This window comes from Pantherophis guttatus, chromosome 4 (genome assembly GCF_059756535.1).
Source record: "Pantherophis guttatus breed Tessera chromosome 4, ASM5975653v1, whole genome shotgun sequence".
NCBI lineage: Eukaryota > Metazoa > Chordata > Lepidosauria > Squamata > Colubridae > Pantherophis > Pantherophis guttatus.
This window is the reverse complement of record NC_142066.1, coordinates 17,641,914-17,714,002: the sequence shown is the minus strand read 5'-3', so window position 1 is coordinate 17,714,002 and position 72,089 is coordinate 17,641,914. Positions and strand designations below refer to the sequence as shown.

At 39.6% G+C, this 72,089-nt stretch overlaps 3 protein-coding genes and 1 pseudogene across 3 annotated transcripts; 3 read left to right on the top strand and 1 right to left on the bottom strand.

Moving 5' to 3' along the window:
* The first annotated feature begins 28,188 nt into the window (after window positions 1-28,188).
* On the top strand, window positions 28,189-29,349 carry LOC148113809 (vomeronasal type-2 receptor 26-like). Its single transcript, XM_087894450.1, has one exon. It carries the CDS (start codon window positions 28,189-28,191, stop codon window positions 29,086-29,088), a length of 900 nt encoding a protein of 299 aa, XP_087750576.1. The 3' UTR covers window positions 29,089-29,349.
* An 8,883-nt stretch (window positions 29,350-38,232) lies between these two features.
* On the top strand, window positions 38,233-41,044 carry LOC148113808 (vomeronasal type-2 receptor 26-like). The gene is made up of 2 exons (XM_087894448.1): window positions 38,233-38,322; window positions 39,861-41,044. The coding sequence occupies exon 2, from the start codon at window positions 39,863-39,865 to the stop codon at window positions 40,757-40,759; it is 897 nt and encodes a 298-aa protein (XP_087750574.1). The 5' UTR covers window positions 38,233-38,322; window positions 39,861-39,862; the 3' UTR covers window positions 40,760-41,044.
* A 5,857-nt stretch (window positions 41,045-46,901) lies between these two features.
* Window positions 46,902-48,088, bottom strand: LOC148113807 (uncharacterized; annotated as a pseudogene).
* Window positions 48,089-50,643: 2,555 nt separating this feature from the next.
* Window positions 50,644-59,652, top strand: LOC132710515 (vomeronasal type-2 receptor 26-like). The gene is made up of 5 exons (XM_087893404.1): window positions 50,644-50,970; window positions 53,085-53,966; window positions 55,304-55,531; window positions 56,410-56,536; window positions 58,751-59,652. Exons 1-5 carry the CDS (start codon window positions 50,644-50,646, stop codon window positions 59,650-59,652), a joined length of 2,466 nt encoding a protein of 821 aa, XP_087749530.1.
* Window positions 59,653-72,089: the final 12,437 nt, after the last annotated feature.

The following is a 72,089-nucleotide window of genomic DNA, read 5'->3' as shown; positions in this document are numbered from 1 at the left end:
TTTAAATATTTCAATAAATTAATTGCAAACTACATCTGGCGGGGAAAGAAAGCAAGGATTAAAATAAAACATAAGGGAGAGAGGAGGACTAGCACTACCGGACTGGGAGACATACTATAAAGCATCATCACTGATTTGGATTAAAGACTGGATAAAACTCAAAAATAAAAGAATACTGACGCTAGAAGGATTTGATCTACAAAGAGGATGGCACATATTCTTGTGGGAGGGAAAAGACAAGCAACATGGATATTTTCAAAAACACATCATTAGACAAGCATTGTCTTTTATCGTAGACACACTATGATAAAATTACGAAATGGCTATCGACTATGGAGGCACAGATTTACCCTAATGCCATGGACACTGCCAAAATGAAAACCTACGAAAAACTGCTAAATTACCAAGGGGAATTAAGATCGAGACAAGAACTGAAAGAAATGGGTACAGACATTGATTGGTGGCCATACTTGAAAATAAAATCTAGATATAAGACAGATTCAGCACAATTTGGACCCAAAAAGGTCAATATGAATTAGATAAAATTTTACAAGGGACAGATGATAAATTGATAAAAAAAAACACCTTACAATTAAGATACAAATTAGAAGAAGAAGTGGTTAAAGAAAATATGAAAATTTGGGCGAGAAATTTTGGATAGAACATTGAATTGGAAAAATGGGAAAATTATGGACAATAAATTATAAATTAACAATGTCTACACCCTATAAAGAAAACATGTACAAAATGTTCTATAGGTGGCACCTCCCACCGGGAAGATTGGCAAGGATGTTCCCGAATACCTCCCCAACATGCTGGAAATGCAAGCTCCAAAAAGGAACCTATTACCATATGTGGTGGTCCTGTCAGAAAGCAAAAGAATATTGGCAAATGATTACAAAACAAATAGAAGGAATCATACACCAAAAAATAGAAATAAGGCCAGAAACTTTTTTATTAGGAATAATTATAAGACAATATGAAAAGGAAATAAAATATTTAATCATCCACATTTTAACAGCAGCACGAATAATCTATGCCCAAAATTGGAAGAATAATAATATACCAACAGAAGACAGAGTAATCAGTAAAATTATGGAATGTGCAGAAATGGACAAACTCACAAAGGAAATACAAGGAAAAAGGGGCGTTGGTCCTACCTGATACGCCCCTTCTCGTTGAGTGGAGACAGCAGCCAGACGTGCGTTGTGCTCATTGGTCAGAGGATGGACTGAGCCTGGAATTCTTTTAAATCCGCCCCCTGTTGCTAGGGCTCCCAGCTTTTGTCGAAGGAAATCCAGACTCGGTGTGTGGAAAGAAAAAGACAGTCAACAATAAATCAATAATACAAATAAACATAGATGACCAGACTGAGTTCAGGGTGGGGCTGGCTGCTGTCTCCACTCAACGAGAAGGGGCGTATCAGGTAGGACCAACGCCCCTTCTCCCTTGAGGGTGGAGACAGCAGCCAGACGTGGGACATACCAAAGATCACTGTCCCAAATCACGGGCGGGAACAGTCTGGGCAGAACACCCTTCCCGGGCCTCAACACGGTGTAACACTCTCCTCCCAAAATCAGCCTCCGCCAAGGCGAACTTATCCAGTTTATAGTGTCTGATAAACGGGGAAGGAGATGACCAAGTCGCCGCTCTGCAGATCTCGTCCAAAGAGGCGTTCAAAGACCAAGCCGCCGTGTTCGCCGCACTCCTGGTAGAATGGGCTGTGACCCTGGAAGGCAGAGGCAAAGACCGAAGTTCGTATGCAGTCGCAATCATTGTTCTGATCCAACGCCCCACCGTGGAAGAAGTAACCCGTTGACCTAAAGAAGACGGTAGAAATGAAACAAACAGAGATTCTGTTCGTCGAATAGTCGCAGTCCTCTGGATGTAGAGTTCGAGCGCCCGGCGGACATCCAAGGTGTGCAACCGGCTTTCCAGTGGGTTGGAAGGGCATGGATAGAAATCTGGAAGAACCAGTTCCTGCGAACGATGAAAAGGAGAGTTAATCTTAGTCACAAATGTAGGATCCAATCTGAGGACCACACGATCCCCATGGAAAACACATAAATCCTCCTTAGTGGAGAGCGCTGCTAGTTCGGAAATTCTGCGCGCTGAAGTGATAGCCACTAAAAAGGCTACTTTGCCGGATAACAGACGTAAGCTGACAGAAGCAAGAGGTTCGTATGGTGAGTCCATAAGGGAATCCAGCACCAGGGCAAGATCCCATGAAGGATATCGATGTAGTACGGGAGGACAGAGGTTGGTTGCCCCACGGAGAAATCGTCGGATCAGAGGCTGCTGGGACAACGAATGAACCGAATTATATGTCAAAACGGAAGAAATAGCAGCCACATGTCTCCGGAGGGTGTTTGGAGATAGCCCTTTGTCCAACCCCGACTGTAGGAAGCGCAGGACCTGTAAGATGGAAGCCTGGAGGGGGGGAAATCCCTGAGTCTTACACCAAGAAGCAAAGGCACGCCAAGTAGCGGAATAAATCCGTTGGGTAGATGACCTCTGAGATGCCTGGATGGTATGAATTATGTCAGACGGGATGAGGTCCCGGTGTAGAGTTTCCCACTCAACCGCCAAGCGGTCATCTGAAGCCACTGGGGGTCCGGATGTAGAATCGACCCTTGGCTGAGGCAATCTGGAGTACAAGGAATCCTCCAAGGCGGGGACACAGAGAGATGCATGAGGTCCGCAAACCACGACCTCCTTGGCCAGTGTGGAGCCACCAGGATGATCTCTGCCTGTTCCAGCAGCAGTTTCCGAATTACCCTCGGGATGAGGGGAAAAGGAGGAAAGGCGTAAAGAAGGTACTGTGGCCAAGGAGTGCGCAGGGCATCCACCGCTTCCGCTTGATTGGATGGAAAACGGGAAAAGAAGCGAGGTAACTTGTTGTTCTGGTGGGATGCAAACAGATCTATCTTCGGACTCCCGAAGCGAGCAGTTATACCCTGGAAAAGGAGAGGATGTAGGCTCCATTCTCCATGGTCTATCTGTTGGCGGCTCAACCAGTCTGCTGTCACGTTCGAGACCCCCGAGATATGGTCCGCCTTCAAGGATGCCAGATGTTTCTCCGCCCAAAGGCCTAGTCTTTTTGCTTCCCGCATCAGTGAAAGGGACCTGGTGCCCCCTTGGCAATTGACATGTGCCTTGGCAGAGGTGTTGTCGGTGAGGATCAACACGTGCTCGCCGGAAACCAGAAGATGGAATGATCGAAGCGCCAGGTAAATTGCTCGCAGCTCCAGCCAATTGATGCTGCGGGTAGTTTCCACCGTGGACCACGTACCTTGCGCCATCTGATTTCCACAGTGGGCTCCCCATCCGAACATGCTGGCATCGGTGGTCACTGTTACCCACTGGGGGTCCAGGAACAGACAGCCCTTGGAGAGCGTTGGAGAGAGCCACCAGCGAAGGGAGGAGAGCACCTCCCTTGGAACTGCCACCTTGGCGAGAGAGGATCCCCTGCCCGTTCTCTGAAAAGGCAAGAGGAACCATTGGAGGTCTCTAAGGTGTAACCTGGCCCAGGGAACAATCGAGATGGCCGAGACCATCTTGCCTAGGAGTTTTGAAAGAAATAAAGGGGAAGCCCTTCTATCCTTCAGGACCTTAGTTACCATGGACCTCAACCCAGCCTGACGATCCGGGGAGAGAAAAACCCTCCCCTGCTCCGAATCAATAATTGCACCCAAATGAAGTATCCTAGTCGAGGGAGTTAGGTGACTTTTCTCCACATTAACAGAGAAGCCGTGCGACGCCAGTGTCTGAATTGTAAGACGGAGATCAGACATGGCCTGCTGATATGAAGATGACATAAGGAGGATGTCATCCAGGTAACACTGGAGACGAACGGCCTGAAGCCTGAGGTGAGCCGCCAAGGCCGCCAAAATTTTTGTGAAGCTACGGGGAGCAGAGGAAAGGCCAAAAGGTAAGGCCGTGTACTGGTAGTGAACCCCAGCATAACAAAAACGGAGGAACTTCCTATGGGAAGGGCGAATGGGGATATGGAGGTAAGCCTCCATGAGGTCTATTGAGCAGAGGAGATCGCCCCTCCGAACACCGTCTAGGATAGAACGTAAGGATTGCATTTTGAACCTTCTATAGATTACAAACTGGTTCAAACGTTTAAGGTCCAGAATGGGTCTCCACCCACCCAATGATTTAGGGACCAAGAAGACCCGAGAGTAAAACCCCTGTCCCGCCTGATCACGAGGCACATGTTGGATGGCCTTGATGGCCAGCAGATGGCTGATAGCCGCCTCCATGAGAAATCTACGCTCGGCTATGTGGGACAGAGGGCAGCGAAGGAAGGACAAAGGGGGGGTGGAAACGAATTCGATGGCCAATCCCGATGAAATGGAGGCCAGGACCCAGCAATCCGAAGTAGTATTCTCCCAAGCTTTGGTGAAGAGGCCCAATCTTCCACCAATGGGAGGACCGCATGGACGACTAACGACGGCGACGGATGGAGCGACCCCCTCCCCCTCGAAAGGGCCGCCGGGAACCGAAACCCCTCACCCTGGGAGGTCTGTCTTGGAAATTCCTCTGTCTAGGGCCTAAATACCCCGTATGGAAGTTACCCATGGAACGAGAGGAGCCCAAACCGCCCTCCGAAGATCTCATCGGGGGGCGAGGACCATAAGGAAGAAGACGGGGTTCCCCTCGTCGAAAAACAGCAGGTAAGATCTTTCGTTTGTCCTTGGTTTCGATAAGAAACTTGTCCAAGGCATCACCGAACAACTTCGTGCCCGAAAAGGGGACAGAGGCTAGGCGCCACTTGTGTCTGGCATCCGCCTGCCAGTGACGAAGCCAGACCAAGCGACGAGCCGCAACAGCGGAGGCCATGGATTTTGCCGCAAACCGCGTAGCGTTCAAGGTGGCATCCGCGGAAAATTGCACTGCAGCAACAATCTTGTTGAGGTCTTGCTTCAACCTTGAGTCCTCCGAAGCCATCTTGTCTTGCAGCTGGCGAAGCCAGAGAAGCGTGGTTCGATTGAAGAAGGAAGCCGTGGCTGCCGATTTAATGGCCCATGCTGCCCCTAGGTGAGCCCTCTGCAGGACCTGCTCAGCCCTGCGTTCTTCCGGCCTTAGACCTTCCTCCGGATCCCCTGGCAGAGATGACGCTGAAAGTAAAGCTGCCACCAGGGCGTCAACCGTAGGTGTCTGCAGCAGGGAATCAAGGTCTGGGGACACAACAAAATTCTTTTTGTCCGTGGAGGACGGTATCGGTACCGAAGATGGGGCGGACCATTGCTTGTGTATGACCTCTAAAAAGAGAGGAGGCGTTGGGATCGTTGTTATCGATTTAGGTTGTTCTGCAAACAACGGGTTCAAGGAACCTGCCATAGTTGCAGGTTCTGGAGTGGGAGATGGACCCAGCTGGGCTGCATTTACCGCTTTAAATAATAGCGACTTAAAAAGGGCCTGGGGAAACAGACCAGTAAAGGCAGGTTGATCAGCGGGCAACCCCTCATCCTCAGATAACTCTGGTTCAGGAGCTTCAGTGTCAGCCTGGATGAAATGATCGCTGACACAGGAAATTGCTGGGGAATCTGAACCCGCCAGAGAAATTGCATCTTCCATATTAAAATCCTCCATAGGCTCCTCAGATACAGAAGGCGCAGGCTGGAGGGGAGTTGGTGTCTTAGCAGGAAAACCACGCTCTGCCAAGGATTGCTGCACCGCCACAGTGATCATGCGCTGAATATCCTCAGGTCGCCAACTAACCTGAGTTTGACCAGGAGCCGGACCGACCTCAGTAGAGGTTCGTTCCGGAACAGAAAGGGAAGAGGGTTGGGGTCCCGAAGGGACGGGAGCGTTAGACTCCACAGTAGAAACCCTACCCCTGGCAGAAGGGGACCCCCATACATCAGCTGATCCAGCTGACAACTGATAATCCTGAAGAGACACCTGATCAGAAGACACAGAAGCTGTGTGTCCAGGGACATTAGAGCTAGCCCTGAGTCTCTTGGGATGAGCCAGGTCAAGGTTAGGAGCTGCTCTATCTTGGTTCCTGCCAGAGTTATCATGACCTATCTGTGAGGTGGGAGCCTTGGCAGAACGTTTTGCGCCTGTGCGGGAAGGGCTCAATAGAGGTCCCTCATTATGCCCTTGGGTCTGCACCTCCCTGCTTGAGGCCACTGACTGGGCTTGAACTGTGGCCTTTCGGCCATGTTTTGATTTAGATATTGATTTAGGCATGATAAGCCTTGATGACCAGTATAAGATAGTGGCAGGGAGGAAATTTTGGCTAGTACTCAAAATCATACAACTAATGAAATTAAGCAAGACCCAGCAGCCTAAGAACCCCCAATTAGCCTCAGATAGGCACTGCTGTTAGAAAGGAGAGGCTCCGTCAGAAGGACAGGGGACTCTCAGCAGAGAGGCTAGGGCCGTTTTAGGGCGCCACAAAATGGCGCGGGCGCGAAGACAGACAGGAGCGCTAAGAGCTCTCTTATGTTGGGGGCTGCAACGCCACACAGCAGAGCCTAATTCGCCCAAAAGGTACAGGTCTCTGCCTAGAAGGGCGAGCGCTCACAGGCAGCACGCTCCTCCGAAGCGCCGGCGAAAGCGCTAGTCAGCTGAAAGCAATTAACGCCGGGCGCAAAACAAAGGGACAGGCAAAGCAGGCAGAAGGCGGGGAGCGCGATGCTCCACTAGCGCAAGGCAATCACACCGCTCTGGATGGCTTACTAAGAAGCCAGGCGCCGAATTAGAGGCAGGGGCTATCCAAGCCGCTAACAAGACCCTCGGCACTATCGGGTGAGTAAGAGCCGGGAGAATTATGCAGCCGACAAGCGGCTAAGCTCAGAGAGCGCAAGGCCCCAAACTAAAGGCAGCAACAACAGCGAGGCCACGAGGGACAAAATGGCTGCCAGCCCGAAAAAAGGGAGCGTAGACTCCACTGAACGGCCTGAGGCGAACGGCTACACCAGAAGGTGATAGCCAGTGGGACCACCCTCCCCAGGGGAGCGCTAAAACTCCACTGACCAGGTTAAAACACTGACCTTCTAATGAAGATGACAAAGGGGAGGAATGGAGGCAAGGAGAAATAAACCGCAGGGATTCAAGGAATCCCCTGCTAGGGAAGGTTCCAAATCAGATTAGAATAGAATTGTCAAACAGTCCAATGTCAACCAAATAATCCAGCAGAAAGAATTTAGCTCTAATACACAAGACTACTAGAGCTCCAGTCCACACAACTGTCCAGTCTGATGACTGAGCAAAAAGCTGGGAGCCCTAGCAACAGGGGGCGGATTTAAAAGAATTCCAGGCTCAGTCCATCCTCTGACCAATGAGCACAACGCACGTCTGGCTGCTGTCTCCACCCTCAAGGGAGAAAGAGGAAAATGATTATTATTTAGTATGGGAGAAATGGTGGTTGGAGGAAAGAAAAGAAAAAAGATAAAGAAATAAACGAGAAGATATAAATTATAGATATGAACATTAAGTACCAATTTAGGTTAATAGTTAATTAAAAATATTGATTAAGAGAAGATATGAAATGATGTATTAGGAATATAGATATAAGAAATAGGTTAAAATAAGAAAAAGTAAAGGTATAAACAAAAATATAGATTACTGATGTGACAAATTTGAAAAGAGAATTTTTCTTTACTTGTTTGTATTCGTATGTTTTGTTGTTTGTTTGTTTGTACTTTCTAATAATTTTTTTAATAAAAAAAATTAAAAAATAAAATTGTCACTATTAAGGAGGTATTGCTGCAAAATGAATAACTACTGAAATGAAGATGGGAAGCCACCTTTTAAAAGTTTATTTTCATATTTTTTAATATTTTTTTAACATAGTGTTCTTTTGCATTTTAAGAATGTGTCTGATTTCACTGATCAGGAATTGATCATTGTATATGAACTTTGCAAAATCAATAAGTCAAACTGTTAAAAAAAAATCATGTAAACCCAGTTTCAAGGAACAATACCATGGGATCAATTATGGAGGTAGCACAAATTATATCACTTTGCCTGGACTTTTTAAATTCATCCATCCATCCATCCATCCATTAATGGGTAACATTTATTTTCTATGGACTTCATAGGAACTCCCCCTTCAATGTTATAAATACAATATTGCAAATAACTTGGACTTTCATGCCTGCATTAATTTGTCTTTTTCATCCTTGCAGCTTTGAGGCTTGCTATCAAATCCCATTATTGCTTGGTATCAGGTAGAGATATTTTTTTGGAGACATGACAAATTAACTGTTCCTTCTTGTTCAAGGTCCCTCAGGGCCTGGGAGTTTGTGGTTTCCTCAAAAGTAATTACCAGTATAAGCATGAAGACATGGAAAAACCTATAATCAGAAGATAGGGAGAAACCTCAAATAGATCAAAATCTATTTGGGACAATCTATGTTTTGGACATAAATTAAGAATCTAGAAGGACAAGAAAAGGTGGAGAAAGGTGACATGCACTCAAAAATGATTTGTTTTCTTCTATGCATTATGTCCATAACATTCCTAACAATGCTTTGTCCACAAGGAATGTGTCACCTTTCTCATAGTAAATGCAGCACTAGAAATCCTCTTCCTATTCTCCACAAGCAATACCAGTCAGGGGACATCCACTTTGCTAGCATCATTTCTCAGATCTTTCTCTTTTATGTGATGATGGACTTTAAGACACCTCCTTCTAGCAACCTCTTTGAGGAAAGTATGTAAGTATTGAGTTATATATTGAGAGATATATGTCAAATAGACCAGAAGATGAATGAGTGAAATGAGTGACTGAAAGTGCATTATTTGAATTGTGTTTTGCTTGTAATATTTAGGTGAAACTCGAAAAATTAGAATATCGTGCAAAAGTTCATTTATTTCAGTAATGCAACTTAAAAGGTGAAACTAATATATGAGATAGACTCATTACATGCAAAGCGAGATAGTTCAAGCCTTGATTTGTCATACTTTTGATGATTGTGACTTACAGCTCATGTAAACCCCAAATTCACAATCTCAGAAAATTAGAATATTGTTAAAAGATTCAATATACTAGGCTCAAAGTGTCCCACTCTAATCAGCTAATTAAGCCATAATGCTGTATCAAAGCGCATTGATAGAAAGTTATGTGGAAGAGAAAAGTGTGGAAGAAAAAGGTGCACATACAGCAGGGATGACTGCAGCCTGGAGAGAATTGTCAGGAAAAGGCCATTCAAAAGTGTTGAGACTTTCAGAAGGAGTGGACTGAGGCTGGAGTCAGTGCATCAAGAGCCACCATTCACAGATCCATGTCCGGATCCTGGACATGGGCTTCAAATGTTGTATTCCTCTTGTCAAGCTGCTCTTGAACAACAAACAACATCAGAAGTGTCTTATCTGGGCTAAAGAAAAAAAGAACTGGTCTGTTGCTCAGTGGTCCAAAGTCCTCTTTTCTGATGAGAGCAACTTTAGCATCTCATTTGGAAACCAAGGACCCAGAGTCTGGAGGAAGAATGGAGAGGCACACACTGCAAGATGCTTGAAGTCCAGTGTGAAGTTTCCACAGTCTGTGTTGATTTAGGGAGCCAGGTTATCTACTGGTGTTGGTCCACTGTGCTTCATTAAGTCCAGGGTCAATGCAGCTGTCTACCAGGAGATTATGGAGCACTTCATGCTTCCTTCCGCAGATGAGCTTTATGGGGATGCTGACTTCATTTTCCAGCAGGACTTTGCACTTGTCCACACTACCAAAAGTACCATAACCTGGTTAAATGACCATGGGATTACTGTGCTTGATTGGCCAGCAAACTTACCTGACCTGAACCCCATAGAGAATCTATGGGACATTGCAAGAGAAAGATGAGAGACATGAGACCGAATAATGCAAAAGAGCTGAAGGCCGCTATTGAAGCATCCTGGTCTTCCATAACACCTCAGCAGTGCCACAGGCTGATAGCATCCATGCCACGCCGCATTGAGGCAGTAATTGATGCTAAAGGGGCTCAAACCAAGTACTGAGTACATATGGATGCTTATACTTTTCAGGGGTCCAATATTGTTCTATGTACAATCCTTGTTTTATTGATTTCATGTAATATTCTAATTTTTTCAGATTGTGAATTTGGGGTTTTCATGAGCTGTAAGCCATAATCATCAAAATTATGACAAATCAAGGCTTGAACTATCTCGCTTTGCATGTAATGAGTCTATCTCATATATTAGTTTCACCTTTTAAGTTGCATTACTGAAATAAATGAACTTTTGCACGATATTCTAATTTTTCGAGCTTCACTTGTACTTACATAATTGCTGATGTCTTGCATCAAATTCATGTAAGTATTCAATTATGGCGAGAGAGGGAGAGATATGTAGACTTGAAGGTAAGTGAGTGAAAGGGCATTGTATGAATTGTATTATGCATATGATATAGTTACATGTGTGCTGATAGTTTGCATTCAATTCACCATTTAGTCTTGAGTCATCTGTAGAGCATGAAATAATTGCTAGCTATATGTGTTATATTTGTATATTTACAGTGTCCCTGCATATGCAAAATGATTTCATGGACTTTGCACTTTCTCTATATTTGGTGCCTTTATCTGCTTAATAGATGTTGATGCCAAGTAAAGAATGTTAGAGAATGGATGTTTATTTCTGCCCAGTTAAGTCTTTGTTGTTCCCTCCTCCCCTAAATTTCACCAAGATTAGGTTTTATCTGTGGAACCCAGGGTCTTTTCTTTGGAGATAATGTACAATATACTTTTGAATGTTCATATTTATGCAAATGGTACTTCTTCTTTCAAAACGACAAACCTCCATGGGGGGAGTTGAGACCCAAGGTTCCTTCCCTAGTCACGTCTTTTGATGAGCATCCTAACCTAATCTAAGAAGTATCACTGTCCTAGTCTTGCCATGTAAGTATTTCCAGAGAAAAGATGGAATTGAAGAAAAGGTGGAAAAAGAACTCCATTATAAATATCATCAGCAACACTCATTAAAAAAATGCCCAAGATGTTCACTGTTGCTTCCTGGGTCAATAGTGAAAGCATCACTGACATGCTAATAATACTCTCCTAGAATAAAAATCTTGAGATACCTGGCCAAAGAGGTAAATCTGATGGCCATTATATATTTCAAATAAAGTGCTTTCATTATTTTATTGGCTTAAATAAGTGCAATGAATGAAACTTATTGCTTCTTACATATATAGACTGGGTCAACTCCTTATATTACAGTATATTTGAAAGGAGAGGCAAAATAGATATCATATTCTGCAAGAAATGAGTTACAGTAGATCGTGTTCCTTTCTCTTCAGGGTCATAACACAGATTTACCAACATATCCTGGCTTTAGTATTTGCTGTTAAGGAGATCAATACTAATCCCCATATTTTACCCAATGTTACCCTGGGTTTTCAAATCTATAACAGCCATTTTAATCCAAAATGGATGTACCATGCCTCAATGGAACTCCTTTCCTTTAAAGGCAGATTAATTCCTAATTACAACTGTGACATTCAGAAATATCCAGTAGCAATCATTGGAGGACCTGACAGTGATGTATGTCTTCATGTGGTCACCATTCTGCATATCTACAAGTTTCCTCAGGTAACTATGTATGTGGTGTATGGATGCAAGGCGGACGGAACACTGTCACCTTCCCACCAAAGATGGTCCCTATTTTTCTACTTGCATTTTTTACGTGCTTTCTAACTGCTAGGTTGGCAGAAGTTGGCACATGAAACAGGAGCTCACCGCATTATGCGGCACTAGGGATTCGAACCGCTGAACTGCCGATCTTTCGATCGACAAGCTCAATATCTTAGCCATTGAGCCACCACATTCTATATATATGTTACATATAAGGATATACTAAACGAGAAGGGTGAATTGAAAACAAGACTAGAATTAAAAGAACAAGGGGTGGAACTGGAGTGGTGGTCATATATGCAAATACAGTCATGCTACATGAAGGATGTGAAAGCATGGGGTATTTATAGAGAATTAACGATATTAGATAAACTATTAGTGGGGATTGATGACAACATCAATTGTCAAAATATAACATTGATTGATAAAGACAACATATAAATATTTATTAGACTATAAAAGGGAGGAAGAACAATTTAAAGAGACAATGGTTGTATGGGCTAAAATATTGGATATAACATTGATTTGGATAAGTGGCAAAAACTTTGGGAAAGGAACTGGAAACTGACATTGGCCACATCATATAAAGAGAATCTTTGTAAAATGTTCTACGGGTGGCATCTCCCCCCGGCAAGATTGGCTAAAATGTTTAGCAACACATCCCTGAAATGTTGGAAATGTAAACAATCACCTGGTACATGCTATCTCATGTGGTGGTCCTGTAAAAAAGCTAGTAAATTTTGGTTAAAAATTGAGATGTGGCTAGAAAGAATGGTTGGACAATGTATAGAATTCAAACCAGAACTATTTCTATTAGGCACTACAATAAATGGCTATAGTAAAAGGTCAATATATCTAATACTACACATCCTGACGGCAGCGAGAATGGTATATGCTCAGCAATGGAAAAGTAAAAACACCCCTTGGGAAAAGAAGATAATAAGGAAGATATTAATATGCACAGAAATTGATAGATTCACATTAGAATTAAAAAACGAAGGAGAGACAGAATATTAGGACTCATGGAACAGATTTGATCAATAGCTGGAAACACAAGGTGGTAGTTGGAATACGAAACAATTATGTTAAGTAGACCCAGAATGAGAAATTATATATGTACCAGCATGACTAAGCGGGTCAAAAATAATTGTACAAAACTAGCACTGTGTAAGTCATATATACGTTATTTGTCTTTCACCTTGTTTTTTATGGCAGATGAGTCACCAGGATAGTCACACTGTGTTCAGTATAAGTATATATAAATAATATATAATATTTAAAAAAAAAAAATTCAGGGGGAAAAAAAGAGGAACACTTTTCTTTCAACTTTATTTAGAAATCAAAGAAACATATATTAACAGTCACTCCTTCTTCAATTGCATGGTTATGAGGATGGAGAACCATATTCAAATTAAATGGACTCGAAAATTCCGGGTGCACCAAATATTACTTGCTGAATTCACAAAACATTCTTAATAAATAAATCAGCTCCTATTCTGAGTTTAAACAATAGATTGTGGTAAATGTCCTGGTTTATACAGGAAAGGATGCCACAGAGTAATCAAAGCAAGATTAAGACAAACAAAGATTGATAGATTGTGTGCAATTACTCCTAAAATTTTGTGCTTGAAAGTGTTGGAGGAACACAACTGCCAAATCTAAAACTATTAAGATGCAATGGAGGTAAATTTTGCTTTGTCTACTATAAAGAGAAAAAAAATATATTGACACACTTGTAAAAAATCAAAGCCTATTGTTTCTTTTCTTAATTCTTCTGCTTTTTCTATAGTTGATGTATGGCTCTGCTCCAGTGACAAATAAGGACAAACAGGCTGGTTTCTATCACCAAATGTTTCCAAATATGGACCTTCAGTATAAGGGAATTCTTCTACTACTGCAGCATTTTAAATGGACATGGATTGGGGTACTATCTGTGAATAATGAGAATGGGGAGAAATTTGTACAAAATGTGATACCCATATTTGCCCGAAATGGGATCTGCTTTGATTTCATTGAAAGATTCCCATTTGTTTCTTATTCTAGTAACATTGTTGATATGGTGAAAGAAGGGATGCAAATATTCAGTGTTGTCCTGAATAGCACTGTCAGTTCAGTGTTAATTCAAGGTGAAATTGAAATAATGATAATTTTGAGAATTTTTCCCACAATATTAAAATTTGAAGAGATACCATTACAAGGAAATAGTAAAATCTGGATTATGACAGCCCAAATGGATTTCACATCTCTTCCTTTTCAGAGATGGGAAGACCTAGATTTTCTCCATGGTGCTCTATCCTTTGCAGTTCATTCAAGAGAGGTCGTAGGATTTCACGAATTTCTTCAGACAAGAAAACCAAACATTAATGAAGAAGATGACTTTATTAGGGTTTTTTGGAAGGAGGCATTTGGATGTGTGTTCTCAGGCTCCATGGTTGGTGAGAAGAGCAACTCCATAATGGACAGTCCATTGATATGCACTGGGGAGGAGAAGATAGGGACCCTCCCTGTATCTGTTTTTGAAATGGACATGACTGGCCACAGCTATAGCATCTACAATACAGTCTACATTTTGGCACAAGCATTAAATGTTGCTTCTTCAACAAACTTCAAAAATAGAGCAAAAATAAGCAAAGTAGGACTTATTGAACTTCTCCAACTTCATCCATGGAAGGTAATGTCTCCCATCATAGGGGTTTCTTACAGAGGTGGGTTTCAGCAGGTTCTGACCAGTTCTGGAGAACAGGTAGCAGAAATTTTGAGTGGTTTGGAGAACTGGTAGTAAAAATTCTGACTGGCCCTGCCTCCATCTATTCTCTGCCTCCCAAGTCCCAGCTGCTCGGGAGGAAATGGGGATTTTGCAGTATCCTTCCCCTGGAGTGGGGAGGAAATGGAGATTTTAAAGTATCCTTCCCCTGCCATGCCCACCAAGCCACACCCACAGAACTGGTAGTAAAATATGTTGAAACCCACCACTGGTTTCTTCTCTCCATTATGTTAACATATCTCTGACATACAATTGTATAAATTTGTCTCCCTATCATCGAATGGCCAGATAAATATCTTGTTCAATATCATGTTGCTTTTGGTTATAGTACATTTCCTATCCAATGAAATAAGATTTAAAAAAAAGAAAAAAAGAATAGGGTAAAAAAAAAAGGAGAGCGACCCAACGCTCAAAGAGACAGCTGCCACTGCTGCTCCCATGAATGAGTGGGGCAGGGTCGCATTGTGGTTCTGTATCATAATGGGCTCCAGGAGGAGAAGATGACCTGATCTGTCCTATTGTGAAGCGCGCTAAATTTCATTGTGCTGCACAAGGCGCTGCAAGAGCAGTGGACAGGCCACTTCAGCCATGAGTTGGCAACAGCGGCGGTGTCAACAGCGGCAGTGGCACAGTTCGGGTCAGTGGGCAGGCCATGAGGCGGCAGTGGCAAATGCAGCAGGCCAGTGTCTCGGGATGGGGAGCAGGTTGCACATCTCCCCGAGCGACCGAGGTATGCCCAGCTGCACCAACAAAGGCCAGAAGGCCCATTGTTCCCTGCTGCAATTTTTTTTAAAAAACAACATGACTGTCAGGCAGTGAGACCCAGCAAGAGATGAGGTGCCAGAGAATCAGACCCAGCTGCTTCTCTCTGCTGCAGTGCTTCCCAGATATGGCTTACAGCTCCGAGCCCAAACCAGCAGGAGGTGAGACCCACCTTGAGTGCAAATGTACCCCAATGAAGGTGGAATGGTGTTGCTGTGCAAAGGCAAGTACTGGGGTGCTTCACTCCCGCACTAAGGCTCCGGCCATCACCACTGCCACTTTGACCTACATGCGCTGTCCCAACTTGCTGTGATGTCAAGTTGGCTGCACCCACTCAGTCACATGACCCCCCCCTCCAGCATGCCTACCCATCCCGTCATTAGGGAGAACCAGTTGTTAAATTACTTGAATCACATCACTTATGTAACATGTAGGATCCACCCTGGCTTGGTGGAGAAAAGAAAAAGCAGTAAATCTCCCCCCTTACAAATATAAGAAGAAAGAAGAAAAAGCAGTCAACAGGTTGAACTAATCGTTACACTAACCTTCAAATCCCTCTGTTAACATCTGTTATTATATTTAACATGCAAAAAGTCCACAAATGGTTTCCAGTCTCTTATAAAACTGCCTAGTCCATTATCTCTAACCAAAGCAGTTAACTTAATGTAAATTTTAGACCATTCGTCCATACATTCTCCTATTTATCTAGCATGATAGTATACCCATTTTTTTGTTCATTTTACCTTACACTCTTTAACATATTCATCTTCTAGGATCATCTGCAGTAACATTTGATATACTTTAGAAATTAAGTGAACATAAATTAATGTCCAATTCAGATTTAGTTCCTGTGAACATTTTGTTTAAAACAAATCTAAATCTTTCAAAAATTCTATAATAATTAAACCAATCACAAGCAAATCCTTCACTTACCAATTGTTCTCTTTATCTTAAATCCCTCAAGAAATCCCGATAAGTCATCCATTTACATTCCAATATCATCTCTGTTCTATGTAGTGCTTCATGAACACTTCCAAAGCTCTGCGGGCCACTCCCCATTCTCACAGCATATCAGGTGCTCAACAATCAGCCTGCATTTATGGTTAATGTAGCATCCTGTAGCCACATGGGCCACATGTCAAGGACCTAGATGTACTTATCTCTGATGATCTACGCTTTAAAGTCCACTGTAACAGCATCACTACAAAAGGATTAAATGTTGTAAATGTAATTTTGAGCAGTTTTTTTCTGGAAACATTGTATTGCTAATTAGAGCTTATAAAATTTATTCTAGACCAATCTTAGAGCATTATTCAACTGTTTGGAATCCCCACCATATATCTGACATCAGCACAATTGAGCGAGTTCAGATGTATTTCACAAGAAAAAATTTGCACTCTTCGGTATACAACAGAATTCCCTATGCTACTAGGCTCAGAATTCTTGGTTTGGATAACTTAGAACTGTGTCGCTTGCGGTCAGACCTAGGTATTGCATACAAAATTATACGTAGTAATGTTTTACCTGCAAATGATTTTTTCTGTTTTAATTGCAATTATATCCGTGCTAACAATAGCTTTAAACTCAATGTAAATCGTTCTAAACTTGACTGTAAAAAATATGATAAGTCTGGAATGCTCTACCTGATTCAATTGTTTCAGTTACAGATTTCCATAGTTTCAGTCACAAATTGACTTCTGTATTAAGTATGACCACTTAATCATACTTAAGTGGTCAGTAGAGAGGGTGTGCTTAAGTGCACTAACATGCCTATCATTCCTGTCATTGTATTTTTATTCTTTTATTCTTGCTCTCATCTTTGTTTGACAAATTCTAAATAAAATAAAAATAAATAAATAAGGCGATAGCCACAGTGGCACTTTTTCAGCTAATCTTTTTTTATACTTCCACATGCAATCAATTATCTAATAGCATGAATCCTAAAACCAGGATTAACTTTTACTTTGTCAGACCACAGATAGGCATACCACCCAAATCAAAACCTTCAAGGTCTAACAACCTTGAACTTTTTTAAGTTATCCAATCTTTCAACCATACCAGAAAACATTAACCCTTAAATTTAACTTGAATGATTACTACCATTCTGAAAAGGACTATACTTAAAAGCATTTAACACTTATTATTATCATCTCTCTTTTAACTTTGTTATGAGGAAAGTGGGAATTTGCTGAATTGATCAAATGACAGCATGCAAGTACTATATGGTGAATCAATTCAATTCTTTTTTTAATTTTTTATTGAAATTTATTATAATACAATACAATATAATCAGTCAGACAGTGTTATTTTTCTACACAGGTTAGATTGATTCTTCTTTTACATTTCATCGTAATGTAACCTATTGTACATATGCATCTTAAAATTTATATTAACTCAATATATCAAGGGGTTCAATTAAGCTAACCTGGCAACTTCTAATAGCTACTTGCTTCCTCACTGCAAATCCCAATAAAAGGTTAACAAATTTTGTGTGGAAAAATAAACAAATTTCTTAAAGCACTTTCTCTGGCTCAGATTATGAGGTTCAAATATGCTTGCATGACTTTGAGAACTTATCACAAAATGGAGACAAGTCCCTTCCATTAAGATATAACCTACATGTAAAAACTATCCTTTCTTTTCCATACTTTGGAAATATACTTTGTGAAATGGAGGTAGGCTTTCATCATTTTACAGATTCTGATGAATTGTTTCTCCCCTCCCTTTATTCTTTGTTTGCAGCTCAATCAAATAGTAAGAAGCATCTCATTCAATAATACTGCAGGAGAAACACTATCTTTCAACCAAAATGGAGAACTAAAGGCTGGGTTTGATGTCATCAATTGGGTTACATTCCCAAATAAATCCTTTTTGAAAGTCAAAGTTGGTGGAATAGGTTCTGTGACTTCCCAAGAGGACAGGTTAAAAATGGATGAAAAATTGATCATTTGGCCAAGCAGGTTTAACCAGGTTTGGATAATATAGGATGAGGTTACTAATGTTTTAACTGAATAGATGTCACCTGTGGGATAATTCCTGTGATTCCTATGTCTGAAATACTAAAAGATGTGCCTGGGAAAACTTATAAGGATTGATGTTATAGGAAGGGAGGTTTAATTGCCATACAGTACTCCTGCAAGTTAGAAGAAGAAAAAATGCCTTTAGAAGTGATGTAATAAACAGGTGAACAAAGCTTTTACACATTTAGACAGAGCAGAAAAGGTGAATATTTTAATTGTAACCAAAACAAATCCTCCCAAAATAGGAGAAATATTCCAATTTATTCCATAAGAACCTCTTAATTATGTGTTCGAAGAAATATCCATTTGTTTCCGTTCCAAGCTGAGAGAAAGTCACTGGAAACATGGAGGCTGATTGGCAAGATGGTTTAATGATGAAGCAGAACCACCAAGCACATGGTTCTCTGGTGCAGCTGAACACATGGAGTTGAGAGTGAGGGGTATTTATACCTTCTCTTGGGCTTTGAACTTGAACTTCCTGTTCCTGTGCAAGAACATGCATTCTATTGGCTGTTGTAGGGGACATAGCTCTGTAGGTCGTCTCAGGTTTTCTTGAAGTTTTCTGGGTGATATAAAGTCCTTAGGAGAGTCTGCAATGTGGTGCTGCTAGTGGGTTAATCCTATTATGTCCTGGAGGGTCATGTCTTAATCCCCTCACCCTGAAGCTGAAAGTCTTTTGTTTTGTAGATAGGATGGCCCAGTCTCTCTTAATGGGCACAAAGTATCTGCTGGGGGAAGGGAGTTTGGGCTGAGTTTCTGTCTCCTTTAAGATTTCTATTTCTCTCTTAGGAGATATATTTTATCCTGGCTTTTTAAATATTCCTCAAAATATTTTATTCTTCTAGGAGATGGGTGGGTGCTAACTTTCTACATACGTAATCCATATCATTATGCAAAATATATCATCTTAAATCACAGGAGGAATTGGCATTGAATAGTTCTTGGTTGATGGTATAGAAACTAAATCATGTGATTTCTTTTAGCAGTAATTTATCAGAATACTAGAAAAGGTTGTAGGAAGCTGACAAAATACAAAAAAGACAAGGTAAACTATATGGCTATATTAGCAATAGGACTGCTCCATATTACTTTGCAGCACTCTCTGTACAATTTCAGCATATTGCTCCCAGCAATCTGTGCCCTCATTTTACCGAACATGGAAAGATGAAAGGCTGAGTCAACCCTGAATCCATCAGGGTATGGGTAGAGTTAGCCTGCAACACTACATTCTAATCACAGAGCCACAACAAAGACTATTTGTGGAAGCTCTGTAAATCCCATGGCATTTTCTTCCTTTTATTTTTTTTCACTGACATCACTCACACGCCTTTCCACCAAACCTGATACAAAGTGGGAGCTTTGTAGACCAAAACTATTATTACACAGTCTTGAAAAATGCAAAGCATTCTTTTCTATCCTTTATGAACAGGTCCGGCCACTTTCTCTATGTAATAACTATTGCCTTTTGGGTTATGCTAAGAAGAGAATAGAAGGGAAGCCATTTTGTTGTTACGACTGTCTTCACTGTCCAGAAGGGAAGATTTCAAATGTAATAGGTGAGTGATGAACAATGAGTGATGCAGATTTTACATATGTATTGATATTAGGTACCGTAAATATTCATTTTTGTGCAGATGAAACATTCTCACAGTTTCGAATCCAATCCAATCCAATCCAATCCAATCCAATCCAATCCAATCCAATCCAATCCAATCCAATACAATCCAATACAATCCAATACAATCCAATCCAATACAATCCAATCCAATACAATACAATACAATACAATACAATAACAGTGTTGCAAGGGGCCTTGGAGGTCTTCTAGTCCAATCCCCTGCCCAGGCACGAAATCCTACACCACTTCAGACAAATGGTTATCTAACATCTTCTTAAAAATTTCCAGTGTTGGAGCATTCACAACTTTTGCTAGCAAGTTGTTCCGCTGATTAATTGTTCTAACTGTCAAGAAATTTCTCTTTAGTTCTAAGTTGTTTCTCTCCTTGATTAGTTTCCACCCATTGCTTCTTGTTCTACCCTCAGGTGCTTTGGAGAATAGCTTGACTCCCTCTTCTTTGTGGCAACCCCTGAGATATTGGAATACTGCTATCATGCCTCCCCTAGTCCTTCTGTTCATTAAACTAGACATACCCATTTCCTGCAACTGTTCTTCATATGTTTTAGTCTCCAGTCCCCTAATCATCTTTGTTGCTCTTCTCTGCATTCTTTCGAGATGCAGAGAAGTTTATAGATAAAGTGTAAGTGTATAATATGATATGAATAAAGATTTTAACACCATTTTGTCACACAGTGGAAAAATCCCTATTCTCTCTTGGCAGCTCACATATTGGCAATGGTGGGATACTGTGATAGTTGACATTCAGGCTGTGCAAAGATTGAGATCAAATCCATATTAACTAATTCAGAAGACCGTCTTCAACAGTTCAAGCTGTCATCAGTTGGGGAAATAGCGGGCTCTGATGAGTCCCATGAAAACCCCGGCTAGTGGGTCTTTGGACCCAAACTGTCCTGCAGGGATGGGTGTGAAAGAGAGGAGCCTCAGACGACCAAGAAGAACAGGCAAGTTCCTCGGAGTTCGGAGGGAACTCTCTGCATCGGCAGTGGGGGCGGCAGCCATGGCAGCTGCCATGAAGCTGGGACAAACCAAAACAAGAGACGTGCAGGAGGAAAGTGAAAAGAACGGAGCTCTTTGAAGCCGGGTGAGTGACACCAACCTAGGCTTGAAACAACGCCAGAGCAATAATTCACATTTGAAAGACCCCTAGCCTAAAAAGAGTGGTTGTGGATTACAGGGGCATAGAAGATTTTGAAAAGTGACTTTAGAAGGAAAAGACTCGGAGGCAAACTACTTTGGTTTAGAACTAATTAGAATAAATAAACATTGGGGCATATTGTAAATCCTGGAAAGAATTTGTGTAAATTACATTTGGATTTGGAAAAAAGAAGAGACTCAATACTTTTAAAATTTAAAAGAAGAAATGGACTGAATTGGACTGTTATATAACTACAATAAAATGGAGATGGATCTGATGAAAGGGAAATACGGATTGCAGAGTAACACCTTCTATTTTAAAAAGAAACATTGTAACATGCCGTTTGTCTTGGAGCATGGTGAAACTACGGAGAAACAGTCGTGAGTGGTTGGGACTAGAAGTTTTCTCTTTGTCTACAGATGGCTTTTTTGATGGAAAAAAAAGAGGAAATACAATGGAAACTTTATAATTGGTATTATTTGGCGTAGGAACAAAAGAAGCAAGATGGCGTAGAAATAAAGAAGGAAGACGATGTACTTTGCAGGAAATATAAGGAACAAAAAAAAATTAAAATGATACATGAAGGATTAATATTGGAAACACTGAATTCGAAATGGATTATAATTTGATAGACAAAGAAATGAAGAAATAAAATATCCATGGCTGGAAAGAAGATCCGTGCCAGTCGGGCTTTAGGGTGGGTTACAGCACGGAAATGGCATTGATTGCATTGGTTGATGATCTCTGGAGGGCTCGGGACAGGGGTTGCTCCTCTGTTCTGGTACTCCGAGACCTTTCAGCGGCTTTTGATACCATCGATCATGGTATCATGCTGTGTTGGCTAGAGGGGTTGGGAGTGGGGGGCACCATTTTATGGTGGTTCTCCTCCTTCCTCTCTGACCGTACGCATTCTGTGTCGACCTCGAGGTTCCTCACTTGTGGGGTGCCGCAGGGATCGGTTCTCTCACCCCTCCTGTTTAACATTTATGTGAAGCCGCTGGGCGAGATCATCCATGGCTTTGACACACAGTTGTACATTTCAACCCCAGGCCATCCCAATGATGCCCTTGACGTGATGTCCCGTTGCCTGGAGGCCATGCGGATCTGGATGGGGAGGAACAGGCTCAGACTCAACCCCTCCAAGACTGAGTGGCTGTGGTTTCCAGCGTCCCGATATAGCCAGCTCACACCATCTCTGACTATTGACTATTATGGAGACCTGGTTGGGCCAGGAGGGGGGGTTCCCCTCGTTGAAATGTGCCTGCCAGGTTTCCAAGCATTCCATCAGCCAAGGTCACAGGGGAGGGGCGGGGGGGGTAGCGGTTATCATTAAAGAAGGTCTGAGACCGAGGGAGGCCACTGTTCCTCAGACGGCCGGCTGTGAATCCCTTTTTGTGAAATGGGGTCATGGGGCTCAGATGGGTTTGCAGATCATGTACCTGGCTCCCTGCCACGTGGCAACAGCCCTGCCCGAGCTACTCAACATCATCGCCGCGGTGGCGGTTGATTCCCCTAAGCTTATGGTCATGGGGGATTTCAACCTGCCGTCTGTGGGTGAGACGTCAGAGATGGCTCGGGAGTTCATGGCTTCCATGACAGCTATGGACCTGACCCAGTTAATTCATGGCCCTACCCACACAGGGGGAAACACGCTGGATCTGGTTTTTGTCTCTGGACAGTGGTTAAGGGATCTTGATATAGGGGATGTAGTTACTGAACCCTTGTCATGGTCAGATCACTCTCTCCTTTGTCTTGACTTTCGAACCGCTGCACCCCGCCGCAGGGAGGCGGAGCCGGTAAGATGGTTCCGCCCCAGGCGCCTGATGGAACCTGACAGATTCCAGATGGAGCTTGGGCCATTTCCTGAGGTTCTGGCACACGCCTCGACTGGAGACCTGGTGGCCGCCTGGGATAGGGTGGCTGCTGGTGCTCTGGATCGGGTCGTGCCTTTGCGGCCTCTGACCCGGTGCTGATCTCAATTGGCTCCTTGGTTTACCGAGGAGCTGAGGGAGTTGAAGCGCAGGAAAAGATGCCTAGAGAGTAGTTGGAGGGCCAGTCTTTCTGAATCTGACCGGACACTAGTAAGATCCCACATTAGGAATTACTTAGTGGCAATAAAAGCAGCGAAATGTAGTTATTTTGTTGCTCTTATTGCATCATCAGATAATCGCCCGGCCGCCCTCTTTAGGGTGACCCGCTCCCTGCTCCACCAGGAAGCGTGGGAGGACCCCTTGGAGGGTAGAGCGGAGGATTTTGTTCAGTATCTGTATGACAAAATCACTCAGATTCGGGAAGATTTGGACTCCGACTGGGTAGTCTCAGCGGGAGAGACAGGGGCAGGTCTTGAGAATGTTATCTGGGATGAGTTTGATCCTGTGACCCCTGAGGACGTGGAGAGGATTCTGGGTAGACTGAACACGACCACTTGTTTATTGGACCCGTGTCCTTCCTGGTTAGTACTGGCTTCCCGGGAAGTGACACGAGGCTGGCTCCAGGGGATTATAAACACTTCGCTGAGTGAGGGTGACTTTCCCGCCACCTTGAAAGAGGCGGTGGTGAGGCCTCTCCTCAAGAAGCCTTCCCTGGATCCGGCAATGTTGGTAAATTATCGTCTGGTCTCCAACCTTCGCTTTGTTGCGAAGGTTGTTGAGAGTGTGGTCGCGCAACAGCTCCCCCAGCACCTGGATGAAACGACGTATCTGTATCCGTTCCAGTCGGGCTTCAGGCCCGGGTACAGCATGGAAACGGCATTGGTCGCGTTGGTTGATGATCTCTGGAGGGCTCGGGACAGGGGGTGCTCCTCTGTCCTGGTCCTGTTAGATCTCTCAGCGGCTTTTGATACCATCGACCATGGTATCATGCTGCACCAGTTGGAAGAGTTAGGGGTGGGAGGCACTGTGTTGCGGTGGTTCTCCTCCTTTCTCTCTGACCGGTCGCAGTCTGTGTTGACAGGGGGACAGAGGTCGACCCCGAGGCCCCTCATATGTGGGGTGCCGCAAGGGTCGGTCCTCTCGCCTCTCCTGTTCAACATTTATGTGAAGCCGCTGGGCGAGATCATCCATGGTTTCGGGGTGGAGTACCATCAGTATGCTGACGACACCCAGCTGTACATCTCCACCCCGGATCACCCCAACGATGCCCTTGAAGTGATGTCCCGGTGCCTGGAGGCCATATGGATCTGGATGGGGAGGAACAGGCTCAGGCTCAACCCATCCAAGACTGAGTGGCTGTGGTTTCCGACGTCCCGTTATAGTCAGTTGACGCCATCACTGACTATTGGGGGCGAATCATTGGCCCTCACGGAGAGGGCTCGCAACTTGGGCGTCCTCCTGGATTCACGGCTGTCTTTAGAAGAGCACTTGATGGCTGTGACCGGGAGGATTTTTCATCAGGTTCGCCTGATTCGCCAGTTGCGTCCCTTTCTGGATCGGGACTCGTTACGCACGGTCACTCATGCCCTTGTCACCTCCCGCCTGGACTATTGCAATGCTCTCTACATGGGGCTCCCCTTGAGGAGCACCCGGAGGCTCCAACTGGCGCAGAGTGCGGCCGCGCGGATGGTAATGGGAGCGACATGGCGTTCCCATGTAACACCTCTCCTGCGCGAGCTGCACTGGCTCCCGGTGGTCTTCCGGGTGCGCTTCAAGGTTCTGGTTACCACCTTTAAAGCGCTCCATGGCTTAGGACCCGGGTACTTGCGGGACCGCCTACTACCACCAATAGCCTCCCACCGGCCGGTACGCTCCCATAGAGAGGGGCTCCTCCGGGTGCCATCAGCCAAACAATGCCGACTGGCGGCCCCAAGGGGGAGAGCCTTCTCTGTGGGGGAACCTACTATCTGGAATGAGCTCCCCCCAGAGATACGGAGGATCCCAGATCTGCGCACCTTCCGCCGCGCCTTAAAGACCTTACTATTTCACCAGGCCGGCCTGGCCTAATTTTCCCCCTCTTTCATAAAAGATTTTTAAAATTTTAAATATCTTTTAGTATTTTATATATTCAATTTTAAATTGGTTTTAAAAGTTTGGGGTTTTAAATTTGTCGGGGCCAAAATTATTTAATTTGATTTTATTCTATTTTTAAATTTTGTATTGTATGTGTTTTTATTGTTTGGCTGTGCACCGCCCTGAGTCCTTCGGGAGTAGGGCGGTATAGAAATCTAATAAAATAAATAAATAAATAAATAAATATTGGGGATGAGATCTTACCCCCCTCAGAGAGGGCTCGCAACTTGGGCATCCTCCTGGACTCACGGCTGTCTTTGGATGATCATATGACAGCCATGGCCAGGGGGGCTTTTTATAAGGTTCGTCTGATTTCCCAGTTGCGCCCCTTTCTGGATTGGGACGCTTTGCGCACAGTCACTCACGCCCTCGTCACTTCCTGTCTGGACTATTGTAACACTCTCTACATGGGGCTCCCCTTGAGGAGCACCCGGAGGCTCCAACTGGTCCAGAATGCAGCCGTGTGAGTAATAATGGGGGCGACCCGTCACTCCCATGTAACACCCCTCTTGCGCGAGCTGCACTGGCTCCCAGTGGTCTTCTGGGTGCGCTTCAAGGTGTTGGTGACCATCTTTAAAGTGCTCCATGGCTTAAGACCTGGCTATCTACAAGACCTCATTCTGCCACCGATTGCCTCCCACCCACCGACTTGTACGCTCACACAGAGAGGGCCTCCTCAGGGTGCCATCAGCCAAACAATGTAGACTGGCGACCCCCAGGGGGAGAGCCTTCTCTGTGGGGGCCCCTGCCCTCTGGAATGAATTACCCCCAGACATACGAAGGATCCCCGACCTCCGCGCCTTCCATCGTGTAGTGAAGACCTTGTTGTTCCAGCAAGCCACTCTGATGGGATAAATGATTTTAATTTGGTTTTAATGGGGTTTTAAAATTGGTTTTAAAATGAGAGTTTTAAATTGAACCCATGATTTAATTATTTTAATCTGCTTTTAAATTCTATTTTGTACATTGTTTTAATATGGCTGTTTACTGCCCTGAGTCCTTCGGGACAAGGGCGGTATATAAATAAAATAAAATAAAATAAAATAAAATAAAATAAAATAAAATAAAATAAAATAAAATAAAATAAAATAAAATAAAATAAAATAAAATAAAATAAAATAAAATAAAATAAAATAATAAAATAAAATAAAATAAAATAAAATAAAATAAAATAATAAAATATAGTCTGATTAAAAAACGAAATTGTATTGTTTAGATGTACATTAAAAAAGAGGTGTTTGTATGGGAAATAAAATAATGTGACTAAAATAAAAAATGAAGTAAAGATGGATAGTTTTGATAAAAAGGAGCTTTCTATAGATGAATAAGAAAATATATGATTATGAGAAGAATCCAAGAAACTTTATTGACTTTATATGTGGATATGCTAGAGGTAAGAATTAAGCCTCAATGTTAAATTGTAAACAAAGCTGAGAATGAAAACAAGTTTAGATATACTGAATTAGAGAATGTGAATGAATATGAATAAGTAAGGTTTACAAAATAAAGTGATTATATTGGGTATAACAGTAAAATTAAAGAAACTTATGTTGATATTAAAAATGACCACACTGGGTTTAACAGTTAAATTCAGAAGATTATGCTGGGATGTACAGCAAAACAAGAACGATTATACTGGGTTTAACAGTAAAACTTTGATGATTCTGCTAGGATTGACAGAAAAAAATAAAATGATTCTACTGGGTTTAACAGTAAAATTCAGAGGATTATGCTGGGATTGACAGCAAAACAAAAATGATTATACTGGGTTTAACAGTAAAACTTTGAAGATTATGCTGGGATTGACAGCAAAAAATAAAGTGATACTACTGGGTTTAACAGTAAAATTCAGAGGATTATGCTGGGTTTGACAGCAAAAACAAGAATGACCATACTGGGTGTGATAGTAAGACTCAGATGCTGAAGTTGGGAGTAACAGAAAAATAAATATGATTATACTGGGTTTAATAGTAAAAATAAGGATGATTTTGCTGGAAATTACAGTAAAAATAAATGATCTAAAATCAAGATGATGTGCTGGGATAAATAATTAAAGACAAATATGTTGGGATTATTGGTTAAATTAAATTGATTATATTGAGATAAATAATAATGAAGATGATTTGTTGTGAGTAATTGTTAAGATACTGTTTAAGATAATAGTAAAATAAAAAGATAATGAAAATATATTGAGTTAGGATTTAAAGATTTAAGTAACAGGTTTTTGGATAATGGGATTATAAAATAGATAAAATTTAGGGAAACAATTGTTTAAAACATTAAGTTGTGTTATTTGGAAATTAAGATTTGAGGTGGAAAAATAGAAGGGTAGTTATTTTTAAGTGAACTGTGAGCTGGTTTTTTCTCTGTTTTATTTCTTTTTATTATGATTATTTTTACAAGATGATAATTAGTGGAGATGAAATATTGTTAAAGATGAATTACTGATTGTACCAATTTATAACCGGATCAATGCTTCATTCTAAAAGATGTATTTTATGTTTATGTTTTTAAAAAAAATTTAAAAATTATATAAAAAAAAAACAGTTCAAGCTGTCATGTCATTCCATGAAAAGGCTATGCTTGTTTGGATGATGTAGAGGGGATATAATTTTGTGCTTCTGCAAACCAGAAGCCACTTTTGGAGATAAAATTATATAATTACAATGGAATTAGAAAGAAATATTTATGGAAATACTTCTAATATGGGTAGATTTCAGGGGTGAAATCCGGCAGGTTCTGACAGGTTCTGGAGAACCGGTAGCAGAAATTTTGAGTAGTTCAGAGAACCGGCAAATACCACCTCTGGCTGGTCCCAGAGTGCGGTGGGAATGGAGATTTTGCTATATCCTTTCCCCAGAAGTGGGGTGAGAATGGGGATTTTACAGTATCCTTCCTCTGGAGTGGGGTGGGAATGGAGATTTTGCAATATCCTTCCCCTGCCACACCCACCACGCCACACCCACAGAACTGGTAGGGAAAAATTTTGGATTTCACCCCTGGTAGATTTCTAAAGTCTGACTTAAAAACAAATACATGTAAATATTTCAATAATGTTTTCTAATGCTGGTCTTATCATTAGAATCTTTTTTCCAGTTTTACTCCTAATAAAATTTAACTTAAAAGAAAAGCTCATATGCTTATTGTGCCAGCAGTTAAAGGGGTGAAGAGCTCAGGCTGAGATAACAAAACTTCAGGCTATCCTCAGAGCAGTGCATTCATATTCTTTGAGTTTAATTTTAAAACAATTATGTTTCTAACCTGATTTTTTTCCTAGATATGGATGACTGTTTTCCATGTCCAGAAGATCAGTATCCAAACAAGGAACAGAATTCATGTCTTTCAAAAACTTTAACATTCCTGGCATATGAGGAAACTTTGGGGTCCATCTTGGCCATTTGTTCTCTTTCTTCCTCTTTTATCATAGTGTTGGTTCTGGGTATCTTCATTAAGTACCAGCATACCCCCATCGTCAAGGCCAACAACCGAAACCTCACCTACATCCTTCTCATTTCTCTCCTGTTTTCATTCCTTTGTGCTTTACTATTTATTGGCAAACCTCACAAAGTGACCTGTCTCCTTCGACAAAGTGCTTTTGGTGTCATTTTTACTGTAGCTGTATCATGCGTGTTAGCAAAAACTATTGTGGTGGTTTTAGCTTTCATGGCCACCCAACCAAAGTCTACAATGAGGAAATGGGTGGGGAAAAGATTGGCGGTTTCCATTGTATGTTTCTGCTCTTTCATTCAAGTAGTTCTTTGTACTGTCTGGCTGTTGACCTTTCCTCCATTCCCTGATTTTAACATGCAATTAATGGCGGAAGAAATTGTTCTGGAATGTAATGAAAACTCCTTTGTCATGTTCTACTGTGTCTTGGGCTTCATGTTCCTCTTAGCCCTTGTCAGCTTTACGGTAGCTTTCTTTGCCAGGAAATTACCAGATTCTTTTAATGAAGCCAAATTTATCACCTTCAGCATGTTGATTTTCTGCTGCGTTTGGCTCTCCTTTGTTCCTAGTTATCTGACTACAGGGGGCAAACATATGGTGGCTGTGGAGATCTTCTCCATTATAACATCCAGTGCGGGGCTCCTGGTATGCATCTTTTTCCCTAAATGCTTTATCATCATACTGAGGCCAGAACTGAACAGCAAGCAGTATATAAAACAGAGAAATAACTGAGAGATCTATGACTGTATTACCTTCTATTATTTTACCCATGAGAAATCAGTAAGACCTCAAAGTGAAGACCTGTAACCTTTTGCCATTTGATGATGATGTTGTTATCCATTCAGTTGTATCTGAGTCTTGGTTATTCTATGGGACAGATTTCTCCACATCTTCCCATTTTGCCCTTCTTCTTGTGTACAGAGGCCATTTTGATTCCTCTCCCATATCCATATCTTCTGTTTATTTATTGCATTATTAAAGAATGACAGGACATTAGAAGTTTCTTACTATATCACCTTAAATATGATTTCACAAAATGATTTATTGAGATGTTGCTGGGGATAACTGATTTTGAAAAACGATGGGAGATATATTATTTATTTATTTATTTATTTATGCAATTTATATGCCGTCCTTCTCCCGAAGGACTCAGGGCAGCTTACAAAGAATAAAATTCAACAATTTAAATTTAAATGTAAATTAAAATCCAGTTAAAATTAATTAAAATTATTACAATGTAAAAGCCCCTAGAGGGGTCAGTCCATTTGAAGAAAGAGCTACGTCTTCAGTTCGTGGCGGAAGGAAAGGAGGTCGGGATCTGTCCTAAGCCCGGTGGGCAAACTATTCCAGAGGGTCAGCACTCCCACAGAGAACGCTCTCCCCCTGGGGGCTGCCTGCCGACATTGTCTAGCCGGAGGAGGCCCGTTCTGTGAGAGTGTACGGAACTATGGGAGGATGGCAGAAGATGCTCCTGCAAGTACCCCGGGCCTAAGCCATGCATATTGTTCTGCATAATAGTGTGTGCCACATATTTTCCACCAAGGGTTTGAAATGAAGATTTTGGGTATTGTGACATTATACAAAACTTCAAATATAATGCATTATAACATGCAGGGGGGGCTCCTTGTGTGCATCTTTTTCCCTAAATGGGATATCATCACACTGAAGCCTGAATTGAATAGCAAGCAACATCTAAGACAAAGAAATAATTAAACCCTTTCCCATTTTTACCTGAGGAACAATAATCATCTTAACTGAGCCTACTTACTATTTTGGGGGTAAACGTACTGTCTTAAAACCTAGATTTTCCTTAGCTTTAACTTCCTTCTTTTAAGAATGTTTTAACATTCTTAACAACACTTTTATCAGCATGTTATATAGTTTTCCTTGTCTGTGAAACAACTTGTTTCTTGAAAGAGTTGGAATTAGCCCTTGTCTAATGTCTCAAAAGAGGGACACATGGCACGGTGGCTCAGTGATTAGACACTGACCTTGCCAATCATATGAACTAACAAACAATACAGCATACCTTTATTAAACATCCTCAGAAACATTCATCAGAAACAGGTGACGGCCAAATTAGGACAAAAAATAGAGGGAAACAAGGAAGAAAAATGAAGAGTAGCAAAGAGATAAAAGGACAGAGGATTTAATATCAACAATTTACATTGTTATACATTCATATGGGATGAGGTTGTTGTCTTTTAGTATTCTGAGACAAATAAAAAGGCAATGCTAGAATATTATTGATTATTTACAAATTAAACTATGTAGAATAAATAAAAGACAGAATGAAGACTCTTTTGGTCTTCTGTTGATCAAAAAATGCCAAAACATGACAGTGCTGTATTTTCAAATGACTAACAGGAGAAAACAACTTCCTACAAGAATGTCCTAGACCATCTTCATTGCAAAATCTTCCTGAAATTCTCCACCTGTGGAACACCATGCAGACCTCTCTCTTTGACCTGCTTTAATGCCATGCCATCTGCAATGATGGAAAGCAAATATAATACAGCTGTTGCAGAGCAAAGTTGTCTCGGTGATTTGAAAGAACCAAAGATTCCAGCCAAGATTCCAGTCCTTTCTATTATAACCTTTATAACTCCATTTTCTGACAGAAACTCCACATTATCTCTTTCATACACACACATATCTACATGCATACAAATATATATGATTTCTTATTGAAAGAATAAACATATTAAGAAGGTGATATTAAAATGGGAGGAATTAAAATTGTCACTATTGGGGAGATATTGCTGCAAAATGAATAACTACTGAAATGAAGATGGGAAGCCACCTTTTGAACGTTTATTTTCATATTTTTTATATATATTTTTTTAACATAGGCTTCTTTTGCATTTTAAGAATGTGCCTGATTTCCACTAAGAAGGCTGGAATTCATTTGAAAGATAGGAAATCACACTGGAGAATCTCCAATTGGGGGAGGCAGTTGTGAACAGCTTGGCTTCAATGGGGTTTGTCCTAGGGATGAGCAAAACAACTGAGAGGTGTGGTCTTTTTTCTTCTTGTTTTATGGAAGGGAAGTGGCTTCTGAAATCAATGTTTGGTCACCGTATGAAATCAGGAGTTGATCATTGTATATGAACTTTGCAAAATCAATAAGTCAAACTATTAAAAAACAAATCATGTAAACCCAGTTTCTAGGAACAATACCATTTGATCAATTATGGAGGTAGTATAAATGATAGCAATTTGCCAGGATTTTTTAAATTAATAAATTCATTCATTCATTCATCCATTCATCCATCTCCGGGACTCCCCTTCACTGTTATAAATACAATATTGCAAATAACTTGGACATTCATGCCTGCATTAATTTATATTTCTCATCCTTGCTGCTTTGAGGCTTGCTTTAAAATCCCATTATCGCTTTATGTCAAGTAGAGATTTTGTTTTCAGACATGACAAACTAACTGTTCCTTCTTGTTCAAAGTCCCTCAGGGCCTGGGAGTTGATGGTTATCTCAAACGTAATAACCAGTATAAACATGAAGACCTGAAAAGACTTATAATCAGAAGACAGGGAGAAACCTCAAATAGATCAAAATCTGTTAATTCCTGTCCCTGGAACATTCTCATCTGCAATTCCAGTTAGCCATTGCTTGACCACACATGGTTTTTATCTCAAAGTCTGAGCTTTCCAACTTCTCTATATAAACAGAAACAAAATACAAAGACAAATACAGAAACATACAGCAAGTCTTTCTTTTGGACATAAATTAACTAGAAGGACAAGAAAAGGTGGAGAAAGGTGATATGCATTCAAAAATGATTTGTTTTCTTCTATGTATTATGTCCATAACATTCCTAACAATGCTTTGTCCACAAGGAATGGGTCACCTTTCTCATAGTAAATGCAGCACTACAAATCCTCTTCCTATTCTCCACAAGCAATACCAGTCAGGGGACATCCACTTTGCTAGCATCATTTCTCAGATCTTTCTGTTTTATGTGATGATGGACTTTAAGACACCTCCTTCTAGCAACCTCTTTGAGGAAAGTATGTAAGTATTGAGTTATGGCCAGAGAGATATATGTCAAATAGACCAGAAGATGAATCAGTGAAATGAGTGAGTTGAATTGTGTTATGAATATAATATACTTACATATATGCTGATCTCTTGTATCAAATTCATGTAAGTATTCAGTTATGGCCAGAGAGATATATTTCAAATAGACCTGAAGGTGAGTAAGTGAAAGGGCATTGTATGAATTATATTGTGCATATGATATAGTTACATGTGTGCTGATAGTTTGCTTCAAATTCACCATGTAGTCTTGAGTCATGTGTACAGCATGAAATAATTGCCGGTTATATATGTTAGTTGTATTTTTACAGTGTACCTACATATGAATAATGATTTTATGGACTTTGCATTTTCTCTATATTTGGTGACTTTATCTGTTGGATTGATGTTGATGCCAAGCAAAGAATGTTAGAGGATGTACATTTATTTCTTTCCAGTTAAGTCTTTGTAGTTCCCCTTACTCCCCTAAATTTCACCAAGATTAGGTTTGGTCTGTGGAACCCAGGTTCATTTCAAAAAAAAAATTCCATTATAGATCTCATCAGCAACACTCATTAAATAAAAGCTCAAGAGATTGATGTTCACTGTTGCTTCCTTGGTCAATAGTGAAGGCACCACAGACATGCTAATAATACTGTCCTAGAATAAAAATCTTGAGATACCTGGCCAAAGAGGAAGTAACTTGGTAAATCTGATGGCCACTATATATTTCAAATAAAGTGCTTTGATTATTTTATTAGCTTAAATAAGTGCAATGAATGAAACTTATTGCTTCTTACATATATAGACTGGATAAACTCCTTATGTTATATTTGAAATTAGAGGCAAAATCTGTATATATATAAGTGAAAACCACTCATGCCATAATCACAAAAACTCCAGAACCGTAAACCCTACAAACTTGATATTTGTCATGTATGTTCCTCTTGGCTTCTAGGTGCTCACTAGGAAAGCATTTTTCAAAATGACCATCAGAGCGTTAGTATTTTCTATATTATTATTAACATGCTCTGATGCTAAGGAGTTCTACTCCCCCTCCCCACCCGAAAAGAAATTTCCAAACACCCCTCCACTCTCTCACACACTGACAGGATGCTAGCCAGAAAAATACCGATTGATGCTATGGCCTGGACATTCCAGTCCTGCACCCTCTCTGTTCCAACTGCCAGTTGCATTATATTAATCCATTCTGATGCTATGAGTTACAAATTGTACATAAAGTTTCAGGCTGTAAGTGTCAAATTATCAAGTCTGAGCACATAGTTTTGTAGTGAAGCATGGGCATCCAGCTCATCGATATCATATTCTGCAAGAAATTAGTTACAGCAGATAATGTACCTCTCTCTTCAGGGTCATAACCCAGATTTACCAACATATTCTGGCTTTAGTATTTGCTGTTTGGGAGATCAATACTAATCCCCATATTTTACCCAATGTTACCCTGGGCTTTCAAATCTATAACAGCCATTTTACTCCAAAATGGATGTACCATGCCTCAATGGAACTCCTTTCCTCTAAAGACAGATTAATTCCTAATTACAACTGTGATATCCAGAAGTATCCAGTAGCAATAATTGGAGGACCTGACACTGACATATGTCTTCATGTGGCCATCATTCTACACATCTACAAATTTCCTCAGGTAACCATGTATGTGGTGTGTGGATGCAATCCAGTTAAATTTCTCAATTTATTTAAATAAGACTTGATCGCTGGCATACAGTAAACACTGACTGAAGTCAAGAAGAACAGTTTTCTTTCAACTTTATTTTGAAATCTAAGAAACATAAGTTAGCACTCGCTCCTTCTTCAATTGCATGGTTATTAAGGTAAGGATGGAGAATCATATTCAAATTAAATGGAGTAGAAAATTCCTGGTGCACCAAATGTTACTTGCTGCATTCACAGAACATTCTTAATAAATAAATCAGCTCCTATTCTGAGTTTAAACAATTGATTACACTAAGTGTCCTGGTTTATACAGGAAAGGAAGCCACAAAGTAATCAAAGCAAGATTAAGATAAACAAAGATTGATAGATTGTGCACAACTAGTCTTAAAATTTTGTGCTTGAAAGTGTTGGAAGAACACAACTGCCAAATCTAAAACTATTAAGATGCATACTTTTTCCTTGTCTATTATAAAGAGAGAAAAAATCTATTGACACACTTTTAAAAAATCAAAGCCTATTGTTTCCTTTCTTAATTCTTCTGTTTTTTTCTATAGTTTATGTATGGCTCTGCTCCAGTAACAAATAAGGACAAACAGGCTGGTTTCTATCACCAAATGTTTCCAAATATGGACCTTCAGTATAAGGGAATTCTTCAGCTACTGCAGCATTTTAAATGGACATGGATTGGGGTCGTATCTGTGATTAATGAGAACGGGGAGAAATTTGTACAAAATGTGATACCAATACTTGCCCAAAATGGAATCTGCTTTGACTTCATTGAAAGATTCCCATTTGCTTCTTACTCTACTGACATTGTCGATACGGTGAAAGAAGGGATAGAAATGTACAGCATTGTCATGAACAGCACTGTCAATGCAGTTTTAATTCAAGGTGAAATTGAAATAATGATAATTTTGAGAATGTTTCCCTCTATGTCCAAATTTGAAGAGATACCATTACAACTAAAGAGTAAAATCTGGATTATGACAGCTCAGATGGATTTCACGTCTCTTCCCTTCCAGAGATGGGAAGACCTAGATTTTCTCCATGGTGCTCTATCCTTTGCAGTTCATTCAAGAGATGTCCTAGGGTTTCAGGAATTTCTTCGGACAATAAAACCAAACCTCAAACAAGAAGATGATTTTATTAGGGTTTTTTGGGAAGAGGCATTTGGATGTGTGTTCTCAGGCACCTTAGTTGATGAGAAAACCAACTCCAGGATAGACAGTCAACCAATTTGCACTGGTGATGAGAAGGTAGAGACCCTCCCTGTATCCGTTTTTGAAACAGAGATGACTGGCCACAGCTATAGCATCTACAATGCAGTCTATATTTTGGCACAAGCATTACATGTTGCTTCTTCAACAACCTTCAAAAATAGAGCAAGAATAGGCAATGTAAGACTTATTGAACTTCTCAAACTACATCCATGGAAGGTAATGTCTCAAGTCATAGGGCTTTTTTCTCTCCATTTTCTTCATATATCACAGACACACAAATGTGTACATTTGTATCTACATCATACAATGGCCATATTAAATATCTGCTTCAATAAAAAGGAGCCCTGGTGGCACAGCAGTCTAAAGCACTGTTATTAACATCAGCTGCCTGCAATTACTGCAAGTTCAAATCTCACCAGGCTCAAGGTTGATTCAGCATTCCATCCTTTCTAAGGTAGGTAAAATGAGGACCCGGATTGTGGGGGCAATAAACTGACTTTGTATAAAATATACAAAAGTATGAAGGCTATTGCTTACGTATTGTAAGCCGCCCTGAGTCTCCGGAGAAGGGCGGCATATAAATCTAATCAAAAAAAAAAAAACCACTTTCCTTTGGTTACAGTTTATTTCCCCTCCAATAAAATAAGATTCTAAAAAACAGATAGGGTCAGGAAAAGAAGCAAAATGCCTTTCCATGAACACACAGAATTCATACTGAGTACCTTTAGCTATATTCCTGTCTGCTTTCTATTTATGTTAATATATCTTAGACAAACAAAAACAATATTCAAGTATTGCAATGCATTAAAGACCCTGCTTTTTTTTACTGCTTCTATTTTTTATTATATGTTTCAGAATAATTAACTGAATTTAATTATTAGATGAGATTTTCCTGTAAATTTAAGTAGAGTGATAATCATCATTGTTAAAAAAATTGTACCTAAAAATATTTAAATACTACTTATTATCTTTCTTTTAAGTTTGTTATGAGACTAGTGGGAATTTCCTAAATTCGTTGAATGACAGCATGCAAATACAATATGGTGAATCAATTAAATTTTGTTCTTCTGCATTTGGCTGTAACATTTAATTAATTGCAGAATCCCTGGTTTGTACATTTATTTGACTCTTTCAGCTAAAAAGTTTTCCAAACAACATACTTCTAAAGAAAATCAACACTCCTGAATTTCTCCTGAACATCTGACATTTTTAAGAAGAGATTAGATAACCATTTGTCTGAAGTGGTAGAGGGTTTTCTGCCTAAAATGGAGGTTGGACTAGAAAACCTCCAAGGTCATTTCCAACTCTGTTATTCTATTCTATTCTATTCTATTCTATTCTATTCTATTCTGTTCTGTTCTGTTCTGTTCTGTTCTGTTCTGTTCTGTTCTATTTGTCTTGGCTGCTTTCTTCCACACCACAACTCCAATGAATGTCTCACAAACTGTGTGAGAGAAAAATTCTTCCTTCTAGTGGTTTCCAAGACACAGATTATAAAATTTAAGGATGCTTGTACTGTATATATTGAGAACATGTCATAGGATGGTAGACACTGTCCCTTCCATTAAAATATAGCTTACATGTAAAAATATATTTTCTTTCCCATATTTCATCACTTTACAGATCCTGATGAATGGTTTGTCACCTCCCTTTAGTCTCTGTTTTTTTGTTTTGTAGTTCAATCAATTTGTAAGAAGCATCTCATTCAATAATACTGCAGGAGAAGCACTGTCTTTCAATCAAAATGGAGAACTAGAGGCTGGATTTGATGTCATCAATTGGGTCACATTCCCAAACAAATCCTTCTTGAAAGTCAAAGTTGGTGGAATAGGATCTGTGACTTCCCAAGAGGATATATTAAAAATTGACGAAGAAGCCATCGTTTGGCCAAGCAGGTTCAACCAGGTTTGGATAATCCGGAATGAGGTTATCAATGTTTGACTGAATATACATGACCTGTTCCAGTGATTTTTTTTCTTGCTTTCTCTTGATTGAAATACTAAAAGATATGGCAGGGAATAATACTTGAAATAATGAATTTTAACGGAAGGGTTGTTTAATTGACAATACTCCCACCACATTAAAAAAGAAAAAGAAAAACACATTCAGAAGAGATGCAATAATATAAATATGTAAATAAACCTTTGTGTGTGTATACACACACACACACACACTGACAGACTCACAGTATTGAAAAGTGGAATAATTGAATTCTAACCAAAATAATTCCAAAAATTAGTATAACTCTCTGAATCTATTCCGTAAAACCCTCTGAATTATATAACCCATATTATTATATAATATATATAATCTTAAATCACAGCATGAATCAGCATCTAACACAGGACTTTGAAACTCGCAGCTCATGGGCCAGATGTGTCATGCTCTGGCCATGCCTACACCCAATTCAGTGAAGGGAAAAAAGTCACGATATGTCACGTGACGATGCCATGACAACGCAAATTTGATACCCCTGATCTAATAGATCTTGTTGATGGTGATAGAAGCTAAATAATGTGATTTGTCTTTGTAGTTATTAACCAGAACACTAGAAAATTCCAAGGCCCTAGAAAGTTGAAAAAAACACAAAGAAGACAAGATAAATTACCTGTGTTCCATGGTCAAGGGAGCTATATGGATGTATTTTTATGTCTGTAGAAGATGACCTTGACTCAAGGAGGTTTTTACTTTAGCATCAATAAAAATACACAGTAAAGATTATGTGTGACAGCTCTGTAAATTCCATGGTATTTTCCTCCTCTTGTTTCTTTTCATTGACATCACTCACAAGGCTCCCCCCACAAACCTGATACAAAGTAGGATCTTTGTAGATAATACAAATACTGCACAAACTTGAAAAATTCAAAGCATTCTCTTCTATCCTTTATGAACAGATCCGGCCACTTTCTCTGTGTAATAACTATTGCCCTGTGGGTTATGCTAAGACCAAAATAGAAGGGAGGCCATTTTGCTGTTACGAATGTCTTCACTGTCCAGAAAGGAAGATTTCCAATCTGATAGGTGAGTGACGAAAGATAAGCGATGCAGATTTGGACAATGCATTGATATTAAGTACAGTAGATATTTACTTCTATGCAGTCAAAACTTTCTCACAGTTTATAGATGTAGTGTAAGTGATATTATGAGCTGAATACATATCTTAACACTATTTTGTCATCTAGTGGACAGATCTCTATTTCTTTTCTCTGGGTAGCTCACACAATGGCAGTGGTGGGATGCTGCAACAGTTGATATTCTGTGCAGAGATGAGTTCAACTCTATATTAACAGCTTCAGAAGACCATCAGCATAAAAACCATCTTCAGCAGTTCAAACTGTCGTGTCATTCCATGAAAAAGCTGTGTGTTTTCAGGATGTAGAGAGGATATAATTTTGTGCTTCTACAAACCACAAGTTGCTTTTGGAGATACAATCCTATGCTTTCCACAGCTTTATTTGGCATTTCTATGTTGAATTAAACAATCTGATTGATTGTAAAAAAAAAAAAAGGGGAACAATGGAATTAGAAAGAAATATTTATGGAAAGCTTTCTAATGTGGGTAGAGGAAGAAGGGTAGAGGAGATCTGGAGAACTAGCAAAGTGAGTAACTGCATTTAGAGTGGTAATGAGTGCACTGTTGGAAAACTGAAAGACCAGATTAGGGACATGTTCAATGGAGAATATCTATTTATGGGTCCCTAAGAATAGACACCAGCTTGACTGCACATAATCAATAAGTAATGTTTATGATACAAGGACATGGCAATAAATCAGAGGGAAATAATCCTTATTTCTCAGAGCTCTTTGATAACTTTTTCTGTGGAGGAAAAACAGGGTCATGAACAAGCCTTCCTTTTTCATGCATCCTTTCCCTTTGTATTTGCAATGCCATTGGAAGGATCTACTTCCTACAATGTAGATGGAGCCCTGAAAGAGAACAGCTGGCTTTTCAAACCGCTGTAAACTTTCTTACCATACTTCCAATGCACAACTTGTCTATTTCACACTTAATGAGACAAATAAAGATGCTCTGACTCTTTGATGCATTTATTCATTTCTTCATTACCCACATTTTTATTTCATGTTGCCTCAGTCATGAAAAACAATTTGGTATACTAGTTAAGTTATGGAAGTTGGAGTGGCAAACCTAAGTTCCAGACTTGTCTTGGCAGATCCTGGTGACCTTCTGAGATTTAATAAAATGATCATAGTAAACAATTTGCAAAAAAAAAAAAAAAGAAAAAAAAAGAAAGAAAGAAAGAAAGAAATTTCAAGAAGCTTCATTGATTTCCAAAGTCTGACTTAAAAACAAATATGTTTAAATATTTCAACAATGTTTTCTAATGCTGGTCTTATCATTAAAATCTGTTTTCCAGTTTTACAACTAGTAAAATTTAACCTAAAAGAAAAGCTCATATGTTTATTGTGCCAGCAGTTACAGGGTTCACGAGATCAGACTAAGATAACAAGACTTCAGGTTATCCTCAGAACAGTGCATTCATATTCTTTCATTCTTTAATTTTAGAACAATTATGTTTCTAACCTGATTTTTTTCCTAGATATGGATGACTGTTTTCCATGCCCAGAAGATCAGTATCCAAACAAGGAACAGAATTCATGTCTTCCAAAAACTGTAACATTTCTGACATATGAGGAAACTTTGGGGTCCATTTCGGCCATTTGTTCTCTTTCTTCCTCTTTTATCATAGTGTTGGTGCTGGGTATCTTCATTAAGTACCAAAATACACCCATTGTCAAGGCCAACAACCGAAACCTCACCTACATCCTTCTCATTTCTCTCCTGTTTTCATTTCTTTGTGTTTTACTATTTATTGGCAAACCTCATAAAGTAACCTGTCTCCTTCGACAAAGTGCTTTTGGCGTCATTTTTACTGTGGCTGTATCATGCGTGTTAGCAAAAACAATTGTGGTGATTTTAGCTTTCATGGCCACCCAACCAAAGTCTACAATGAGGAAATGGGTGGGGAAAAGATTAGCCATTTCCATTGTATTTTTCTGCTCTTTCATTCAAGTAGTTCTTTGTACTGTTTGGCTTTTGATTTTTCCTCCATTCCCTGATTTCAACATGCACTTAATGGCAGAAGACATTGTTCTGGAATGTAATGAAAATTCTTTTGTCATGTTCTACTGTGTCTTGGGCTTCATGTTCCTCTTAGCCCTTGTCAGCTTTACTGTAGCTTTCTTTGCCAGGAAATTACCAGACTCTTTTAACGAAGCCAAATTTATCACCTTCAGCATGTTGATTTTCTGCAGTGTTTGGCTCTCCTTTGTTCCTAGTTATCTGACTACAGGGGGAAAACATATGGTGGCTGTGGAGATCTTCTCCATTATAGCATCCAGTGGGGGGCTCCTTGTGTGCATCTTTTTCCCTAAATGCTATATCATCATACTGAGGCCTGAGTTGAATAGCAAGCAACATCTAAGACAAAAAAAATAATTAAACAACTCTATTTCCTGTTTTTAATATAGCAATACAAAAGAAGTAAGGCCCCAGAGTGAAGATATACAACCAATTCCCAATTTATATGCCACCCTGAGTCTTTGGAGAGGGCAGCATATAAATTAAATTAATTAAATTAAATTAATTAAATTTACCTGAGGAACAATAATCATCTTAAGTGAGCCTACTTACTATTTTGGGGGTAAATGTACTGTGTTAAAGCCTATATTTTTCTTAGCTTTAACTTCCTTCTTTTAAGAATGTTTTAAAATTCTTAACAACATTTTTATCAGCCTGTTATATAGTTTTCTTTGTCTGTGAAACAACTTGTTTTTGAAAGAGTTGAAATTAGCCCAGGTCTAATGTCTCAAAAGAGGGATGTGGTGGCTCCGTGGCTATGACACTGAGATTGCCAATCATTTGAATGAACAAACCTTTATTAAACATCTTCAGAAACAATCATCAGAAACATGTGATGCCAAAATTAGGACAAAAACTAGGGGGAAACAAGAGGGAAAACTGAAGAGTAGCAAAGAGATAAAAGGACAGAGGACTTAACATCAACAATTTATGTTGTTATATATTCAAATGAGACGATATAGCTCAGTGGCTAAGACACTGAGCTTGTCAATCGAAAGGTCGACAGTTCATCGGTTCAAATCCCTTATGCCGCATAACGGGTTGAGCTCCCGTTACTTATCCCTGCTTCTGCCATTGGAGAAGCTGGGACAAGTAAGCAGCTCGAAAGCACTTAAAAAATGCAAGTCAAAAAATAGGGACCACATTTGGTGGCAACAGTATTCTGTGCGCCTTTGGTGTTTAGTCAAGCCAGCCACATGACCACGGAGACATCTTCGGACAGCGCTCCCAGCTGAGTTGGTGGCTCTTCGTCTTTGAAATGGAGATGAGCACCGCCCCCTATAGTCGGGAACGACTAGCACATATGTGCGAGGGGAACCTTTACCTTTACCTAATGTCTCAAAGTTATATTTCAGCAAAGGGATTTATCAGATGACCTCCCGTTTTTCAATTAATGAAAAGTGGAAAGGTGTGCTTTTTCTTGGCTTGTGTAAACCTGGAATAGCAGGTGATGATAGGAAATAAGAATTGAATGCATCTTCCCTCGTATGATGCTAAAGAAGCAAAAGATTTCAGGACTTTTCTGTTGTTGTCTTTTAGTATTCTAAGACATTGCCAGAATATTACTGATTATTTAAAAATTAAAATATGAAGAATAAATGGAATACAGAATGAAGACTCCTTTGGCCTTCTGCTGATCAAAAAATGCCAAAACAGTGCTGTATTTTCAAATGACAGGAGAAAACAACTCCCTACAAGAATTTCCTACACCATCTTCATTGCAAACTCTTCCTGAAATTCTCCACCTGTGGAACACCATGCAGACCTCTCTCTTTGACCTGCTTTAATGCCATGCCATCTGCAATGTTGGAAAGGAAATATACAGCTGTTGCAGATCAAACCTGTCTTGGTGTTTTGAAACAACCAGAGATTCCAGCCCATATGTTGTTGTTGTTTTTTATTAAAGAGTTTTACAAAAAGAGAAAAAAAAATTTTTTTACAAGTATTTCCCCATCCCCGTCCCTTCCTTACCCCCCCACCCCCCCGAACTTCCAAGAACAAAATACAGGGTATAACAATTAACAATCATATGCTAAACTAAGCTAATTAACTAAGGATTCCTATCCCTCCCTTCACACTTTAACTCCCCTTTTACTTAACTAAATATACATACTCTTAATTTTTCTATTCATTCATAAGATATTTGATATTTTTTAGTCTGACATTTGTTTTGAATATAATCAATCCATCTTCTCCATTTCGATATATATCTTTCTTGTGAATGATCTTTCGAATATGCTGAAATCTTCGCCATTTCTGCCAGATTCGCTACTTTTAATGTCCATCCTTCAATAGTAGGCAAATCTTCCTTCTTACAATATTGCGCCACCAAAAGTCTAGCTGCAGTTATTAAATTTAAAATCAATTTAGTCTCTATAATCATACAATCTGTAATTATACCCAGCAAAAACTATTGTGGAGTAAACTTTATCTTCTTTTTAAGAATATTTTGGATAATCCACCATATTTTAATCCAAAATGCTTTAACTTTTTTAAAAGTCCACCATATATGATAATAAGTGGCATTATCACAATCACATCTCCAACACTTAGATTGCAAATTTGGATACATACAAGCCAATTTTATAGGATCTAAATGCCAACTATAGAACATTTTATAAAAATTTTCTCTTAAATTTTGTGCTTGCGTAAATTTTACATTTCTAACCCATATTTTTTCCCAAGTTTCCATCATTATTGGTTCCTGAATGTTTTGTGCCCATTTTATCATACAATCCTTAACTAATTCCGTTTCTGAATCTATTTCTATCAATATATTATATAATCTTTTTATATGCATTTGACCTTGGTCTCTAATTTGTTTTACCAAATTTTCCTTGTTTTGCATGATACCAGTTCTCTGATCTTCTTTCCATCTAGCTTGCAACTGACCATACTGAAACCAAGATTGAATTATTCTTTCTTCTTTTAATGCATTTAAAGATTTTAACTGCAATACACCCCCTTCCATTTTAAGAAGCTCTTTATAGGTAATCACCTCTTGCTTTTGTTCTACACTTATATTCTCTATCACATGTCTGGGTATTGCCCATATAGATATCTTATCATTTAACTTATATTGATACTTTTTCCAAACTCGTAACAAGGCATTCCTTAATATATGGCTTTTAAAGGTCTTATCCACCTTTTTATCATATAATAAATAAGCATGCCAGCCATATAACAAATCATATCCTTCAATGTTCAATATTCTTTCTTCTGTTGAATTGATCCAATCACTAATTATTGTTAGGACAGCTGCTTCATAGTATAATCTTAGATTAGGCATTTTAAGACCTCCTCTTTCACGTATATCTTGCATTATTTTTAACTTTATTCTCGGTCTTTTCCCTGCCCAAACAAAATTATTAATGCCCTTCTGCCATTCCCTCAAATTTTCATCTTTCTTGAGTATTGGTATCATTTGAAACAAAAATAGAAACCTAGGTAAAACATTCATTTTTATTGCTGCTATTCTTCCCAACAGAGGTAATTGTAGTTTTCCCCAATTCTCCATCTCTTTCTGTATTTTTTGCCATAACAATTCATAATTATTTTTATATAATTTTACATTTGAGGCTGTAATATATACCCCTAGATATTTAACCTTTTTTACTATTTCAAATCCTGTTAGTCTTTCTAGTTCTTCTTTTTGCTTTACCGTCATGTTTTTAGTTATTATCTTTGTTTTTTGTTTATTTATTTTAAATCCAGACATTTGTCCATATTGGCTAATTATATCCATTAAACCTGTAGCTGATTGTACTGGTTGAGTTAAAGTAACAACCAAGTCATCTGCAAATGCTCTTAATCTATAATCATTATGTCTAATTTTAATTCCCTTTATTTTATTTGACCCTCGTATTTTATTCAATAAAAGTTCCAAAGTTAAAATAAACAATAATGGTGATAAAGGGCATCCCTGTCTTGTTCCTTTTTCAATTTTAAAAGTTTCTGTTAAACCACCATTAATTATTATTTCTGCTGTTTGTCTCTGATATATTGCTCTAATAGATTGTGTAAAGTATTCTCCAAATTGCATCTTTTCTATTATTTTCAATAAAAATTGCCAATATATAAATTTGAAGTAAAATAAAAAAAATAAAATAAAAATTCAAATGCCTTCTCTGCATCCAAAAAGATAAGCGCTGCAGGGACTTGATTGTTCCTTTCCAAATATTCCAATAAATTTACAATTTGTCTTACATTACATTTCATTTGTCTCCCACTTATAAATCCAGATTGGTCATTATGAATCATTTGTTGCATAATTACCATTAACCTATTTGCTAATATTTTAGCAAAAATCTTATAGTCAGTATTTAAAAGCGATATTGGCCTATAATTCTTAGGTTGACTATGGTCTTGATCCTCCTTTGGAATCAATGAAATAAAAGCTGTTCTCCAGGAAGGGGGTACATCTCCTCCGGCTTGAATCTTACAAAATAGTTCCTTAAGCGGTTCTACCATTTCTAACTGCAAATTTTTATAATAAACAGCTGTCAGTCCATCTGTGCCTGGAGCTTTACCCCCCTTTAACTGTTTAATTGCTAAAATAATTTCTTCTGAAGTTATTGGTTGGTTCAGTCCTACCCTTTGCTCTGGTGTAATTACAGGGATATTCTCCTCCTGTAAATAGACTGAATGCGACCACATGTTTGTTGGACCCGTGCCCCTCCTGGTTAGTGCTGGCTTCCCGGGAGGTGACGCGAGGCTGGCTCCAGGGGATTATAAATGCTTCATTGGGCGAGGGTGTCTTTCCCGCCGCCTTGAAAGAGGAAGTGGTGAGACCTCTCCTCAAGAAGCCTTCCCTGGACCCGGCAATATTGGCTAACTATCGTCCAGTCTCCAACCTTCGCTTTGTGGCGAAGGTTGTTGAGAGTGTGGTTGCATGACAGTTTCCCCAGTACCTGGATGAAACGACGTATCTATATCCGTTCCAGTTGGGTTTCAGGCCTCGGTACAGCATGGAAACGGCATTGGTCGCATTGGTGGATGATCTCTGGAGGGCTCGGGACAGAGGTTGTTCCTCTGTCCTGGTCCTATTAGATCTCTCAGCGGCTTTTGATACCATCGACCATGGTATCATGCTGCACCGGTTGGAAGAGTTGGGGGTGGGAGGCACCATATTACGGTGGTTCTCCTCCTTTCTCTCCGGCTGGTTGCAGTCTGTATTGGCAGGGGGGCAGAGGTCGACCCCGAGGCCCCTTATATGTGGGGTGCCACAAGGATCAGTCCTCTCGCCCCTTTTGTTCAACATTTATGTGAAGCTGCTGGGTGGTTTTGGGGTTGGAGTACCATCAGTACGCTGACGACACCCAGCTCTACATCTCCAACCCAGACCACCCCAACGATGCCCTTGAAGTGATGTCCCAGTGCCTGGAGGCCGTACGGATCTCGATGGGGAGAAACAGGCTCAGGCTCAACCCATCCAAGACCGAGTGGCTGTGGTTTCCGACGTCCCGATATAGTCAGCTGGTGCCATCGCTGACTATTGGGGGCGAAGCATTGGCCCCCACGGAAAGGGCTCGCAACTTGGGTGTCCTCCTGGATTCACGATTGTCTTTAGAAGAGCACTTGACGGCCGTGACCAGGAGGATTTTTCATCAGGTTCGCCTGATCCACCACCGGCTCCCGGTGGTCTTCCGAGTGCGCTTCAAGGTTTTGGTTATCACCTTCAGAGCGCTCCATGGCTTAGGACCTGGCTATTTGCGGGACCGCCTGCTACCACCAATAGCCTCCCACCGACCAGTACGCTCCCATAGAGAGGGGCTCCTCCGGGTGCCGTCGGCCAAACAATGTCGACTGGCGGCCCCCAGGGGGAGAGCCTTCTATGTGGGGGCACCTACTATCTGGAACGAGATCCCCCCCCCGAGATACGGAGGATTCCGGATCTGCGTACCTTCCGTCGTGCGCTTAAGACGTTCCTATTCCATCAAGCTGGCCTGACCTAAACTTTTCCTCTTTTTAAATGGGAATTTTAAATTTGGTTTTAAATTATTGGGGTTTTAAAATGGTTCAGCCAAATTTATTTAATTTGTTTTATCTCCATTTTAAATTTTGTATTTATATGTTTTTTTTTATGGCCGTTTACCGCCCTGAGTCCTTCGGGAGTAGGGCGGTATACAAATTTAATAAAATGAAAAAAAAAATAAAAATAATTTTTTTCTTGTTGTTGGTTAGGAGCATATACTCCAATTAAAAGTGTTTTCTTCCCTTCTATTAGGAATTCAATTGCAGTATATCTTCCTTGATCATCTGCCTCAATTAATTTGGCTGTTAAATCTGTCCTTAGGTATATAACTATACCATTTTTCTTCTCTGAAGCAGATGCAACAAAATGTGTCCCCAATCTTGAATTTATCAAATATTTTTGATCTGTCACTCTAATATGTGTTTCTTGTAGGCAAATTCCATCATTTTTAAACTGTTTCAAATAATGAAATATTTCTTTTTCTTTTGTGGTGAATTTAAACCATTGACATTCCAAGTCAAAAATTTAGTTACCATTCTTGGCACCTTGAAGCTTTAAGAGCGCCAGCTGAAGATCCTCCTGCACCTTTCTCTTCGGCCTTGCTCCTCCCACTGCTTCGGTTTTTGTAGCTTCTTGAGCTTTCATTTGGGTTTGCTGTATCTTTAAATCTTGTTCTTTTCGCTTTGCTGCAGTGCGAGTCTGCCTTTGATCATTTGGTTCTTCTCTTTTTTCTGCTACTTCCAAAGCTTGATCAGTACCAAAACATTGCAATAAATCTTCTTCAATAAGCGAGATCTCTCCTGCAGCTTGTGGCTGTTTACTTTCCTTCTGTCCCTGTATTGCCAGCTCTTCTTTTTTTCTCCTCATTTCCTGAGATGGTGGGCATCCAGCCTTTAATACATTAGTATAAAAATCTCTTACCTTCCAAATTGTGTTAAGACGATACCTTTCTCCCATATAATTCACCACCAGTCCAGCTGGAACATCCCATCTAAACTGAATCTATCGATTTCTAAGTTCATCCACCAAAAAAGCAAACTCCTTTCTGCTTCCCAACATTTTTAGGGGAATTTCTTTCAGCACTAAAACCTCTTGTCCTGCAATTTGAAGTTTATTTTTATAGAAAGCTTGTAAAATTTCATTTCGGGTCCTCCTCATTGTAAAGTAAATCACAATATCTCTTGGCAGTTGATTCTGTCTGGCAAACCAGGAATTAACACGATATATTTTGTCAATTTGCAATGAGAGATCTGCTTGTTGCTCCCCAGTTATGTTTGCAAAAGCCTCTGCAAAGATCTCTCTCAAGTTCTCTCGATTGTGTTCTCTCAGACCTCTTACTCTCAGGGCAAATTCCATTGCTCTATATTGTAGCATCACCACTTCATTGTCTGCCCTATCCACCTTGGTCTGAACTTCATCCATTTTATTTTCCAAATTCAGATTAGACTGATTAATTTCTTCTACTCTTTCATCCAACAATTCAATGTGTTTTGCCAGACCCTGAAATGCCATTACTATATCTTCTCTTATTTCCTTATTCCGAATTTGTATGACTTCTTTAATTTCAGTCCAAACTGTAGTCTTTCCACTTTAAATCTGTCTTTCTTTGGTGTAGAATCCAGTAATCTTAAACAGCCTTAGAAGCACTAACGATGTTAACTATCACTTTCACTATAACTTTCACTTTCACGCCCTTACAGTTCATGCACCATTTTTGCCCATATGTTGTTTTGATGTCCTCTCTATTATAACCTTTATTACTACATTTTCTGACAGAAATTCCATACAAATATATATGATTTCTTATTGAAAGAATAAACACATTAAGAACATGATGTTACAATGGGAGGAATTAAAATTGTCACTATTGGGGAGATATTGCTGCAAAATGAATAGCTACTGGAATGAAGATGGGAAGCCACATTTTAAATGTTTATTTTCATTTTTTTTTCATATATATATATTTTACATAGCATTCTTTTCCATTTTAAGAATGTGCCTGATTTCCACTAAGAAGGCTGGAATTTATTTGAAAGATAGGAAATCACAATGGATAGTCTACAATGAGTGATGGTGGGGGTAGATGTGAAGAGCTTGGATTCAATGGGGTTTGTCCTAGGGATGAGCAAAACAACAGAGAGGTGTGGTGTTTTTTCTTCTTGTTGTGTTCTTGTTTTGTGGAAAGGAAGTGGCTCCTGAAATCAGTCTTTGATCACTGTATGAAATCAGGAGGTGATCATTGTATATGAACTTTGCAAAATCAATAAGTCAAACTATTAAAAAACAAATTATGTAAACCCAGTTTCAAGGAACAATACCATGGGGTCAGTTATGGAGATAGCACAAATGATATCACTTTGCTGGGACGTTATTAATCCATCCATCCATCCATCCATCCATGCATTCACGTGTAGCATTTATTTTATATGGTCTTCACAGGAACACCCCCTTCAATGTTATAAATACAATATTGCAAATAACTTGGATTTTCATGCCTGCATTAATTTATCTTTTTCATCCTTGCTGCTTTGAGCTTGCTGTCAAATCCCATTATTGCTTGGTGTCAAGTAGAGATTTTTTTTTTGAGACATGACAAACTAACTGTTCCTTCTTGTTCAAGGTCCCTCAGGGCCTGGGTGTTGGTGGTTATCTCAAAAGTAATAACCAGTATAAGCATGAAGACATGGAAAAACCTATAATTAGAAAATAGGGAGAAACCTAAATAGATCAAAATCTGTTAATACCTTCCCCTTGAACATCCCCATCTGCAATTCCAGTTAGCCATTACTTGACCACACATGGTTTTTATCTCAAACTCTGAGTTTTCCAATTTCTCTATATAAACAGAAACAAAACACAACAACAAATACAGAAACATACAGCAAGTCTTTCTTTTGGACATAAGTTAAGAATCTAGAAGGACAAGAAAAGGTGGAGAAAGGTGATATGCATTCAAAAATGATTTGTTTTCTTCTATGTATTATGTCCATAACATTCCTAACAATGCTTTGTCCACAAGGAATGGGTCACCTTTCTCATAGTAAATGCAGCACTACAAATCCTCTTCCTATTCTCCACAAGCAATACCAGTCAGGGGACATCCACTTTGCTAGCATCATTTCTCAGATCTTTCTGTTTTATGTGATGATGGACTTTAAGACACCTCCTTCTAGCAACCTCTTTGAGGAAAGTATGTAAGTATTGAGTTATGGCCAGAGAGATATATGACAAATAGATCGGAAGATGAATGAGTGAAATGGGTGACTAAAAGTGCATTATTTGAATTGTGTTATGCTTGTAATATACTTACATATATGCTGATGTTTTGCATTAAATTCATGTAAGTATTCAGTTATGGCGAGAGAGAGAGACAGATGTAAAATAGACTTGAAGGTAAGTGAGTGAAAGGGCATTTTATGAATTGTATTATGCATATGATATAGTTACATGTGTGCTGATAGTTTGCATCAAATTCACTATGTAGTCTTGAGTCATCTGTAGAGGATGAAATAATTGCTGGTTATATGTCTTATATCTGTATATTTAAAGTGTCCCTGCATATGCAAAATGATTGATTGACGTTGATACCAAGCAAAGAATGTTAGAGAATGGATGTGTATTTCTGTCCAGTTAAGTCATTCCTCCCACCCACCTATATTTAACCAAAATTAGGTTTGGTCTGTGGAACCCATGTTCATTTCTTTGGAGATAATGTACAATATACTTTATTTAATTATATTTTTAAATGTTCATATTTATGCAAATGGTGCTGCTTCTTTCACAATGACAAAGCTGCATGGGGTGTGTTGAGATCCAAGGTTCCTTCCCTGGTAACTTCTTTTGATGAGCATCCTAACCTAATCTCACAAGTAGAACTGTCCTAGTCTTGCCATGTAAGTATTTCCAGAGAAAAGATGGAATTGAAGAACATGTGGAAAAAGAACTCCATTATAGATTCCATCAGGAACACTCATTTTAAAAAATGCCCAAGAAATTGATGTTCACTGTTGCTTCCTGGGTCAATAGTGAAAGCATCACTGACATGTTAATAATACTGTCCTAGAATAAAAAAATTGAGAAACCTGGCCAAAGAGGTAAATCTGATTCCCACTTATATATTTCAAAAAAAGTGCTTTGATTATTTTATTAGCTTAAATAAGTGCAATGAATGAAACTTATTGCTTCTTACATATATAGACTGGATCAACTCCTTATATTACAGTATATTTGAAAGGAGAGGCAAAATAGATATCATATTCTGCAAGAAATGAGTTACAGCAGATCGTGTTCCTCTCTCTTCAGGGTCATAACACAGATTTACCAACATATCCTGGCTTTAGTATTTGCTGTTAAGGAAATCAATAGTAATCCCCATATTTTACCCAATGTTACCTTGGGCTTTCAAATCTACAACAGCCATTTTACTTCAAAATGGATGTACCATGCCTCAATGGAACTCCTTTCCTCTAAAGGCAGATTAATCCCTAATTACAACTGTGACATTCAGAAATATCCAGTAGCAATAATCGGCGGACCTGACACTGAGGTATGTCTTCACGTGGTCACCATTCTGCATATCTACAAGTTTCCTCAGGTAACTATATATGTGGTGGTGAATGGATGCAATCCAGTTAAATTTCTCATTTCATTTAGATAAGACTTGATTTCTGGCATAAAGTAAACACTGACTGAAATCAAGAGGAACACAACAAAATTATATTAAAATACCAGTCTGGCTCTCCACCTAAGAAGCATTGATACACCCAAATCTTATAAATATGGGAAAAATTGTTACATATAAAGGTAAAGGTTCCCCTTGCACATATGTGCTAGTCGTTCTTGACTCTAGTAGGCAGTGCTCATCTCCATTTCAAAGCCAAAGAGCCAGCACTGTCCGAAGACATCTACGTGATCATGTGGCAGGCATTACTAAATGCCAAAGGGGCACGGAACACTGTTACCTTCCAACCAAAGATGGTCCCTATTTTTCTACTTGCATTTTTTATGTGCTTTCTAACTGTTACGTTGGCAGAAGCTGGGACAAGTAATGGGAGCTTACCCCATTACATGGCACTAGGGATTCGAACCGCTGAACTACCGACCTTTTGATCGACGAGCTCAGCATCTTAGCCACTGAGCCACCGTGTTCCTATATATATACAGTACATATGTTACATATAAGGATATACTAAACAAGAAGGGCGAATTGAAAACAAGACTAGAATTAAAAGAACAAGGAGTGGAACTGGAGTGGTGGTCATACATGCAAATACAATCACGCTACATGAAGGATGTGAAAATATGGAGTATTTATAGAGAATTAATGATATTAGATAAACTATTATTGATGACAAACTGATAAAGACAACATATAAATATTTACTAGAGTATAAAATGGAGGAAGAACAAGTTAAAGAGACAATGGTTGTATGGGCTACAATTTTTGGATATAACATTTGGATAATTGGCAAAAACTTTGAGAAAGGAACTGGAAACTGACATTGGCCACATCATATAAAGAGAATCATTATAAAATGATCTACAGGTGGCATCTCCCCCTGGCAAGATTGGCTAAAATGTTTAGCAACACATCCCTGAAATGTTGGAAATGTAAACAATCACCAGGTATATATTATCACAGGTGGTAGACGTATAAAAAAGCAAGTAAATTTTGGTTACAAATTTAGAAAGATTTGTAGAAAGAATGATTGTACAACATATAGAATTCAAACCAGAACTATTTCTATTAGGCATTATAAGAGATGGCTATAGTAAAGGGTCAATATACCTAATACTATACATCCTGATGGCAGGGAAAATGGTATATGCTCAGCAATGGAAAAGTGAAAACACCCCTTCAGAAAAGGAGATAACAATGAAGATATTAATATGCGCAGAAATTGATACATTAACATTAGAATTAGAAACCAAAGGAAATATTATGACACATGGAACAAATTTTATCAATGGCTGGAAACACAATGTGGGAGTCTGAACACGAAACAATTACGTTAAGTAGACCAAGAATGAGAAAATATATACGCACCAGAATGAATAAGTGGGTCAAAAATAATTGTACAAAACTACCACTGTGTAAGTAGTAAATATGTTATTTGTCTTTCACCTTGTTTTTTATGGCAGATGAATCATCAGGATGGTCACACTGTGTTCAATATGTAAAAAATAAAAAAATAAATTAAAAAAAATCCAGGGAGAAAAAAAAAGAGGAACACTTTTCTTTCAACTTTATTTTGAAATCAAAGAAACATATGTTAACAGTCACTCTTTCTTCAATTGCATGGTTATGAGGATGGAGAACCATATTCAAATTAAATGGACTAGAAAATTCCTGTTGCACCAAATATTACTTGTTGAATTCAAAAAACATTCTTAATAAATAAACTCCTATTCTGAGTTTAAAATAATAGATTGCACTAAATGTCCTAATTTATACAGGAAAGGAAGCCACAAAGTAATTAAAGGAAGATTAAGACAAACAAAGATTGATAGATTCTGCACAACTAGTCTTAAATTTTTATTCTTGAAAGTGTTGGAGGAACACAACTGCCAAATCTAAAACAATTAAGATGCAATGGAGGTAAAGTTTTGTTTTGTGTACTATAGTGAGAAAAAAAAATCTATTGAAACACTTGTAAAAAATTAATATTGTATAGTTTTCTTTCTTAATTCTTCAGTTTTTTTCTATAGTTGATGTATGGCTCTGCTCCTGTGACAAACAAGGACAAACAAGCTGGTTTCTATCACCAAATGTTTCCAAATACAGACCTTCAGTATAAGGGAATTCTTCAACTACTGCAGCATTTTAAATGGACATGGATTGGGGTCGTATCTGTGAATAATGAGAATGGGGAAAAATTTGTACAAAATGTGATACCCATATTTGCCCAAAATGGGATCTGCTTTGACTTCATTGAAAGATTCCCATTTGTTTCTTATTCTACTGACATTATTGATACAGTGAAAGAAGGGATGCAAATACACAGCATTGTCATGAACAGCACCGTCAATGCAGTTTTAATTCAAGGTGAAATTGATATAATGATAATTTTGAGAATGTTTCACTCTATGTCCAAATTTGAAGAGATAGCATTACAACTAAAGAGTAAAATCTGGATTATGACAGCTCAGATGGATTTCACGTCTCTTCCCTTCCAGAGATGGGAAGATCTAGATTTTCTCCATGGGGCTCTATCCTTTGCGGTTCATTCAAAAGAAGTCCTAGGGTTTCGGGAATTTCTTCAGATGATAAAACCAAACTTCAAACAAGAAGATGATTTTATTAGGGTTTTCTGGGAAGAGGCATTTGGATGTGTGTTCTCAGGCACCTTAGTTGATGAGAAGACCAACTCCAGGATGGACAGTCAACCGATTTGCACTGGTGATGAGAAGATAGAGACCCTCCCTGTATCTGTTTTTGAAACAGACATGACTGGCCACAGCTATAGCATCTACAATGCAGTCTATATTTTGGCACAAGCATTACATGTTGCTTATTCAACAACCTTCAAAAATAGAGCAAGAATAAGCAAAGTAGGACTTATTGAACTTCTCAAACTTCATCCATGGAAGGTAATGTCTCAAGTCATAGGGCTTTCTTCTCTCCATTTTCTTCATATATCACAGACACACAAATATGTACATTTGTCTCTACATCCTACAATGGCCATATTAAATATCTACTTCAATATCATTTTGCTTTGGTTACAGTTTATTTTCTCCCCAATAAGATAAGATTCCAAAAAAACAGATGGGGTCAGGAAAAAAGCAAAATGCCTTTCCATGAACACACAAGGATTCATACTGAATACCTTTAGATATATTCCTTTCTGCTTTGCATTTATGTTAATATCTCTTAGACAAACAAAAACCATATTTGAGTATTGCTACGCATTAAATACCCTGATTTTTTTTTTACTGTTTCTATTTCTTTTTTATATGTTTCAGGATGTTTTCTAACTGAATTTAATTATTAGATGATATTTTCTTCAATATTATACCTAAAAGCATTTAAATATTATTATTATCTCCTTTTTAACTTAGTTATGAGACTAGTGGGAATTTCCTGAATTGGTTGAATGACAGCATGCAAATACAATATAATCAATCAATTAAATTTCTTTCTTCTGTGTTTGGCTGTAACATTTAATTAATTGTAGAATCCCTGGTTTACACATTTGTTTTACTCTTTCAGCTAAAAGGTTTTCCAACAACATACTTCTAAAGAAAATCAATACTCGTTCTGAATTTCTCCTGAACATCTGAATTTAGAATAGAATAGACATGAACGTATTGTATAAATTGCTTTACTAGGCTAATCAAGGAGAGAAGCAGCTTAGAACTAAGGAGAAATTTCCTGACAGTTAGAACAATTAATCAGCAGAACAACTTGCCTCCAGAAGTTGTAAATGCTCTAACACTGGACGTTTTTAAGAAGAGATTAGATAACCATTTGTCTGAAGTGGTGTAGGGTTTCCTGCCTAAGCTGGGGGTTGGACTAGAAAACCTCCAAGGTCCTTTCCAACTCTGTTATTCTATTCTATTCTATTCTATTCTATTCTATTCTATTCTATTCTATTCTATTCTATTCTATTCCATTCCATTCCATTCCATTCCATTCCATTCCATTCCATTCCATTCCATTTGTCTTGGCTGCTTTCTTCCACTCCAATCAAAGTCTCACAAAAAACCCTTCCTTCTAGTGTTTTCCAAGACTCAGATTATAAGATTTAAGGATGCTTGTACTGTATATATTGAGAACTTGTCATAGGATGGTAGACACTGTTTGTCCCTTCCATTAAAATATAGCTTACATATAAAAATATATTTTCTTTCCCATATTTCAGCACTTTACAGATCCTGATGAAAGGTTTGTCACCTCCCTTTAGTCTCTGTTTTTTGTTTTGTAGTTCAATCAAATTGTAAGAAGCATCTCATTCAATAATACTGCAGGAGAAGCACTGTCTTTCAATCAAAATGGAGAACTAGAGGCTGGATTTGATGTCATCAATTGGGTCACATTCCCAAACAAATCCTTCTTGAAAGTCAAAGTTGGTGGAATAGGATCTGTGACTTCCCAAGAGGATATATTAAAAATTGATGAAGAAGCCATCATTTGGCCAAGAAGGTTCAACCAGGTTTGGATAATCCAGAATGAGGGGTGAACTGTGGGATAGTTCCAGTATTTCTCTTCTCTGAAATACTAAAAGATATGGAAGGGAATATTTGAAATTATTAATTTTAGGGGGTGGGACAAATTGACAAAACTCTCAAAAACGTAAAAAAAAAACCTTAAGAATTTATGTAATAATGCAAACGTGTAAACAAATGTTTTACACACACACACACACAAACACACACACACACACACACACACACACAGAGAGAGAGAGAGAGAGAGAGAGAGAGAGAGAGAGAGAGAGAGAGAGAGAGTTGAAAAGTGGAACAATTGACTTGTAACCAAAATATTTCCCAAATTTAGTATAACTATCTGAATCTATTCCATAAAATCTTCTGAATTATATAACCCATATCATTATATAATATACACAAACACACACATATATAATCTTAAATCACAGCAGTAATCAGCATCTAACAGACTTAGTTAATGGTAATAAAATCTAAATGATGTGATTTATCTTGCTTGTTATTAACCAGAATACTAGAAAATTGCAAGGCCCTAGAAAGTTGAGGGGGAAAAAACACAAAGAAGACAAGGTAAATTGCCTTTGTTCAATGGTCAAGAGAGCTATATGGATGTATTTTTATGTCTGTAGAAGATGACCTTGACTCAAGGATGTTTTTACCTAGCATCAATAAAAATACACAGTAAAGATTATGTATGGGAACTCTGTAAATGCCATGGTATTTTCCTCCCCTTGTTTCTTTGCATTGACATCACTCACAAGGCTTCTCCCCAAACCTGATACAAAGTGGGAGCTTTGTAGATAATACAAATACTGCACAATGGAGTGGAAAATGCAAAGCATTCTCTTCTATCCTTTATTAACAGATCCGACCACTTTCTCTATGTAATCACTATTGCTCTTTGGGTTATGCTAAGACCAAAATAGAAGGGAAGCCATTTTGTTGTTACGATTGTCTTCACTGTCCAGAAGGGAAGATTTCCAATCTGATAGGTAAGTGACGAAAGATAAGTGATGCACATTTGAACAATGTATTGTTATAAAGTACAAGGGATATTTACTTCTATACAGCCAAAACTTTCTCACAGTTTATAGATGTAGTGTTAAGTGTATATTATGATATGAATACACTCAGTGGTGGGCTCCAAATTTTTTAAAAACTGGTTCTCTGCCCTAATAAGTGGCCGGTGGGCATGGCTGGTGGGGGGTCATAGGAGTAAGTGGGCATGGCCAACTCACTTGTGTGGGTGATACCTGTGTGGGACAATCAGGGATGGGGAGGGTCTCCAGGGGTCTCCAGGGGGGGAGGAAAGAAAGATCCAACCTGTGTGTGTGTGTCTGTGTGTCTGTGCACATGCATGTGTGTGTGTGTGTGAGAGAGAGAGACTGCGTCAAGTTAGACTGGGAAAGCTGGCTGCGAGAGAAGATGGGTAAGCTGGATCCAGACATTTCCCGGATCCCCTCATCTCCTCAAACTCAGAGGTGGGTTTCACATAATTTGACCACCATTTCAGTGCACAACAAAAATGTCAACGTGTATGTGCCTTCCACACATGCGCCCGGCCTTCTGTGCATTTGTTTGCTCGCCTTCTGCTTACATGCATGCACGCAGCTTAGAAAACATGGCTAAATAGGATGGCATAGTGCTGGGGCAGGTGGGCAGGCCCACCTGCAAGTTGCCACTACCGGTTCGCCTGAACCAGTCTGAATCAGCTGAATACCACCAATACTCTCTGCTAGCCCCATTCTTCACATGGGATTGCCCAGCAGCAGAGACAGAGAGAGAGAAGAGGGGAGCGGCAGCCACTAGCATTGAGGGGAGAGTGCCACACAGAAACTGAAGCACACAGAAATGCCGCCCCCTTCTCCCTCTCCGTCTCTGTTGCTGGGTGATCCCGTGCAAAGAAGGGGGCTAGTACGGGAGGGAAGAGTCTGAGGTTGCTGCTTCTGGGACGAGGGGACCTGGGACATGTCTGGGTTTGGCTCACCTGGCTTCTCTTCATCTCGCAACCAGCTTTTTGGGCCATTTCATGGACCATTTTCAGGCAGTTTCTTGGGCCATTCCATTTTCAGGCCATTTTTTGTGCCAATTTTGGCCAGGAAAATGGCCCAAAAATGGCCTGAAAACAGTCCAAAAAATGGGCACAGCGGGGCCAGCCAATGGTCCGATTTGCCAGTTCTCTGAACCACACAGAATCGGAACAACCGATTCTGGAGAACCGATTTGAACTGGCAGAGGAGAACTGCAGAACTAGTAGTAAAGTGAATAGCTACATTTAGAGTGGTGATGAGTGCACTGATGGAAGACAAAAAGGCCAGATTAGGTACATGTTCCATGGAGAATGTCTATTTATGGATCCCTAAGGGTTGATACCAGGTTGACTGCACATAATCAATAATTAATGTCACTTCATTGTACAAGGACAATGCAATAAATCAGAGGGAATCCTTATTTCTCAGATATAGTTGATAACTTTTTCTGTGGGAGGAAAAACATTGTTATAAATAAGCCTTTGTTTTTCATGCATCTTTCCTCTTTGTATTTGCAATTGCCATTGGAAGGATCTACTTCCTACAATGTAGGTGGAGCCTCAAAGAAAAAAAGGTGGCTCTTCAGTCTGCTGTAAACTTTCTTACCATACTTACACTGCACAACTAGTCTATTTCATACTTAATGACACTCTGACTCTTACATCCATTTATTTTCTTCATAGTGTCATCACCCACATTTTTTACTTCATGTCATCTCAGTCATGAAAAACAATTTGCTATAGTAGTTAAGTAATGGAAGATGGAGTGGAAAACCTAAGTTCCAGACTTGTCTTGGCAGATCCAGGTGATCTTTCAGTGGTCAATCCTTCTGAGATTTAATAAAATGGTCATAGTAAACAATTCACAAAAAAATAAAATAAAAAAAAATCAAGAAGCTTCATTGATTTCTAAAGTCTGACTTAAAAACAAATATGTGTAAATACTTCAATAATGTTTTCTAATCCTGGTCTTATAGTTAGAATCAGTTTTCCAGTTTTTACTCCTAATAAAATTTAACTTAAAAGAAAAGTTCATATGCTTATTGTGCCAGCAGTTACAGGGCTGAAGAGCTCAGACTGAGATAACAAAACTTCATGGTATCCTCAGAGCAGTGCATTCATATCCTTTCAGTTTAATTTTAGAACAATTATGTTTCTAACCTGATTTTTTTCCTAGATATGGACGACTGTTTTCCATGTCCACAAGATCATTATCCAAACAAGGAACAGAATTCATGTCTTCCAAAAACTGTAACATCCCTGACATATGAGGAAACTTTGGGGTCCATCTTGGCCATTTTTTCTCTTTCTTCCTCTTTTATCACAGTGTTGGTTCTGGGTATCTTCATTAAGTACCAGGATACCCCCATCGTCAAGGCCAACAACCGAAACCTCACCTACATCCTTCTCATTTCTCTACTGTTTTCGTTCCTTTGTGCTTTACTATTTATTGGCAAACCTCATAAAGTGACCTGTCTCCTTCGACAAAGTGCTTTTGGTGTCATTTTTACTGTAGCTGTATCCTGTGTGTTAGCAAAAACAATTGTGGTGATTTTAGCTTTCATGGCCACACAACCAAAGTCTACAATGAGGAAATGGGTGTGGAAAAGACTGGCTATTTCCATTGTATTTTTCTGCTCTTTCATTCAAGTAGTTCTTTGTACTGTCTGGCTGTTGACTTTTCCTCCATTCCCTGATTTCAACATGCACTTAATGGCAGAAGAAATTATTCTGGAATGTAATGAAAACTCCTTTGTCATGTTCTACTGTGTCTTGGGCTTCATGTTCCTCTTAGCCCTTGTCAGCTTTACTGTAGCTTTCTTTGCCAGGAAATTACCAGATTCTTTTAACGAAGCCAAATTTATCACCTTCAGCATATTGATTTTCTGCAGTGTTTGGCTCTCCTTTGTTCCTAGTTATCTGACTACAGGGGGCAAACATATGGTGGCTGTGGAGATCTTCTCCATTATAACATCCAGTGGGGGGCTCCTTGTGTGCATCTTTTTCCCTAAATGTTATATCATCACACTGAGGCCTGAATTGAATAGCAAGCAACATCTAAGGCAAAGAAATAATTGAACAACTCTATTTCATGTTTTTAATTTAGCATACAAAAGCAATAAGGCCCCAGAGTGAAGATATACAAACCTTTCCCATTTTTACCTGAGGAACAATAATCATCTTAAAGGAGCCTACTTACTATTTTGGGGGATAAATGTATTGTCTTAAAACCTATATTTTCCTTAGCGTTAACTTTCTTTTTTAAAGAATGCTTTAAAATTCTTAACAACACTTTAATCAGCATTTTATATGTGAAACAACTTGAAAGGGTTGGTATTAGCATAATATCTCAAAGTTCGGCAACGGGATTTATCAGATGTCCTTCTGTTTTTCAATTAATGAACGTGGTCTTGATCTTGGCTTGTGTCAACCTGGAATAGCAGGTGATGATAGGAAATATGTATTGAAGGCATCTTCCCACGCATGATGCTAAAGAAGCAAATGATTTCAGGACATTGCTATTGTTGTCTTTTAGTATTCTGAGACAAATAGCAAGGGCAAGTGCTAGAATATTATTGATTATTTAAAGATTAAACTACAGTAGAACCTCTGGTCGCAACCATAATTCATTCCATAACTTTGGTCGCAAACAGATTTGGTCATAATTTTGGAAATTTGGCACTTACCAAAAAAAATGGCACGGAAGGGGAAATCGGCCATGGAAAAAAAAATGTGAATTTTTTGGTCGGAACCAGATTTGGTTGGGGTCAAAAGCATTCGTGACCAGAAGTTCTACTGTATGTATAATGAATGGCATATAGAATGAAGACTCCTTTGGCCTTATGTTGATCAAAAAATGCCAAAACATGACACTGCTGTATTTTCAAATGACTAACAGGAGAAAACAACTCCCTACAAGAATCTCCTACACCATCTTCATTGCAAAATCTTCCTGAAATTCTTCACCTGTGGAACACCATGCAGACCATTCTCTTTGACCTGCTTTAATGTCATGCCATCTGCAATGTTGGAAAGAAAATATAATACAGCTGTTGCAGAGCAGAGTTGTCTGGCGATTTGAAACAACCAAAGATTCCAGCCCATATGTTCTTTTGATGTCCTCTCTATTGCAATCTTTATAACTCCATTTTCTGACAGAAATTCCATATTTTCTCTTTCACACACATATCTAACATGCATACAAATATATATGATTTTTTATTGAAAGAATAAACATATTAAGAAGTTGACGTTAAAATGGGAAGAATTAAAATTGTCATTATTAAGGAAGTATTGTTGAAAAATGAATAACTACTGAAATGAAGAAAAATGCAAACGAGTGTTCTTTTGCATTTTTAGAATGTGCCTGATTTCTAAGAAGGCTGGAAATCACACTGGATAGTCTCCAATGAGGGTGGGGGCAGATGTGACCAGCTTGGCTTCAATTTGTTTTGTCCTAGGGATGAGCAAAACAACTGAGAGGTGTGGTGTTTTTTCTTCTTGTTGTTTTCTTGTTTTGTGGAGGGGAAGTGGCTCCTGAAATCAGTGTATTGTCACTGTTTGAAATCAGGAGTTGATCATTGTATATGAACTTTGCAAAATCAATAAGTCAAACTATTAAAAAACAAATCATGTAAACCCAGTTTCAAGGAACAATAACATGGGATCAATTATGGAGGTAGTACAAATGATATCACTTTGCCAAGATTTTTCATCCATCCATCCATCCATCCATCCATCCATCCATCCATCCATCTATGTGTAGCATTTATTTTCTATGGACTTCATAGGTACTCCCCCTTCACTGCAATACAATATTGCAAATAACTGGGACTTTCATGCCTGCATTTAATTATCTTGTTCATCCTTGCTGCTTTGAGGCTTGCTCTCAAATCCCATTATTGCTTGGTGTCAAGTAGAGTTTTTTTTTTTGTTGTTGCTTTGTTTTGTTTTAGGAGACATGACAAACTAACTGTTCCTTCTTGTTCAAAGTCCCTCAGGGCCTGGGAGTTGGTGGTTATCTCAATAGTAATAACAAGTATAAACATGAAGACATGACAAAATCTATAATCAGAAGACAGGGAGAAATCTCAAATAGATCAAAATCTGTTAATAACTGCCCCTGGAACATCTCCATCTGCAATTCCACTTAGCTACTGCTTGACCACATGTGATTTTTATCTCAAAGTCTGAGCTTTCCAATTTCTCTATATAAACAGAAATAAAATATAAAGACAAGTACAGAAACAGGCAGCAACTATTTCTTTTGGACATAAGTTAAAAATCTAGAAGGACAAGACGAGCTGGAACAAGGTGACACACATTGAAGAATGAATTGTTTTCTTCTATGTATTATGTCCATAACATTCCTATCAATGCTTTGTCTACAAGGAATGTGTCACCTTTCTCATAGTAAATGCAGCACTACAGATCCTCTTCCTATTCTCCACAAGCAATACCAGTCAGGGGACATCCACTTTGCTAGCATCATTTCTCAGATCTTCCTGTTTTACACGATGATGGACTTTAAGGCACCTCCTTCTAGCAAACTCTTTGAGGAAAGTATGTAAGTATTGAGTTATGGCCAGAGAGATATATGTCAAATAAACCTGAAGATGAATGAGTGAAATCAGTGAGTGAAAATTCATTATTTGAATTGTATTATTCGTATAACACAACAACTGTTATGCTGATGTCTTGCATCAAATTCATGAAAGTATTCAGTTATGGTCAGAGAGATATATGTCAAATAGACCTGAAGGTGACTACGTGAAAGGGCATTGTATGAATTGTATTATGTAAATGATATAGTTACATGTCTGCTGATAGTTTGCATTAAATTCACCATGTAGTTTTGAGTCATACGTAGAGCATGAAATAATTGCTGGCTATATGTGTTATATCAGTGTATTTACAGTATCTCTGCATATGCATAAACATTTTATGTACTTTGCATATTTGGTGACTTTATCTGCTTCATTGATGTTGGATCATCAAATGCCAAGCAAAGAATGTTAGAGAATGGATGTTTCTTTCTGTCCAGTTATGTCTTTGTCATTGTTCCCCACCCTTATATTTCACCAAAATTAGGTTTGGTCTATGGAACCCAGGGCCTTCTCTTTGGAGATAATGTACAATATACTTTCTTTAATTATATTTTTGAATATTCATATTTATACAAATGGTGCTGCTTCTTTCACAATGACAAAGCTCCATGGGGGGAGTTGAGACCCAAGGTTCCTTCCTTAGTAACTTCTTTGGATGAGCATCCTAGCCTAATCTAACAAGTAGCACTGTCCTAGTCTTGCCATGTAAGTATTTCCAGAGAAAAGATGGAATTGAAGAAAAGGTGGAAAAAGAACTCCATTATAGATCCCATCAGCAACTCTCATAAAAAAAGATACCCAAGAGATTGATGTTCACTGTTGCTTCCTGGGTCAATAGTGAAGGCATCACTGATATGCCAATAATACTGTGCTAGAATAAAAAAATTGAGATACTTGGCCAAAGAGCTAAATCTCATGGCCACTATATATTTCAAATAAAGTGCTTTGATTATTTTATTAGCTTAAATAAGTGCAATGAATGAAACTTTTTTTTATTAAAAAACAAACTTTATTAAACATAAAAAGATAAAATACCATATCGAGTATATACAGAATACATTTATATTAATCCGAACATCATTACTTACTCACAACAAAAGTAGAAAAAGAAAATCAAACAAAACAAAAAAGGGAAAAAAAATGTAGGAAGTGACTTTGTCACTTTATCACATCCTTTATCTTGTTGAGGGTGCCTATTTGTTAATTTTATTCTCTTACAGAATTTTACTTTAACTCTCCTTTTTTTTAATTTATCCAGTCGTACCATCAATTGCCAACTGATCAACTAATAATCCAAAAATTTTACAATTGTGCGGAAATGGATAAATTAACATTTGAGTTAAAAGATAAGGTAGACTCAAAATACTACACGGCATGGAATAGATGGTATGGCAATGAATGAAACTTATTGCTTGTTACATATATAGACTGGATCAACTCCTTATATTATAGTATATTTGAAAGGAGAGGCTAAATAGATATCATATTCTGCAAGAAATGAGTTACAGCAAATAATGTACCTCTCTCTTCAGGGTCATAACCCAGATTTACCAACATATTCTGGCTTTAGTATTTGCTGTTAAGGAGATCAATACTAATCCCCATATTTTACCCAATGTTACCCTGGGCTTTCAAATCTATAACAGCCATTTTAATCCAAAATGGATGTACCATGCTACAATGGAACTCCTTTCTTCTAAAGGCAGATTAATTCCTAATTACAACTGTGACATTCAGAAATATCCAGTAGCAATGATTGGAGGACCTGACACTGACGTATGTCTTCATGTGGCCATCATTCTACACATCTACAAATTTCCTCAGGTAACCATATATGTGGAGTATGGATACAATCCAGTTAAATTTCTCAATTTATTTAAATAAGACTTGATCACTGGCATACAGTAAACACTGACTGAAATCAAGAGGAACATTTTTCTTTCAAATTTCTTTTCAAATCTAAGAAACACTCTTGTTAATAGTTGGATGTTCCATGTTAACTGGACGAGAAAGTTTCTGGTGCACCAAATGTTATTGACTGAATTCACAAAGTAATTTAATATCCAGAGCTTAAACAATAGATTGAACTAAACGTGAAGGTTTATACAGGAAAGGAAGCCCCAAAGAAATCAAAGCAAAATTGAGGATATATATATATATATATATATATATATATATATATATATATATATATATATGCATATTCTTTCTAGCCAGGTTTTACCTACGTAAACTAAGTTGTTCTGCAGCCCTAGTTGCAACTTAGTTTACGTAGGTAAAACCTGGCTAGAAAGAATATGCACATAAAAGCCTACGAAAAAGAAAAAGACATATATACATATACATATATGTGTGTGTGTGTGTGTGTGTGTGTGTGTGTGTGTGTGTGTGTGTGTATGATAAATGCCAAATCTAAACCTGTTAATATGTAATGGAACTAAACTTTTGCTTTGTGTACTATAATGAAAAATATACATTAATGCACTTTTTAAAAAATCAAAGCCTATTGTCTCCTTTCTGAATCCTTCTGCATTTTCTATAGTTTATGTATGGGTCTGCTCCAGTGACAAATAAGGACAAAGAGGCTGGTTTCTATCACCAAATGTTTCCAAATACGGACCTTCAGTATAAGGGAATTCTTCAGCTACTGCAGAATTTTAAATGGACATGGATTGGGGTTGTAACTGTGAATAATGAGAATGGGGAGAAGTTTGTACAAAATGTGGTTCCCATGTTTGCCCAAAATGGGATCTGTTTTGACTTCATTGAAAGATTCCCATTTGCTTCTTATTTGACTGATATTGTCAATATGGTGGAAAGAGGGATGAAAATATACCGCACTGTCATGAAAAGCACCGCCAATTCGGTGTTAATTCAAGGCGAAATTGACATAATGATAATTTTGAGAATCTTTCCCTCAATGTTAAAATTTGAAGAGATACCAATACAAGGAAATAGTAAAATCATAATTATGACAGCCCAAATGGATTTCACATCTCTTCCTTTTCAGAGAGGGGAAGACCTAAATTTTCTCCATGGTGCTCTATCCTTTGCAGTTCATTCAAGAGAGGTCGTAGGATTTCAGGAATTTCTTCAGACAAGAAAACCAAACTTTAATGAAGAAGATGACTTTATTAGGGTTTTTTGGAAGGAGGCATTTGGATGCGTGTTCTCAGGCTCCATGGTTGGTGAGAAGAGTATCTCCATAATGGACAGTCCATTGATATGCACTGGGGAGGAGAAGATAGAGACCCTCCTTGTATCTGTTTTTGAAATGGACATGACTGGCCACAGCTATAGCATCTACAATGCAGTCTACATTTTGGCACAAGCATTACATGTTGCTTATTCAACTACCTTCAGAAACAGAGCAAGAGTAGGCAAAGTAGGAGTTATTGAACTTCTCCAACTTCATCCATGGAAGGTAATGTCTCACGTCATAGGGGTTTCTACTCTCCATTATGTTAACATAATGTTATGTTATGTCTGACATTGTTGTTGCTAGTTGCAAAGTGATGTCCGACCCATTGCGACCCCATGGACCACATTCCTTCCTGTCCTCTACTGTCCTCTGGAATCCATTTAAGCTCATACCTACTGCTTCAGTGACTCCATCCAGCGACCTCATTCTCTGTCGTCACCTTCTTCTTTTGCCCTCAATCGTTCCCAGCATTAGACTCTTCTCCAGTAGGTCCTTTCTTCTCATTAGGTAGCCAAACTATTTCAATTTCATCTTCAGGATCTGGCCTTATAAAGAGCAGTCAGGGTTGATCTCCTCTAGTACTGACCAGCTTGATTGCCTTGCAGTCCAAGGGACTCACAGGAGTCTTCTCCAGCACCATAGTTCAAAGGCCTCAATTCTTTGATGCTCAGCCTTCCTTATGGTCCAAATTTCACAGCCATGCATTGCAACTGGAAAACCATAGCCTTGACTATACACACTTTTGTTGGCAAGGTGTTGTCTGACAAACAATTGTATAAATTTGTCTCCATATCATTGGATGGCCAGGTAATATGCTAGTATGCCATTGAGAATTTATCACAAAATGGAGACAAGTCCCTTCCATTAAGATATAACCTACATGTAATATACTTTCTTTTCCATGTTTCTGAAATGGAGGTAGGCTTTCATCATGGAAATTTAACAGATCCTGATGAATTGTTTGTCCTCTCCCTTTATTCTTTGTTTCTGTTTTGCAGCTCAATCAAATAGTAAGAAGCATCTCATTCAATAATACTGCAGGAGAAACATTATCTTTCAAACAAAACAGAGAACTAAAGGCTGGGTTTGATGTCATCAATTGGGTTACATTCCCAAATAAATCCTTTTTGAAAGTCAAAGTTGGTGGAATAGGATCTGTGACTTCCCAAGAGGACAGGTTAAAAATGGATGAAGCCATCATTTGGCCAAGCAGGTTTAACCAGGTTTGGATAATGCGGAATTCAGTTACTGCTTTAACTGAATAGATGTGAGCTGTGGGACAATTCCTGTGATTCCTATGTCTGAAATACTAAAAGATATGCCTGGGGAAACCTATAATGATTGATGTTATAGAAAGGGAGGTTTAATTGCCATATAGTACTCCTGCAAGTTAGAAGAAGAAAAAATGCCTTTAGAAGTGATGTAATAACCATGTCAACAAAGCTTTTACACATTTAGACAGTGCTGAAAAGGTAACAATTTAATTGTAACCAAAATAAATCCCCAAAATTAGGAGAAATAACCCAATTTATTCCATAAGAACCTCTTAATTATGTGCTGGAAGAAATATCCACCTGGTTCAGTTCCACGGTGGGAGAAAGAAACTGGAAACATGGAAGCTGATTGGAAAGATTGTTTAATGATGAAGCAGAACCACCAAGCATATTTATTTATTTATTTATTATATTATATTATATTATATTTCTATACCGCCCTTCTCCTGCGGGACTCAGGGCGGTGTACAGCCAGGATAAAACATAGCATATAAAATTTAAAAACATTTTAAAAAACAATTAAATAATTTTGGCCCGAATTTAAAATAACCCAATTAAAACCGAAATTCGATTAAAAAACTGAGAGGATGGGATCAAGCCAGCCCAGCTAGATGGAACAAGTGTGTCTTCAGGGCCCGACGAAAAGTCCGGAGGTCAGCTATCCTGCGTATCTCAGGGGCAGGTTATTCCAGAGGGCAGGTGCTGCCACAGAGAAGGCTCTCCCCCTGTGGGTCGCCAGCAGGCACTGCCTGGCCGACGGCACCCTGAGGAGGCCCTCTCTGTGTGAGCGAACCGGTTGGTGGGAGGCTATTGGCGGCAGAAGGCGGTCTCGCAAATACCTGAGCCCTAAGCCATGGAGTGCTTTCAAGGTGGTTACCAACACCTTGAAGCGCACCCGGAAGACCACAGGAAGCCAGTGGAGCTCATGCAGGAGAGGTGTTATATGTGAGCGCCCCGTCGCTCCCATAATCCCCCGCACGGCCGCATTCTGGACCAACTGCAGCCTCCAGGTGCACCCCAAGGGGAGCCCCATGTAGAGAGCATTGCAGTAGTCCAGGCGGGAAGTGACGAGTGCTTGAGTGACCGTGCGAAGGGAGTCCCGATCCAGAAAGTGATGCAACTGGCGTATCAGGCGAACCTGATAAAATGTCCCCCTGGCCACGGCTGTCATATGCTCTTCTAAAGACAGCTGTGCATCCAGGAGGATGCCTAAGTTGTGAGCCCTCTCCGTGGGGGCCAGTGATTCACCCCCAATAGCCAGCGATGGCACCAGCTGGCTATATCGGGATGCTGGAATCCACAGCCACTCGGTCTTGGAAGGGTTGAGTCGGTGCCTGTTTCTCCCCATCCAGGCCCACACGGCCTCCAGGTACTGGGACATCACTTCAAGGGCATCGTTGGGGTGGCCTGGGGTGGAGATGTACAGCTGAGTGTCGTCAGTGTACTGATGGAACTCCACCCCAAAGCCGCGAATGATCTCGCCCAGCGGCTTCACATAAATGTTGAACAGAAGGGGCGAGAGGACCGACCCTTGTGGCACCCAACAAACAAGGCGCCTCAGGGTTGACCACTGCTCCCCTGTCAACACGGATTGCGACCAGTCAGAGAGGTAGGAGGAGAACCACCACAGAACGGTGCCCCCCACCCCCACCCCCTTCAACCTGTGCAACATGATACCATGGTCGATGGTATCAAAAGCCGCTGAGAGATCTAACAGGACCAGGATAGAGGAGCAACCCCTATCCCGAGCCCTCCAGAGATCATCCACCAACGCGACCAATGCCGTTTCCGTGCTGTGCCCAGGCCGGAAGCCGGACTGGAGCGGGTCCAGATAGACAGCTTCATCCAGGTACTGGGGAAGCTGCCACGCCACCACACTCTCAACCACCTTCGCAATGAAGCGAAAGTTGGAGACTGGACGATAGTTAGCCAAAATAGCTGGATCCAGGGAGGGCTTCTTGAGGAGGGGCCTCACCACCGCTTCTTTCAAAGCAGCTGGCATTACCCCCTCACTCAGAGAAGCATTAACAATCCCCTGGAGCCAGCCTTGTGTAACTTCCCGGGAAGCCAGTACCAACCAGGAGGGGCACAGGTCCAATAAACATGTGGTCGCGTTCAGCCATCCCAGGATCCTGTCCACTTCCTTGGAAGCCACAGGATCGAACTCCTCCCAGATAACACTCTCAAGACCTGCCTCAGTCATCCCGTCTGGACTTACCCAGTCAGAGGCCAGGCCTTCCCGAATCTGAGCAATCTTGTCATACAGATACTGCACAAAGTCCTCAGCTCGACCCTGCAAGGGATCATCCCGCGCTTCCAGATGGAGGAGGGAGCGGGTCACCCTAAACAGGGCGGCTGCGCGATTATCTGATGACACGATAAGAGCAGCAAAATAGCTAGATTTCGCCGCTTTTATCACTAGGTAGGTAGGTCTTAATATGAGACCTCAGCAGTGTTCGGTCGGATTCGGAGCGGCTGGTCCTCCACCTACTCTCCAGGCGTCTTTTCCAGTGATTCATCTCCCTCAGCTCCTTGGAGAACCAAGGAGCTAGGTGAGTTCGGTGCCGGGTCAGAGGCCACAAAGGCACGATGCGGTCCAAAGCCCCAGTGGCCGCACCATCCCAGGCGGCCACCAGGTCTTCAGCCAAGTCATGAGCCAGAGTCTCAGGAAATGGCCCAAGCTCAATCTGGAACCTATTAAGATCCATCAGGCGCCTGGGGCGCAACCACCTGGTCGGTCCCGCCTCCCTGCAGCGAGGTGCAGCAGTTAGAAAGTCCAGTCGAAGGAGCGAGTGGTCAGACCATGACAAGGGTTCGATGACTATATTCCCTGTATTGAGGCCACTCGACCACTGACCAGAGACAAAAATTAAGTCCAGAGTGTGTCCACCTATGTGAGTAGGGTCATGAATTAACTGAGTAAGGTCCATGGCTGTCATGGAAGCCATGAACTCTCGAGCCACATCAGACGCTTCACCGATAGATGGCAGATTGAAATCCCCCATGACTAAAAATCTGGGGGTACCAACCGCCACCTCGGCAATAACGTTGAGCAGCTCGGCAGGGCCGTTGCCATGTGACAGGGAGCCAGGTACATGATCAACAAGCCCCTCTGTACTCCATGGCCCCACTTCACAAAAAGGGACTCACATCCGGCTATCTGTGGAATAGTGGTCTCCCTCGGATCAAGACCTTCCTTTATAATAACCGCCATGCCCCCGCCCCGCCCCTGGGCTCTCGGCTGATGGAATGCACGGAAGCCTGATGGGCACATCTCTACGAGGGGGACTCCCCCCTCCTGGCCCAGCCAGGTCTCCATAATACCTGCCAGGTCCACTCCCCCCTCTTGAAAAAGATCACAAATAAGGGGGGCTTGATTTACCATGGACCTGACATTGCACAACAGCAGCCGAAGGCTTGGGCCCTGAGAGACTGAACAGCCTGGGGTGCGAGAAGGGCTATGGGGACCGGGGCATGCCACCGCTTGAAGATAGCAAGTGCGTGCCCCCCCTACATGATACGGCCCCCTGCTCCTGCCATATCTGCCCCTCGCACTCAACACATTAATGGAAAAGCCCTCAACAGAATGGATTCTAATGTCCCCCTTACCCCCGGAATCCGCACCCTCCGTGGCCCCATTGACAGCTGGGCCAGACCCCTCCCCCCACAGGTTAACCCCAAAACCCACACAACCCTCCCGCCCCTTAAAATCCCTTAAAAAATTGGTTCTCTGGTGCAGCTGAACACATGGAGTTGAGAGTGATGGGTATTTATACCTACTCTTGGGCTTTGAACTTGAACTTTCTGTTCCTGTGCAAGAACATTCATTTTATTTTCTGTGTAGGGGCCATAGCTCTGTAGGTTGTCTCAGGTTTTGTTGAAGTTTTCTGGGTGATACAAAGTCCTTAAGAGATTCTGCAATGTGGTGCTGCCAGTGGGTTAATCCTATTTTGTCCTGGACGGTTATGTCTTAATCCCATCATCCTGGAGCCGAAAGTCTTTTGTTTTGTAGATAGGATGGCCCAATCTCTCTTAATGGGCACAAAATATCTGCTGGGGGGAGAGAGTTTGGGCTGAGTTTCTGTCTCCCTTAAGATTTCTATTTCTCTCTTAGGGGAAATATTTTACCCTGTCTTTTTAAGTATTCCTCAAAATATTTCATTCTTCTAGGAGATGGGTGGGTACTAATTTTCTACATATGTAATCCATATCATTATGCAAAATATATCATCTTAACTCACAGCAGGAATTGCCATTGAATAGTTCTTGGTTTAATGTGGATAAAAGAAAGGAATCATACAGAGTCAGATACATGAGCTCTAAAGGACCCTCTCTATTCACATTATTATAAGGGGAAGACGTGCTTAGAACGTGAACTCTGAGAGACCCTCTCTATTCACATGATTAAAAGAGAGAAAAGTGCTTGCTTGGAGATTACATTAAAAGCAGCTAAACCCCATTAAGTGGTAATATATTTTCTGATGAGACCTAGATGTCACGGAAGGACAGCCATATGGAAAACATCTGACTGACCTCACTGTGAATGACACAAAGACAGATATTTTACAAAGAGTTACTTAATCCAATAAACTTACCTAAGGACAGCAGTAAATTTCCCATTAACAACCACAGCACTTAAGAAAAGTTGTCTAGCTAAAGATAATCTTATAAACTAAAAATAATGGTTTACTAAAGGTTTACTAATGAGGAAATGTGTCAATTATCATATGACAGGTGTGTGTTAGACATATATGGAGAATGTATGATCTCATGTTAACTATATATGGAAAATGTATGATCTCACTGAATCCTTTGTTTTAGAAATGTATAAAAACAGAGATATCACAGCTCTTGGGTTGTTCAAAGCTGCAGGTACAAATCTGGCTCTGAACCTTGCGCAATAAAAGTGTCTTTGGCTGACCCAGGAATGTTGTTTGGTCCCTTCATTCTACAACAGGTTGATGGTATAGAAACTAAACCATTGATTTCTTTTAGTAGTAATTTACCAGAATACTAGAAAAGGCTATAGGAAGCTGAAAAAATACAAAGAAGACAAAGTAAACTATAGTCAATATAGTCAAATATATTTATTATTATTTATTTATTTATTTATTTATTTATTTATTTATTCGAATTTCTATACCGCCCTTCTCCTTTCGGACTCAGGGCGGTGAACAGCCAGATAAAAAACATCTATACAAACATCACGGTTAAAAAATAAAGTTAAAATAATTTATAAATTTGGCCCATAATTTAAAACTTGTCAATTTAAAATAAATATTAAAATTTTAAAACTAACCCTAAAATCAGGACAGACCGGCTAACTGAAAAAAATAAGTTTTTAGGGCCCAACGAAAAATCCGGAGGTCGGAGATCACTCGTATCTCTGGGGGTAGATTGTTCCATAGGGTAGGTGCCACCACAGAAAAGGCT

Excerpts from the sequence above, each read along its gene's own strand:
- LOC148113809 (XM_087894450.1), top strand. The coding sequence starts at position 28,189 with ATGGATGACTGTTTTCCATGTCCAGAAGATCAGTATCCAAACAAGGAA.
- LOC148113808 (XM_087894448.1), top strand. The coding sequence starts at position 39,863 with ATGGATGACTGTTTTCCATGCCCAGAAGATCAGTATCCAAACAAGGAA.
- LOC132710515 (XM_087893404.1), top strand. The coding sequence starts at position 50,644 with ATGAGTTACAGCAGATCGTGTTCCTCTCTCTTCAGGGTCATAACACAG. Across the intron at positions 53,967-55,303 it reads TCAAACTTCATCCATGGAAG|TTCAATCAAATTGTAAGAAG; the intron begins GTAATGTCTCAA and ends TTTGTTTTGTAG. Across the intron at positions 55,532-56,409 it reads GGCCAAGAAGGTTCAACCAG|ATCCGACCACTTTCTCTATG; the intron begins GTTTGGATAATC and ends CTTTATTAACAG.